The sequence below is a fragment of the Diadema antillarum genome, unplaced genomic scaffold (genome assembly GCF_040938485.1).
Source record: "Diadema antillarum isolate AM-2024a unplaced genomic scaffold, OU_Dant_1.0 scf00000169, whole genome shotgun sequence".
Lineage (NCBI taxonomy): Eukaryota > Metazoa > Echinodermata > Echinoidea > Diadematoida > Diadematidae > Diadema > Diadema antillarum.
The window spans coordinates 443,024-515,112 of record NW_027271058.1 but is presented as its reverse complement, the minus strand read 5'-3'; the positions used below and the strand labels follow the sequence as shown (position 1 = coordinate 515,112).

Sequence of the window (72,089 nt, the reverse complement as noted above, 5' to 3'; positions counted from 1 at the left end):
CTCCCCCCCCCCCCAAAAAAAAAACAACCCAATAATAATGTCTCTACGAATGTTGATGTTTTGGTTGGCAGTTTTCAGGGCTTTGAGGCCTGCGACAGTATAAGCATAGTCACGTGATGTAAGGTTTTGTCCGATGGTCCCTTTTTAGATGTAATCAGCGGGTAGCAATGAACTGGTGATGTTCGTTATTGCGAAGATTCTTTAATCCGATAATATTTCAGGGTTCGTTATTCCGAAGGTTCGTTTTTCCAAAACAGACAAATATTAAGCCCTACACCTATAATGTTCGTTAAATGGGGAAATTAAATATTGTTAGTTAACCAACGGAAGTCTTACACGAGCTTTATTTCGTTTTTGGATTAACGAACCCTCCGAGTGACGATATATATATATTTCCATTTTCGCATTAAGGAACCATCGGAATTATCCGAACCGTCAGAATAATGAACCTCATTTCATTTTCGAATTGACAAACCTTTGGAATAGTGAACTTCTGCAATAGCGAGCTGTAACCTAATGGACGTACTACTGTACGAATTACATTTATTCTCACAATGATTACCCTCGTCTTTGTCTTTTTTGGGGGTTACATTTTGCATTCCAGACTTTCTTGGAGAGTCTTGGGAAGCTGATCTGTTTTACAGGTACTTACCTTCCCGACAGAAGACATGACAAGATATCTGACGGGAGAAAGTTCCTGGAAAGAGCCGGCATAACGGTAGTTACAACAGTCTTTCAAGGAAATCATCATCACTAGTTTTCTTTTACGTCTGAAGAATGTATTGTTGCACACATATTATGCACAATTCTGTTGTCATAGTGAACGCGACATATCGCTTAAAGATAATATAAAGTTTTGGTACCTCAAAAGTTTCCCTGAGTTTCCTTGTCTTAGTTTGTATTTCAGGTTAAAGTACCTTTCATGTAACTAACACTGTGAGACTTACTCGCCCCAAAGTGCTCTCATGTCTTAGTATTCATGCAATAATGGTTTCGTACAATACGTGTATATTGATTGTCGTGGTACCGCGTCGAGTCAAACAACGGCTCGTTCGAATTTTTCATCAGGGAAACTTTTGAGGTACCAAAACTTTATATTATCTTTAACATCATTATCTCCTATTGCTGAACCTCCATCACTATGTTGAAATTTATACATGTATGGCAAATCTTGCTGACGGTAGGCCTATGCCATACTGCCACAATCAACTGAAAGTGTCTTTGAGAAACTCTTGCTACAATGGAAGATGTAAATGTTATTTTAATACACAGAAGGCAATTCGGAAGAAAGGAGTGATTAAAGAACTCGATATAGTTGGGATTTTAGTGATGTGCTAAATTGTTGATCTCATCTGAATCTATTTCATGACTAATTTAAAATTTGTAACCAAATACATGTAATTGGTTGTTCACGTCCGGCTATGTGTTATTCAAGGCCACCAGAGATGGAACGGTTTATCAAACAGGAAATCAATGTACGATTGATTTTATGCAGAAGGAGGTATTGAACACACTGTCCTGCATTCACGTAGCTGGGACCAAGGGCAAGGGGTCAACCTGTGCTTTGACAGAACGTATTCTCAGGACCTGTGGATACAAAACTGGACTTCTGACGTAAGGATACATTTTTCCTCTCTGTGGTCACCTTATGTATTCTGGTGTTTCGTTACTTTTGATGTCAACACTGAAAACCATGTATGATGTATCAATGTATTAATTTTTTTTTATCAATACTTTGTTTTTTATTTCTTTTTTTTTTCAAGAAACTGATACTAGTAGCTATTATCTTTACATTCTATTATTCCCTAAGCAGTAATTTTTCGTCTTCTCTCTCTCTCTCTCTCTCTCTCAGGGCCGGCGCAAGTAATGCATATAGGAATACATAGAGGGTCTATAACCCTCTGCCCTGAACCTTTTTTTTTTTACCCCGGAAGTGGCACCAGAAATAGAAATTCCCCGCCCCCTCTCCTTGAAAAACCAATCGAACTTTCATGTTATTTTTTCTTCAATCATCTCTCCCTTATATGCGTTCAAATGTCTATCCTCTTTTGTTTTCTTTTATGATAAACTTCATAATGCTTCATCCCTCTGGTTTTTTTTTATTATTATTAAAAGAAAAAGGTTGTCGGGGGCATAGAGTTATTCGCTGGTACACTAGTTATACTCACATTTTTAGTGTTAAGGGGGAAATCCAGTCCAAACATAAGTTAACCTGATTAGAAAGAGTAAAATCTGCTCTCAAATCTAATCTCAAATCTACTTAAAAGTTCAACTGTAACAATTTGACTGAAATCGGATGAAAAATAAGGAGGTTACGACACTTTGAAGTTTTGGTAATTTCTGCAAAACAGTTCTTTTGCAGTGGATATGAATATGGTTATGAGTGAGCTACCCATGCCATGACCTCATATAATTTTCCATTTTCAAAATCAATTTTCATAACTTCTTTATTTTTTATCCGATTTCGATCAACATGATTGTGACCATTGAACTCGTAATATCTTACTCCTTCTTATCAGACTAACTTATGATTTTACTGGATTTCCCCTTTAAAGACTTGTCGAAATGCACAGCTTTTGCATCGCTCGCGCCAGTCTTCGACCAGTCCAAACGGGGTCGACTTGATAGGTCTGGCTCAAAACATGTTCAGGCCCCTTTTTTTCCCGATGGAAACTACTCACATGAACAATCATGATTTCACTATGGATACTACGCAGCTTATCAGAGATAAAATTATTTGAATTCTGAGAATTACACATGTACACACACACTCAAATGTGATGGAATAATAAGTATGTTTATATATATATATATATATATATATATATATATATATTATTTATTTATTTATTTATTCATTTATGTTAAACATTCCATTCTTTCTTTTTTAGTTCACCACCACTGGTTGAAGTGAGGGAACGAATCCGCGTTGGCGGTGCAGCACTCCCCCGGGCAAAGTTTGCTCGTTACGGGATCGACTTCCTCAACATGATCCAGACGAATGCTCATATAAATGAGAAGGACCCAGTATTTGCCAATGAAATCGGACCCTACCAATTGTTAACGCTTTTGACATTTTACATTTTTCTGCAAGAGAAGGTTTGTTGGTTGTCCTTTTTTCCATTGCATTGCTTTTCTCAAATGAAAGTAAGAATTGCCAAATCACATACTTATGTAATCAGAACGTCACAACTAGTTAGTATACTTTTAGAATAGTACTAATAACTTACCAAGACTTGGGTTTGGAAAGCCTTGAATGAATTTATTAGTACACACTGAAATTAGTGACACAACAAACAACAGGACTGATGATGCATCGACATGCAGGAATCAGGATAATTCAGATCGTGCAATACATTGTATCATAGATACCAGAGTGAGGACGCACAGAAATTCCGAAACTACGTGTATCGCAAAGACTCACAGTTCATACTTATACTTTAGTACGTACAATACATTAACATTTACAAATATATATATATATATATATATATATATATATATATAAATTGAAACAAGAAAGGGAAAACTGACCAGAAACAAATAATAAATGGCGAAAACTTTGAGCAAAGAAAATGGGTTTTCATCGGGATTCGAACCCGAGACCTCCGGATTACTAGACCGGTGCTCTACCGACTGAGCTATTGAAAGCCCTAGATCGGTGTTCGTCCCAAACCCTTAACTCTCTTTGCTCGTGTGGTCAGAAGCTATAGTGTGTGTATGTGTGCCACACACACACACATTATATATATATATATATATATATATATATATATATATATATATATAATATAGATACTACATATATATTTATATATGCATATATTATATATATATATATCGCTTACATCTTATAATTTCTGGCTGCGAAGTGTCATCGTGATTGAATGATAACTAGAAAAGCACTCTGAGAGCGCAGACCTCCGCCAAGCATGCAAATCATTTTCACCACTGATCTTGTTCTTCCATAGAGATATCAGTGATTTCCACCCATACGTACTGTTATAGCATTGTGTGCTGATAGTTGCCAGATTTCTCAATATAGAAGCCTTTGTTACGTCATAAACACTCAGCTGCACGGCGCGCCTCACCCCAGCAGAAACTAGAGCACGCACTTTAGTGCGCGCAGGCAAACCTCAAATACGCGCAGCCTGAACTCCCCAGTTCATTGACCCTACCTGCCAAAATGTCAAAAATCCTTCATAAATTCCCCCAAAATTCTCGGATCACTACCAAAAGTTAATTGTTTGGTACTTGTGTCATTCTCAACCTTTTCTGCAAGTTTCATCCCAATACGTTAGCTACTTTTTGAGTTATTTTGCACACGGACAAACTAAGAACTAAGAACTGTAAGGAACTGGAATTCCCTGTCGTCAGAAATTGTTTCAGCGCCATCTGTGGGATCATTTCGAAACCGTCTAACGGTTGATGAGAGTGGCTGGTATTTTCGTCAAATTTTCTATGTGCTTGTAAATATCTGTAAATAAATTGTATTATAATGTAAATAGCACCAGTCTGCAAGAATCTTCAGTCTATTGAAGGAGGCAGACTTAATCAGAAGAAGAAGAAGAAGACTAACTAACGAATGAACGAACTAACTAACGAACAAACCAACGGTAACGAAAACATAACCTCCTCCCTTGGCGGAGGTAATAAGAAGATTGACACAGAAACCCATCTATCGTATACTTCCTTTAAAAAAACAATAAACGCCTTCGAACCACCGCATATTAATACGCTCTTTCAGATGTCAGATATTTGTGCGCCTCTAATGTATAATATAAAATGTTAGCACAAAATATTGATTACTTTTCTGTAAAGTATGAAATGTAACAGAGAAGCTTATTGCTTTTAGGATGGTGAAAACTGTATGTTTAGGAAATTATATGCATAAGTAGAGCCTTACTTGGATGGCCGCCGATAAACTACGTATAGTGATGGAAAGATACTGTGACTAAACTATGTTACAAAAGCAAATCTGGAAAAGAAAAGACGAGAGGTATAACAGATTTTGATCAGAATCTATAAGTGTATGTGTGGGTGTGTATGTGTGTGGGTGTGTGTGTGTGTGTGTGTGAAATGGCCCAAGAAACTAGAACAGTACATTCACATTCGTACGTTATATATAGGTATAACTTAGTGTCTATATATCTAAATACCAAGACGGTAACTTTTGCCCCTAAGAAATAAGTATGGGTAGGTTTTGAAATGAAACAAAGCTTGCAAAATCTTATTGATCTGTAATTAATTGCATCGTATTGTCTGTTACTTCGCCCTGATGAATTTGTCTTATAAAGGTGGACGTTGCTGTCATCGAATTGGGTGTGGGAGGCGAGTACGACACGACTAACGTTATTTGGTAAGAGATTTTTTTTTATATATATATAAACAACCATTTTCTAAACACGCAATCACACACACACACACACAAAGGAAGTCAACGTGTTTGTGGTCTTTGCATGGTTCGTTTCAAAGGTAGTTAACTCATTTCAATTCAGGATTTATTCATTTTCAACGAAATGCAAATTAACAAGGTACGCAAGTGAAATAATGATACAATGCATTCAAATGACATAACATTCTTAAAAATCCCAAGGATATGCTTGCCATAACAATGAAGGGTACGTTAAAGAAAATGAAATATATATTTTATATCACTGTCGAGACAGTTCCTGACTCGGGGACCATGTGTACATGAAAATATGTTTTCAGGAGGGGAAGATGATTTTTTTTTTTAGTCTGATAGGATTACAAATTGTGGAACTATCGATTTTTTTTTCAATATCATATCAAAAGCATTTGGAGGGAAGAGAGCGAGAGAGAGAAAGAGAGTTATCATTGTAATTGTACATAAGATTGGCCTTGCTGAAATGAATGTAAGTGTTCGATTTCCATGGTTTTGTTTTGAAGGAACATTTACTTTGTTTGTTTTAGAACGTGCAGCGCAGTATTGGAAAATAATGGTGCCTGGTAAACATGTCAGAAATAAAAACGTCAGAGGTAATAATGTCAGAGACAAACATTCCAGAGATAAAAATGTCAGAGGTAAAAAATATCAGAGGTAAATTAATATGCCAGAGGTAAAAAAAAAAAAAAAAAATGTTAGCGGTAATCACCTGGTAATAATGTTAGGTACAAAAATGTCAAAGGAACATGCGTGTAAACCCAACCCACTGCGCTGCGGACACAAACATTTCGGTTTAAAATTTATTGAAATTTGCGTATTGATTCCAACGGATCTGATATTCTAATCTTCATACCCTTTTCAACATAGGATCACATGCAGTTACGTAATAAGTCAGAGGAAATATACGTGAATAATGACAGCGATGTCAGATGTAAAGATTTTACTGTCACCAAATGTCACCAAAATATCAACAAATGAAATGAAAAAGCTTGAAATTATTTGATGAAGTAAAATTGTGATATTTTGGAGTGCATGTGCTTTTAGATTCATTTGGAAAATGACAAGTGTATTGCTTTTATATTACCCAGCGTTATCAATTTCTGCCATATTTAATTTTTGCCTTCTTGTTTAGTCTGTCTTTCGTTGTTTCAATTCTCCTATCATAAGCATTGAGATGTGTCTCTTTTTTCTCAATTATGAATAAAATCGATCGCAACAATAAAAAAACCCACCCCTTTTACGTAAATAAGTGTAATAAATTACAAGCGATGTGTGACTTCCAAGACAATTTAGGTTGTTATAACTGCATTGAGGTTTCTCCTGGCGGAATTCGTCGGTACAGCAGCTCCCGAAATTAATTCGTCAGAGATCAGTTTAACTCTACAAGATTCCCACATCTCATTTCTTTGGCTGTGCTCACCTGTTATTAGTCAATCCATAATTCTAACATTCTTATATTTACTTACGGGCATTTATAAGTAAACGAAGTGACAATTACTTTTGATTTTAACATTTTGGCAATTTGAATCCACGATTGGCAGAGTCGATTTCGCTTGCAGCGGACATGATAATCGAGAATTTCTAGACTGCCCAGTGATATGTAAACATTATCTCTTGAATACTGCAAATGGGGTACAAAGTAAAATGTAAAAATGGTCAAAAATCAAAACTACATTCCTTCACGACTTGCGAAATATATCTCTCGTTTTCCTCAATTATGAATAAAATCGATCGCCAACAATATAAAAACCACCCCTTTGCGGCCTGTCTGTTTCTGATCGCTGGTCCCCGGAGTTGTCATGTGCTTCAGTTTATTGGGTATTATTGTGTATACATTCTTAGAAATTTAGTAAACAATGTCATGTGATTTAAAATATGAGAGAAACCCCTTTCAGGGGGAAGTGCCGTTTAAACGTGCACCGTATCTGCATGAAAGGAAACTCGTGAAAGAGGGTATGTTTATCAGTAAGTGCGTGGCGCGGAACCCGCGTATTGCAAAAAGGGCGTCAAACTATGACAAATGGGAAAGTGAGATACAATGTATTGACTTCATGTAATATGTTGAAATGGTAGCAAGGCTGGGAAATCAGATCCCTTGCAATCAATGGGCAAGTTTCAATAAGTTTTAAACTTAAATGTTTACGTCCGCAGCGCAGCAGTGCTTAAATAGGATTGTCATAACACTATTGCCTCTGACATTTTTGTTTCTGATATTTTTACCATGTGATTAGCGCTGACAATTTTACCTCTGACAATTTTTTTTTTACCCCTGATATTCTTTAACTCTGACATTCATACGTCTGCCATTTTTGCCTCTGAAATTTTCACCTCTGACATTTTTACTTTTGACACTTTTACTTCTGCCATTTTTGCCACTAACATTCTTACGCCGATTTATACACAATAACTTTCATTTGAAGTGAAGGTAATCTATCTAGTAAGATTTTATGTGCATTGCGTCATGCAAGGATTCCATAGTTAAGATATATGGGAACGTCAAAGAAGAATACAGCAGAATGTAAAAAGAATGCAAAATTTCAGTCTATCAGCTACGACGATATTACGTAAATAAGTGTAATTAATTACAAGCGATGTGTGACTTCCAAACAATTTAGGTTGTTATACCTGCATTGAGGTTTCTCCTGGCGGAATTCGTCGGTACAGCAGCTCCCGAAATTAATTCGTCAGAGATCAATTTAACTCTACAAGATTCCCACATCTCATTTCCTTGGCTATGCTCACCTGTTATTAGTCAATCCATAATTCAAACATTCTTATATTCACTTACAGGCATTTATAAGTAAACGAAGTGACAATTACTTTTGATTTTAACATTTTGACAATTTGATTCCACGATTGGCAGAGTCGATTTCGCTTGCAGCGGACATGATAATCGAGAATTTCTAGACTGCCCAGTGATATGTAAACTTTATCTCTTGTATACTGCAAATGGGGTACAAAGTACAATGTAAAAATAGTCAAAAATCAAAACTACATTCCTTCACGACTTGCGAAATATATCTCTCGTTTTCCTAAATTATGAATAAAATCGATCGCCAACAATAAAAAACCACCCCTTTGCGGCCTGTCTGTTTCTGCTCGCTGGTCCCCGGAGTTGTCATGTGCTTCAGTTTATTGGGTATTATTGTGTATACATTCTTAGAAATTTAGTACATACTGTCATGTGATTTAAAATATGAGAGAAACCCCTTTCAGGGGGAACTGCCGTTTAAACGTGCACCGTATCTGCATGAAAGGAAACTCGTGAAAGAGGGTGTGTTTATCAGTAAGTGCGTGACGCGGAACCCCGCGTATTGCAAAAAGGGTGTCAAACTATGACAAATGGGAAAGTGAGATAAAATGTATTAACTTCATGTATGTTGAAATGGTAGCAAGGCTAGGAAATCAGATCCTTTGCAATCAATGGGTAAATTTCAATAAGTTTTAAACTTAAATGTTTACGTCCGCAGCGCACCAGTGCTTAAATAGGATTGTCATAACACTGTTGCCTCTGACATTTTTGTTTCTGATATTTTTACCATGTGATTAGCGCTGACAATTTTACCTCTGACAATTCTTTTTACCCCTGATATTCTTTAACTCTGACATTCGTACGTCTGACATTTTTGCCTTTGAAATTTTCACCTCTGACATTTTTACTTTTGACACTTTTACTTCTGCCATTTTTGCCACTAACATTCTTACACCGATTTATACACCGTGACTTTCATTTGAAGTGAAGCTAATATATCTCGTAGGATTTTATGTGCATTGCGTCATGCAAGGATTCCATAGTTAAGATATATGGGAACGTCAAAGAGGAGTACAGTAGAATGTAAAAAGAATGCAAAATTTCAGTCTATCACCTACGCCAATATTACGTAAATAAGTGTAATAAACTACAAGCGATGTATGACTTCCAAGACAATTTAGGTTGTTATACCTGCATTGAGGTTTCTCCTGGCGGAATTCGTCGGTACAGCAGCTCCCGAAATTAATTCGTCAGAGATCAATTTAACTCTACAAGATTCCGTGATTCAAGCATTCTTACATTCACTTACAGGCATTTATTAGTAAACGAAGTGACAATTACTTTTGATTTTAACATTTTGACAATTTGATTCCACGATTGGCAGAGTCGATTTCGCTTGCAGCGGACATGATAATCGAGAATTTCTAGACTGCCCAGTGATATGTAAACTTTATATCTTGAATACTGCAAATGGGGTACAAAGTAAAATGTAAAAATGGTCAAAAATCAAAACTACATTCCTTCACGACTTGCGAAATATATCTCTCGTTTTCCTCAATTATGAATAAAATCGATCGCCAACAATAAAAAACCACCCCTTTGCGGCCTGTCTGTTTCTGATCGCTGGTCCCCGGAGTTGTCATGTGCTTCAGTTTATTGGGTATTATTGTGTATACATTCTTAGAAATTTAGTAAACAATGTCATGTGATTTAAAATATGAGAGAAACCCCTTTCAGGGGGAAGTGCCGTTTAAACGTGCACCGTATCTGCATGAAAGGAAACTCGTGAAAGAGGGTATGTTTATCAGTAAGTGCGTGGCGCGGAACCCGCGTATTGCAAAAAGGGCGTCAAACTATGACAAATGGGAAAGTGAGATACAATGTATTGACTTCATGTAATATGTTGAAATGGTAGCAAGGCTGGGAAATCAGATCCCTTGCAATCAATGGGCAAGTTTCAATAAGTTTTAAACTTAAATGTTTACGTCCGCAGCGCAGCAGTGCTTAAATAGGATTGTCAGAACACTATTGCCTCTGACATTTTTGTTTCTGATATTTTTACCATGTGATTAGCGCTGACAATTTTACCTCTGACAATTTTTTTTTACCCCTGATATTCTTTAACTCTGACATTCATACGTCTGCCATTTTTGCCTCTGAAATTTTCACCTCTGACATTTTTACTTTTGACACTTTTACTTCTGCCATTTTTGCCACTAACATTCTTACGCCGATTTATACACAATAACTTTCATTTGAAGTGAAGGTAATCTATCTAGTAAGATTTTATGTGCATTGCGTCATGCAAGGATTCCATAGTTAAGATATTTGGGAACGTCAAAGAAGAATACAGCAGAATGTAAAAAGAATGCAAAATTTCAGTCTATCAGCTACGACGATATTACGTAAATAAGTGTAATTAATTACAAGCGATGTGTGACTTCCAAACAATTTAGGTTGTTATACCTGCATTGAGGTTTCTCCTGGCGGAATTCGTCGGTACAGCAGCTCCCGAAATTAATTCGTCAGAGATCAATTTAACTCTACAAGATTCCCACATCTCATTTCCTTGGCTATGCTCACCTGTTATTAGTCAATCCATAATTCAAACATTCTTATATTCACTTACAGGCATTTATAAGTAAACGAAGTGACAATTACTTTTGATTTTAACATTTTGACAATTTGATTCCACGATTGGCAGAGTCGATTTCGCTTGCAGCGGACATGATAATTGAGAATTTCTAGACTGCCCAGTGATATGTAAACTTTATCTCTTGTATACTGCAAATGGGGTACAAAGTACAATGTAAAAATAGTCAAAAATCAAAACTACATTCCTTCACGACTTGCGAAATATATCTCTCGTTTTCCTAAATTATGAATAAAATCGATCGCCAACAATAAAAAACCACCCCTTTGCGGCCTGTCTGTTTCTGCTCGCTGGTCCCCGGAGTTGTCATGTGCTTCAGTTTATTGGGTATTATTGTGTATACATTCTTAGAAATTTAGTACATATACTGTCATGTGATTTAAAATATGAGAGAAACCCCTTTCAGGGGGAACTGCCGTTTAAACGTGCACCGTATCTGCATGAAAGGAAACTCGTGAAAGAGGGTGTGTTTATCAGTAAGTGCGTGACGCGGAACCCCGCGTACTGCAAAAAGGGTGTCAAACTATGACAAATGGGAAAGTGAGATAAAATGTATTAACTTCATGTATGTTGAAATGGTAGCAAGGCTAGGAAATCAGATCCTTTGCAATCAATGGGCAAATTTCAATAAGTTTTAAACTTAAATGTTTACGTCCGCAGCGCAGCAGTGCTTAAATAGGATTGTCATAACACTATTGCCTCTGACATTTTTGTTTCTGATATTTTTACCATGTGATTAGCGCTGACAATTTTACCTCTGACAATTTTTTTTACCCCTGATATTCTTTAACTCTGACATTCGTACGTCTGACATTTTGAGTTTGAAATTTTCACCTCTGACAATTTTACTTTTGACACTTTTACTTCTGCCATTTTTGCCACTAACATTCTTACACTGATTTATACACCGTGACTTTCATTTGAAGTGAAGCTAATATATCTCGTAGGATTTTATGTGCATTGCGTCATGCAAGGATTCCATAGTTAAGATATATGGGAACGTCAAAGAAGAGTACAGTAGAATGTAAAAAGAATGCAAAATTTCAGTCTATCACCTACGCCGATATTACGTAAATAAGTGTAATAAATTACAAGCGATGTGTGTCTTCCGAGACAATTAAGGTTGTTATACCTGCATCGAGGTTTCTCCTGGCGGAATTCGTCGGTACAGCAGCTCCCGTAATTAATTCGTCAGAGATCATTTTAACTCTACAAGATTCCATGATTCAAGCATTCTTATATTCACTTACGGGCATTTATTAGTAAACGAAGTGACAATTACTTTTGATTTTAACATTTTGGCAATTTGAATCCACGATTGGCAGAGTCGATTTCGCTTGCAGCGGACATGATAATCGAGAATTTCTAGACTGCCCAGTGATATGTGAACTTTATCTCTTGAATACTGCAAATGGGGTATAAAGTTAAATGTAAAAATGGTCACAAATGAAAACTACATTCCTTCTCGACTTGCGAAATATATCTCTCGTTTTTCTCAATTATGAATAAAATCGATCGCCAACAATACGGCCTGTCTGTTTCTGATCGCTGGTCCCCGGAGTTGTCATGTGCTTCAGTTTATTGGGTATTATTGTGTATACATCCTGAGAAATGAAGTGAACAATATCATGTGATTTAAGATATGAGAGAAACCCCTTTCAGGGGGAACTGCCGTTTAAACGTGCACCGTGTCTGCATGAAAGGAAACTCGTGAAAGAGGGTATGTTTATCAGTAAGTGCGTGACGCGGAACCCGCGTATTGCAAAAAGGGTGTCAAACTATGACAAATGGGAAAGTGAGATAAAATGTATTAACTTCATGTATGTTGAAATGGTAGCAAGGCTGGGAAATCAGATCCCTTGCAATCATGGGGCAAATTTCAATAAGTTTTAAACTTAAATGTTTACGTCCGAAGCGCAGCAGTGCTTAGGATTGTCATAACAATATTGCCTCTGACGTTTTTGTCTCTGATATCATTACCAAGTGATTAGCGCTGACATTTTTAGCTCTGGCAGTATTTTTAACCCTGATATATTTTTTTACTCTGACATTCGTATGCCTGACATTTTTGCCTCTGAAATATTTTTCTTCTGACTTTTTTAGTTCTGACATTTTTGCCACAGACATTCTTGCACCGATTTGTACACAGTGACTTTCATTTTAAGTGTAGGTAATCAATCTATTAAGATTGTATGCGCATTGCGTCAAGGATTCAATAGTTACGATATATGGAAACGTCAAAGAAGAGTACAGTCTATCAACTACGCCGATATTACGTAAATAAGTGTAATAAATTACAAGCGATGTGTGACTTCCAAGACAATTTAGGTTGTTATATCTGCATTGAGGTTTCTCCTGGCGGAATTCGTCGGTACAGCAGCTCCCGAAATTAATTCGTCAGAGATCATTATTTAACTCTGCTAGATTCCCACATCTCATTTTTCCTTTTTTTTTTTTTTTTTTGGCTATGCTCACCTGGTATCAGTAAATCCATAATTCAAGCTTTCTTATATCTATTTACAGGCATTTATGAGTAAACGAAGTGACAATTACTTTTGATTTTAACATTTTGACAATTTGATTCCGCGATTGGCTGAGTCGTTCGCTTGCAGCGGACAATAATAGTCAAGAATTTCTAGGCTGCCCATTGATATGTGAACTTCATCTCTTGAATACTGCAAATGGGGTACAAAGTAAAATGTGAAAATGGTCAAAAATCAAAACTACATTCCTTCTCGAAATATTTCTTTCGTTTTTCTCAGTCATAAATAAAATCGACCGCCAACAAAAGACCGCCCCTTTGCGGCCTGTCTGTTTCTGATCGCTGGTCCCCGGAATTGTTATGTGCATTAGATTATTGGGTATTAATGTGCATACATCCTGAGAAATGAAGTGAACAATATCATGTGATTTAAGATATGAGAGAAACCCCTTTCAGGGGGATCTGCATGAAAAGAAACTCGTGAACATGGTGAAAGGGGTGTGTTTTTGTCGAGCCCACCGGAGGTGAGGGGAGAAGGGAGCGCCTGCGGCGTCTGTCCGTCTGTCATCCGCCCGTCCGTCCGTCCGTCGTCTGTCCGTAACGCTACAAAAACTTCAATATCTCTTTACTTTGGGCTTTAATTGCAATGAAACTTCGAGGGAAGAGGGGTCATACAAAGTTTCACATTTTACCATATATGAAGGTCACCTCAAGGTCAAAGCTCACAGGCAGGGGTCAATGAACTTAAGGACCCAATGTTAAGTTTTTATGGCGCGTTTGTATTATGGGTCATAACTCTTGATCTATAACTCCATTTGTAACTAAACTTGGATGGTAGATGTCCCTTGGGGAGTAGATGATCACCACAAGGTCAATGGTCACAAGCATCGGTCAACGAACTTTTATACCCCAATGTTAAGTTTTTATGGCGCATTTCTATTATGGGTCATAACTCTTGATCCATAACTCCATTTGTGACTAAACTTGGATGGTAGATGTCCCTTGGGGAGTGGATGGTCACCACAAGGTCAAAGGTCACAAGCAGGGGTCAACATACTTTTAGAGGCCAATGTTAAGTTTTTATGGCGCGTTTCTATTATGGGTCATAACTCTTGATCCATATAACTCCATTTGTGACTAAACTTGGATGGTAGATGTCCCTTGAGGAGTAGACGATCACCACAAGGTCAATGGTCACAAGCATAGGTCAACAAACTTTTCGAGGCCAATGTTAAGTTTCTATGGCGCGTTTCTATTATGGGTCATAACTTTTGATCCATAACACCATTTGTGACTAAACCTGGATGGTAGATGTCCCTTGGGGAGTGGATGGTCACCACAAGGTCAAAGGTCACAAGCAGGGGTCAACAAACTTTTAGAGGCCAATGTTAAGTTTTTATGGCGCGTTTCTATTATGGGTCATAACTCTTGATCCATATAACTCCATTTGTGACTAAACTTGGATGGTAGATGTCCCTTGAGGAGTAGACGATCACCACAAGGTCAAAGGTCACAAGCATGGGTCAACAAACTTTTCGAGGCCAATGTTAAGTTTCTATGGCGCGTTTCTATTATGGGTCATAACTTTTGATCCATAACACCATTTGTGACTAAACTTGGATGGTAGATGTCCCTTGGGGAGTGGATGGTCACCACAAGGTCAAAGGTCACAAGCAGGGGCCAACGAACTTTTAGAGCCCAATGTTAAGTTTTTATGGCGCGTTTCTATTATGGGTCATAACTTTTGATCCACAGATCCCTTTGTGACCAAACTTGGATGGTAGATGACCCTTGGGGAGTGGATGGTCACCACAAGGTCAAAGGTCACAGGCAGGGGTCAACGAACTCTAAGGGCCCAATGTTAAGTTTTTATGGCGCATTTCTTTTTACCTTAAATTTTTACCCCTTTATATCTCTTTTTATCTGTTATATCTTTTTTTATATGTTATGTCCCACTCGCGTACAATTTCTTGTACGTGAATGGGCGAGACGCATTATGGCACTTGCCTTATTCAGTATGTGCGTGGCGCGGAACCCGCGTATTGCCAAAAGGGCGTCAAACTATGACAAATCGGAAAGTGAGATACAATGTATTAACTTCATGTGATCCTATGTTGGAATGGTTTCGAGGCTAGGAAGAAGAGACGTCAAAGAAGAGTGCAACAGAACGTAAAAAGAATGCGAGATGTCAGTCTATAACTACCCTGATATTACGTAAATAAGTGTAATAAATTACTAGCGACGTGTGAATTTCAAAACATTTTAGATTGTTATGCCTGCATTGAGGTTTCTCCTGACCCGTAAAATTTGTGTCTGAGTTGTTGATGTTGTTGTTGTTGTTGTTGTTTTGGGGTTTTTTGTGGGTTTTTTTTTTTTTTTTTTTTTTTTACATTTGACAGGTGGCATGCGCAAAAGTGAAAATTTCTGATCCGTCACGTTTTCGCGCGTTTTCGAAATGTGCCATTGGTCAGTTAGCTATACTCACCGCCAGCACTGGTCCTGTCCCGGAATGTTAACGCTGATTCGCTCTTTCAGATGGCTAGAATAAGGCTCACTGCACGTCAAGTTTTAGTCCCGCCACAGAAAGCGAATGCAATGAATAGTTGAAGAATGGAACCCGAGTTTCAGTCCAGCCATAAATGGAGATAGGAATCTGTGTAGCTTGCTTGTTCGATCTGGGAATAGAACGAATGAAACAGTAAACAAAACAAATGTTAGTGATTTGTTGCTAATGATAATGTGCATGACATAACAATAACATGATGTCATACTTTTGCATGCCTAGACATAGACTTTCCACCATTAGCTTCAAGCCAGTCGTTAAGACCAAGGCAAGGGCATGTAGCCCTATAATGTTTGCCTCATGTGTCTTTAGAGATGGAGTATATAATCGAGCCAGGAAATCACCATCCCATTAATTTTATGAATATCATGTCATAATATCTGCAACATACTAGTATTGGTCATGTCATACTGTTCCTGAATAGGAGCATACATATAAAGTAACGATGTGTTGTTTTCCAAGCGGTTTGTTGCATCGACCATTTCTTTTTTCGCCTGGAATGCACAACACCAGTTTCGTGATGAGTATTTTCATTGTCAGGTCTCCAACGGTGGCTAGTGTGACGTCACTCGGCATCGACCACGTGAACCACCTTGGACATACAATTGAAGAAATTGCCTGGCACAAATCCGGTATCTTCAAGGTGAGAGCCAATGTCGATTATGTTCCACTTATGACCCGTCAGCTTTGTATCCACTTCTATCCTCAAAGTCTTGGAAATATACATCGTAGGCCTACTGTTTCTTTTAGAACTATTTTGTTAAAGAGCGATGTCCTTTATCTCTATTGTATTTTACGCTAATCGCATGACAAGTCATTGGGCGAGATAACGATCTTTCATGTGCACCGCCGGCGCCACGTTTTCAAAAGAGTGTGTATGTGTGTGTGTGTGTGTGTGTTTGGGGGGGGGGGGCACTTCCGGATTTCATGAGCAAACAAGCAAAACAAACAAACAAACAAATAAAAAACGGGAATTTGTCAAGCCTGACAAATTAGGTGATCCGAAGTTTTTTGAGCCCCGACCACGCTTTACATAACCCTATCTGTTCCATCTGCGATTAAAGGCAGCCGATCGCCATCCCTAATGGTACGTAAACTCCGAACGACCGAAGTTTGTGCATGCAATTGCGCAATGCCAGACTCGGTGCTATATCCATAAACGTGTGGGACAAATGCTGCCACTGAGACACGTGTGTGTGTGTGTGTGTGCGTGTGTGTGTACGCATCATACACAAACATTGTCACCGCGAGCTGTGGCGATTGGAGGAGAGAGGCCAGAAGATCGACGCGCGCGTGTGTGTGTGTGCGTGTGTGTGTACGCATCATACACATATATTGTCACCGCGAGCTGCGGTGATTGGAGGAGAGAGGCCAGAAGACGCGTGGCTCTTTTGGCCTCTCTTCACGCGCATGCGCACTGAGAGTGTGCGTCCATTCGGAAGCTCTTGTGACTCGCTCGGACAGCCATTTTGGGTTAGGAGATTAGCATAGAGAGCTTACTAAGTAGCCTAGCGTTTTGTTCGCTGACCCATTGAGCCAGCGCTATTCTCATTCGGGGTCACTACATTTGATACTAAATGGGGGAGGCAGCGTGTTGCGTTCGTCTCCGTGCCGCACAAACCACTCGCCACGATTGAGTTTAAGGATGAAAGGCCATGTGATTTTTATTTATTTATTTTTTTTTTAGTTTCTCGTCGAAGAAAAGGGAATCAAACCTGCCATGCCTTCAGATTTAAAATGGAAAGGGCATAATTATGCTAACAGAAAGAAAAAAACAAGCATTTTGTATCTCTGTACCTCACTTTTCTATACAAGATGGTGTCTGAGGAAAAAGACGTTGTCTCATTTCATTTCATTTCATTTCATTTATTTCCACATCCTGATAAAAAGCATTTACAAAAAATACAGGAATGATACATACACAGTAGGACATTGCAACAATACAAGAAAAAATAAGTCCACCTTACAAGGATTTTACAACAGACAAACACAACATAAAAACAGCTATTTCAGTTTGTGGGGGGGGGGGGGATCAACATAGACCGTTGGTCTTTCTATGGCTGATCCCAAGTGTTACAGCAAAGAATAGTTACATTGATGCAATACACACAAGAAAAACTATACTACAAAAGTGCACAATACATATAAGAAGGCAAGAGTAATCAAAGTGTGGTGCTTGTACACTGCATAAGACTTCAAATTTATAATATATCTTTATGAACAAGGAATGATTTGTATCTTCTTTTAAATATTGAAAGTCTATTAGACAGCTTTATCACATTTGGCAAGTCGTTCCATAGAACAGGTCCCGTATATTTGAAAGTGTATCTTGAAATGCAACATCTAAAATTTGGGATATACAATCTATTCATCTGTCTAGTATTATGTTTATTCGTATTTTGGATGAAAGAAGTATCAAGAAAACCTGGCAAAATGTTGTTTATATATGTGTACATGAAAACAGTGAGAAAAACAATTGTTCATATCAAAAATCGTCAATAAGTTATGTTCTTTGAATAGAAGACCTGTGTGGCTAAAAAATGGTATATTGCTAATCATATACGGATTGCACGCTTTTGTAAGATAAAAATACGCTGTATCTTAAGAAATGATCCTTTTAACAAGGTCTATAGCTGCACAAAATATTAGGGCAATATGCCATGTATTTACCAAATTTGTTTGATCCTTGACCCTACTTTAGACAGCCAAGATGGCATCTGATTAGAAAGTTATCAATTTGTGAATCAATCCAGATGACGTGGGCTTAATGCGTGCAAAATATGGGAGTGATCGGGCATGTAATTACCAAGATACAGGACAAATTAGTCTTGACCCTTGACCAGGCGCGCCGGAAGCAGTTTTGGATTGGGGGCAAATATTGGAGGGGGCTCACTATAGACCATACATATGTTACACAATATACACATACACACACATACACACACTCACACACACACACACACACACACACACACACACACACACACACACACCACACACACTACACACTATCCCCAGGCCCGGTCCTCCATTGTGACTCTCTCCTTCGATTATCAACACCCTGCAGTGGATACAAGGAAGCTCTTGCATTAATTCAAATCAAAATATCTCGTAAGCACATTTTGGATGGAATTTGGAAAATTCTCAATTACCAAAAGTAGGCCTACTCTGAAGGGGAACCAAGCGGGGAAAATAAGATGAGGATATGGATCCTTTCCCACACGAGGGAACTCTTGCATTTTTTTTTTTTACTGAAGTGGCAGATATAAATGATAATAGGCCTAATGATGAAATATTCGGAAATTCTGAAAAAGATTTGATAAAGTGCAATACTTAGTCCCTAAGTCTATGATATAAAGGACCGATCACGGGAGATAGGGTGTGACACTTTTGCATTTTTATAATTGAAATTCAACAATCTGCACACTTATGGTGAAATATTTGGACAGTTTTCTACAAAATAAAAAAAAATGAAGAATGTTCACATCCCTGGAATCATACGGGGATGGGGGGGGGGGGGGGGGGGGAGAGCGCGAGCCAAAATGGGGGCTAAAACCTGGCCCCGCCCCTTGTTATATCCCTCCACCCGATCGACGCCCCTATAGAAATACTTGTCAATAGCCTAGTAGGCCTATCTATCTCTCTTAAATTTCAAAATGAAGTCTATCAAAATATGATTGTGCGTTTTTAAAACTCTTTTTAAACATGGCTAGAATATATTATATAGCAGAATATGTTCACTAAATCACACAATATTAGGCCCTATAGTGTCACGTGTACAGTACAGGACCAGGGGCACATGATGCTTCATATATATGTTTCATGTTTCGATAACATACTCCATATTTCATAATGATAAAATCAATAAGAGGCTTCTCAGCTCCACTCCATATTCAAATGCCTCTCTTGACATGGAACAATCTTCCAGCTTTCATCATAAGTTCCTCTCCGTTTTAATTTCTTATGACTGAGCTTGGTAATATATGATTATATATTCGTCCTCTTTTCCAATCCATCGACACAGAAAGAATAAAATGAATAGCTGAATATAATGTTACCATTCTCGTTTTCAGTTATTTCATTTTTCTCATAAAATTTTCATTATCAGGGGGAACCACACGGAGGGGAGGTGGCAACGTCTCTAAAAGAATGTTTGTGATCTACAATTATATTCATATTTAGATTCATATTGAGTGCCTACGGAGCTCGAGGGCCAGGTTGCTCCTTAGCCTCGAACATAAATAACATCAACAACACTCACTCCCTGTCCGATCTATCAAGCAAGCTGTACGTAGTGTACACAACCTTTATTTACGAAAACTCAAAACTGCCAAAAAAGCAGGTTGCTAATCGCAAGTTGTCGTTCTGAGATCTTAGCAGATGTGGCACGTTGTAGAAAGCAGAAAGTGATATTTTGGAGCTGATCGTAAGTTTGCATTTTGTTGTGAAAAATTATCTCTATCTTTTGCGTAATGGCCATGGGGGAGGGGTTGGAGCCAGAAATATGTAGTCCCATACATTTGATTGCAAGTGTGTGCTGGGAAAGTTGTCAATCGCCTAGAAACAATTCAGTAAATTTACAGTTGTTTGCAGCTTTTAAGGGATCTAAGGAGCGACTTACTTGTGTGATCCAAATACTTTTCAAATTATCTTACAGTATAGGGAATATGCACGACAACAGGATATGAAAATTTGTTTGTAGACCTAGACTAGTGAGATATGAAGAATAATGTTTTTCGTAGCAATATATTGTGAATGAAACTGCCTTCGCTTATACGCTTCGTCCTCGGCTCAGCTAGCGCTAGCTAACAGTGCAGTACGGGGGCGTTTTTTTTTAGACGGCACAGATTGGGGCATGGCGCGTATTAAACCTATGGGAAACACGTTGGGTTAGGGTTTAGGGTTAGGGTTAGGGTTTGATGGTTAGGCAGGGGTGTATCCAGGATTTTTTCTGGGGGGGTCGTAATCAAAATTTTTGGACCTTTGCCTTTGCGAGGGAGCGGAGCGACCGAGCGGGGGGAGGGTGTGGGAGGGGGGTGTCCCCCCTCCCACGGTAGGGAGTTTTTGAATTTTGTATCTTAAAATGGGGCCATTTGGTGCATACAAAAGTGACTTTTTCGGTATGGCAGTGCGGCTTAGAAATAAGGTAAATTATGGCATATTAAAACTAAGTTACGAAATTTACGAGGTTTTTGACAATTTGCTGGAACACCGGTCACTTTTTTTCCCTGTTGTAGGCCTATATAGAGTAAAAAGCCCTCAAAAAACAAAAATGTCTTTTACAAAAAGTGGACCTTTTGAAAATTTGGGGGGGTCGTACGACCCTCCCGACCCCCCCTTGCATACACCCATGTTAGGGTTAGGGCTAGGGTTAGGGTCCCCAATCTGTGCCGTCTAAAAAAAAAAACACACGTACAGGGGGTGGAGCCAAGCGAGCGCTAGCCGGCCCGGGCTAGCGAAACATCGATCCCCGCCCGAAGACGTAGACGTGACACCCTTGTCTGCTTGACAGTGTACTAAAAGCATTGAGTTGCCGGATTTGCCTTGATCCCATCGGATGCCACTCGATTGATTACATGATTGCAGTTTAGTTTAGGATTCCAACTTCTCAAATAGTTGTCGACCTAGAGAGTATAGGAGATTGACAGAATATCCTTGCTATCCCAACTGACATTTGTCATTATATACTCCTATCTATAGCAATATGCCATGTATGATACGGGTACAATCATGGGCCTATGATGTACCGTACTATTAGTGCAGTATGTAGGGCAAGCTAGGATTTAGTAAGAAGAGGGTGGCATGGCAAAAAAAAAGAAAAACAACAACAACAACAACAACAACGATTTTATACAATGGCATAGTTGAAAATGATATGTTTGTGTTGCTTTTTAGGATTACAAAGTTGACAACAAGAGGTGTGTGCTTGATTCCGGAATCCTACTCTGTCTGAGGACAGACAGTAGCTAGGGTACATGGATACCAGAGTGCTAAAGATAGGGTCAGGGTTTGAGTACCGGATAGGGTAAAAGAATTAGAGTTAGAGTTTGGGTTAATATTTCCTGAATAATGTTTAAACAAATAATGGAAGAAAAAAAAAAACAGAACGAAGCAAAAGAAAAGCCCATGCCCCAAACCACTCTACCCTTGGAAAAATGTTGCCCTTATTTAGAATGTTGGATCACAATCTCCCCCCCCCCCCAAAAAAAAAGAAAGAATAAATAAATAAATATAAATAGATAAATAAATAAATGGAATCAAACAAAACATTACAAAACCTGCATTCATTATAAAAGGAACTCTTTCCAGAAGGGTACATAATACATGTACTACACTTGGCTTCACACTGAGCTGGCTTGTCTCTTCAAGTTAACTTGAAGTTTTACTGCTGTGAATAGTGACATTATTGATGATAGTGGACCCCATGGGAGTTAAGTTAGGAACTTTGTTCATGCTCACATAGCTAGTCTCCACTCATCGTGGACCAGAGGAGCTCCTAAATGCATTGATTTTGTGTGCATTGGTTGTGGAAATCTTCGTGATTAGTAACCTCCCTCTTCTCCCCCCCTCCATTTTTTTTTTCATTTTGAAAAAGATATATTTATTTATGTATTTGTTTATTTATTTGTTTATCCATCTATCTATCTATTTATCTATTTACTATTTATTTATTCATTCATTTATTATCTATCTATCTATTTGTTTATTTACTTTTTATTCATTCATTCATTTATCATTCCTGTATTTTATTTTGTTTTTATTTTTTTCTGGTACTCTAAGGGGTCCTTTGATGTGATCTATCAGTGTGGGCTTTCACAATCTCTCTGGTAAAAAAAGAAAAAGAAATCTGGTACGTAATAAAAAAAATTGACACTGATGATACAGAATAATGATGATAGAAATGAGAGAAAAAAAAAATCAAATCTATTGCGATGCAGTGCCTCCAAAGAGCTGCCAGCGGGAGTGCTAAAAGTCACTGAGTATTCTATGACTATTAGCTGTTGGAATTGATGACTGCATCTTCTGGTTCTTCTCAAATTTCTTCTGGTTTTCAGTGCATGCTTTTTCTATAGTAGTACTCTTGTACACAATGTGTTTTTTGTTGGGATAACTTCATCTTTGCAGGGGGGGGGGGGGAATCTTCTACCTTTTTCTGGTCTTGATGTTCCTCAATTGGAAACTTCTGAATATGATACATATTTTGCCCAATTTAAAATGAACCATTTCAGTCTTGACCTGGACAGTTTGTGCATTTCATTTTTAGTGATGGGGAAATGGTGATAACCAGTTGATACTGTAGAAAGTGATATATTTTATTCAATGTTTGTCATTGTGCAACTGAAATTCTTTACAAAAATGTATGTTTTAAATTTCACATTGCTATCACATACAATTTTTTTTAGATATCCATTAAGTAATTGCCAGATTTCAATATGCCACTGCAATGCTCTTACCCTTTTATCATCCACTCAAGATGAAATATTTGTAAGCCTTTGTGTTGTACTGAGTGGTAGGCTTCCTAATGTTATGATGTTTACTAAGCATGTCCATAGTTTTGAGAGGCAGAGGGTTTAATTAAGAATTGGCTATCAGTTTCTTATCATGAAATCTAGGCAGCGTAGATTTTTGTTTTCCTTATCTCTGTGGCACGAATTCCCAAACCTTGGGATGAACTTTGCCCCTGTGGCAGGCTGTACTTTTGACTCCTAGCCAAATATTGACGTACATATCAGTGTGTGTATGTGAGTGTTTGTGGTCCCTACTGTAATCAAGTATTACGTTGTTTCATCATTAATAGCAGCGTTTGACAGATATCACATATAGAAAATTTTTATTTATTGGTTACAAAGGTCACTGTTCAACAACATTTAATACTACAGGATCAGCTTGAAGAACCAGCCTAACAAAAATACACCCAAATTTACATATGTAAACACAGATAGCTAAATAGAGTATTCAGTGTAGGTTAGGCAAAATAATACATGGATGCATATTCTATGTTGCACTTGATTTTGATGGCGAAGACCCAACATGTCTATTAACTAACTGATACTCGTGCCAGCCTTAGATAATTTGTTCATCCTTGGAATTTACATAGGTAATAGCTCGATGTTCCGTATACTTAGAATCTAGGATTTATTTGTGTATTTCCAGAACTGAGTGGATTCACAGTGGAATGAATTCATCGCAAGTGCATTTGGAGAAACTTTGGCATCTGGACTATAGGCTACACCATCCTAACTGGTAGTGGGTGTCAATGGCAAAGTGCATTTGAAGGAACACAACAAATTTGGCAAGTGAGTACCGGTAATACAGATTTCTGTTCTGTGTCTTAAATTTATATTGATACAGTTTGGATTATGTCAGGCTTTTGAGCACCATCTATGGAAAAGAATAGCAGGTGTTTGCTGTGTCATTTGTTGATTATAGCAAATGCATGTATCACACACTACAATTATATGAAGAGTTTGTTCGCAAAAACCGATAAGTCCATATTTTCCAAATGGAGATATTTGCAATTAAAGGTCAAGAAAAATAAAGAGAATAATAAGAAAATTTTTGCTTCTTTTGACCATAACTTCAAAAATGAACCTTTATATGTAGTGACCAATATATCATTTAAAAGGTATTATTTTGTACTTTATGACAGAGACTGTACTTAAAAATCGGTTTTTGTAAACAAACTCTTCATATATTCACTTACACTTCTATTTCCAGCTACCGTGCAGCTTGGTATTTATTCCCCCTGTCAAAGCATCAACATTTTAGAATCAAGATTCAACATGTAGAGCATTGGATGAATGGTCAATAATGGTTAAGAATAAACCACTCACAGACTGATGTGCTGTTCCTGATTCTTGTACTCATTTACGAATATTTGAGACAACAGTGGAAGATTGCTAACCTCGGCATAGTGAATTCATCACTAATGCCTGATGTCACTGAGGTTATGAAAAATTACTTAGTGCAAGTCTAAATTTTCCTTGAAATTTGACTTTGTGTACCAGTATCTCATCAGCCAGAAAAACGATAAACAAAATGTATAGCAATTTAAGACGAATAAGATGTTATATTTTCAAGAATAGGGCTCATTGATGCGATAGACCTTGATATGTTTCACTCCCAAAGTTTCTCTCCTGAAATTGTTGCAACGTTACAAATTCAGAATGAAGATACGTGGTACCAGCAAGGCTGTCATAGGAGAAGGAGATGACAGCCACCCGACAGATGACTCAAACTCTTTCTTTGCCAAGGGCCGTGACCGGGAGAGCCGCTACGACAACCACCAGTACACACCGCAGGAGCGTGAGCTCCTCGCAGCGTACGAGAGTCTTGATTACTTACCTCCACACAGCCATGTCTACAGGAATTGGCTCAGGCAGCAACCCGCAAGGTGAATTTGTAAGACATTATTATCCATGGAAAACTTCAGTCTGGATTTTGATCTTGATTTTGATTTTGATCATAGCAAGCAATGAAATTTATATGGCTCTGCTGTTGATCGATCTCACAAGTCCAAAACATACTTCATTCACATGTGTTTCATCCTTTGAAGTCTTTCTAAATTCTCTCATCCTGGTTTTCGTATGTGATTACCCTCTTTGCATCAGATTGGACTGGGATCGCTGGGTCATGATGGGTCTGATCGGATTCACCACCGGCATCGTGGGGTTCCTCCTCCATCAGATGATCGACCTCATCTCAGACTTCAAGTGGGACAAGACCGAGGAGTTCCTCCAGGTACACCGCTGAAATCCCTCCCTCGGAAATAAAAAGGGGAAGTTTTCCAAAAATATAGCTGGTCTTGCATCTATCCTTGCGGAACCATGGCTTGTAAATGACATACTCACTCTGTTGTCTCCGCAGATGCTAGTTTAGGAAGCACCAGAGTGATGCAGCCTCCTGTGGGTACAAATGCTTTAATCGTGCAGGCCAGTGTTGTTTGTTTTGTTTCGGTTGATTTGATTTATAATTGCATTTTGCACACTGTCAAATCGTATAAAAGTTGGAAAATGTTCATTATTGCCTCAGCATGGCACCTCTTTCCAATGTCATAATTATGTCATCAAATGGGAGTACTATAGCTTCAACTGGCTGCTAACTGGGGTTATCATTTCAGGGTTAAAGGCTCATGTTTATGAACTCATGCAGCAATATTGCAACTTACATTACACCTGCAGTACTTAGTCAGACTGCCTTGATAGCAATGTCTGGAAAATGTTTCAAGGCTGCTATGTAAACAAATGAACTGACGAGAAATTACACTAACACACATTTTTTTTTCATTTTTTTTTTTTTTTAGAGTGTATATCACAATTCACATAGCATCCCTTTCAGCTAAAAAAGACAGAAAGAAATAAAGACTTGTCTGAAATGAATTTTAATTGCAATGACAACAATGGAAACCTGCCCATTATTGCACAATACACTAATGCCACTGTCTTAAAGACATTATTTACCATTTGCAGGTGACACCAAAACCCAGCTCTGGTGCTTCAAAATAGTTCTGAAATGTGAATTAGGGATAGAAACTACCAAAGTAAAAATTTTGATCTTATAATTAATGTTAAGTATTGTTAAATATACAAAATGTGAACAATAGTTATAATAAAATTGTTACCAGACTAAACCATCTACAGTTATGGTTTAGTGAGAAAAATAATGATTTCTCCTTATATTTTAGGCTTTATTGCAAAATTTTTATATGATGGGATGTTTTGTGGTACAACTGACCAACTCATATGCGTCAAATGTGAACTCAAACACTTTTAAATTAGTGCTCCCTACGGTGAAAAGTACCTGTAACCCGTTGAAGACAGGTCCCGAGAATAGTCGAGCAGGTGTCTATGGGAAATGCGTCTTATAGCAAAATCAGCTCATCCTCAAGGGGCTACGTAATGTAGTGATACACTTTCAATGAATAATGAAAAGTAACATTTTCCAATTTTCATTTTCCATTTTCACATGATATCCAATTTTGAAATGATAGATCTCTATAGGAATTTGATGAATGCAATATTTTGTGGTACTACATGCTTTTTCTTTCTATTGTCTGTGTTTTTTAGGACCGCAGTAAAGGGATAGCGTGGCTTTTCCTGACTGGCTTCAGTCTTGCCGTAGTCCTTGTGGGCACTGCCATTGTTGTGGTAAGTTGTTATCCTTCCTTTTGTTTCCTATGATCCCACAGAGCAGCTTCAATTATAGTTATTGTCTATCACTCAACAATGCGTAAGAGCATACCATTAAGTTATTTGAGCGATTGGATGAGCAAACCCACCATTGTCTTCAACAAATATTGTGAAAATCATTTCTAAATAGATGGCAAATGATAATGAAGAGTAATGACAAATAACTAGCTATATATGAAGTGTATACTGTATATGCCATATATTTAGCGAGTCTAATTTTTCTGCGAATTTGGACTTCCTGACAATTTCGCGAGTGGGTAAATTCACGATTGTGTAGTGCAGCGCTAAACAGAGAATGCATGCGTGCACTTCATATTCATGTCGGGATTCTAGTTAATATTTTTGTGTGTTTTTCAATTCGCAAAAAGCACCCTACTCATGAAATTCACGAAAATAAAAACCTGGCGAAATATTTGGCGCATACAGTAAGTCGTGAAGCTTGTGTGTCCTATTATAAAACATCTGTTTGCTGGCTTGCTTGAGAGGCTTCAGTAGCACTGAGACAGTGTTAACAGTGACTCTATTGTTGGAAGCATTTTTGTAGTATGTCTTTTCTTGAACAAGAATTTTTTGTGCAATGTTCACATTCAGCCATTGGTACCTTTTGGAGAAGAAGTCATGAAGCAGAGAAGCTTTTTATTTTGGGATTTAGGGAACAATGAATGAAGTAATTGCTTCCATATTCCTCAAGTACTGAATGACCTTTGCAAATTCTGATTCATGATATTAAAATATTTTCTGTTAAATTTCTTAACTCATATCTTTTTCTGGGGGGATGGGAGGAATGCAAGAATGTCTTACAAATGAAAACATGAACACCTGCCCATTTCTTATAAAAAGGGATATGTAATCCATGAGAATTTATGGGATGTAAATACGTGAAGAGCTATTTGTTTTTTGTTTTTCATGTTAAAGTAATGGCTCGGTCACAAATACCATTAAGATCTGCTACGAACGCCGTACGAACGATTTTTAGACAATTTCGTAAGATCTTCTTAAGAAGGCCGTATGAAACCAGCGTTCGTAGACCGTTCGTAGACCGTTCGTAGACCCTTCATTAAATTTGTAGCCTGGCAGATGGTCTTGTCCAAGATTTTTTTAAAAACTTCGTACGAAACCCTCTCTTCGTACGAACTCCAGAATTCGTACGAACAGTGACATTCGTACAAACGCATCGTTCGTACGAACCTTTGTGACCGTAGCTTAAGACAGAGGATCGGAATGTGTGTGGTCGGGTAGTGTGTTCCTGTAGCTATAGGGCAATTCCGCGGTTAGTAACGTTACATTTAAAGAAATTTAGATATTTATTTTTACTACTAAATCACCATTTATTCATTTCAAGTCAAAATCATTTTAAAACATGTTCATCCTTCCTAGGTCTATGATATAGAAAAGAATGAGTACAATCCAATAAATATTAGAATTGCTATCCATAATGGCAACTAAAAGGGCTGGTTAGTAACGTTACGAAAAAAGGACACGACAAAAAAATCAATGTCTTGAAACAAAAAGTGTGCAAAAATTCAAGTTACTTAAAACAAAGTGTTGCACTAATTTCAATTTTTGCGTCATGACAAATGTTCACACAAATATTTTTAGCAGTTCGACCGATGATTTATTAGCTAGACCCCAAATGCATGGTTAGTAACGTTACGGTTAGTAACGTTACATTTGTCCGGAGTAATTCCGCAGGTCATTTCACCCTTTTGTAATCAACAAAATGTCACATGACTTCTGGAGTATTTAAATGTATTCATCTTTTACCTTTTAGCTAAAATTTGAGGAAAAAATTTCAAAGCAACCCACTGTAATTTGCATTCAAGTGAATTTCAGCACCCCCAGTCCCACATGTACATTTTAAATGATGGTTTTAGATCTCGCAAAATCAATGAATATGAAAAATAAAATCTACTGAATTTGAAAGACCTTAGTGATTGGTGAACATCCATGGCATTAGTTGATACCTAAATTAAAGAGTAAGATAAAGAGGCACATTTCTTTTATCCATGTCGTGTCCACCTAACTGCGGAATTGCCCTATAGAGTATTAACAGAAAGTAAGAAATGTATCTAGGTATAATTATCAAAGTCAATCTTACTCTGGTTGGATCAATGGTGATGCATTTTACTGATTCAGTCATTAGAGAGAAGTAAATACTTGTATTTACTGTGCCTGTAATCTAGGCGGAGGATGCACCTTCTGTCTTTGCTATTACGCTGAACGTCTGATGCGGCGAAACCATTGTCTTTGCTATTAAAGCAATACAAGAGGGTGTATGTCTGATGCGGCGAGACTAGGAACAGTGGAAGCATCCACCGCTATATCCACTTGTCTTTCTGTAGTCGTTGTTCTCTTATTATGGACTATGAATCGATGGCACTTTTTTTCATATGAAAACTGCCTCCGATTCATACATTGTAGTTGATAATAAGGAAACAACAACTAAAGCAAGACAATTGGATATAGGTGGCGGATGCTTCCACGCGCATCCACTGTTCATAGTCTTGCCGCATCAGACGCATCGCTTAGCAAAGACAATAGTCTCACGGCATCAGACGTTTAGGGTGACAGTTGAGTCCGTAGCTGCATCCTCTGCCTAGAATATAGGCTAGTGTTATAATACTGGAACTTGACATGATTCCATTTTTAACTCTTTCCCATTTCAGTACTTGAGACCTTCTGCTGCCGGGTCTGGTATGCCAGAGTTGATAGGATTTCTGAATGGAACCAAAGTGAGGCACATTTTTAACGTCAAGACGCTGGTGGTGAAATTCTTCTCCTGTGTCTGTGCAGTGAGCAGTGGACTACCGGTGGGACCAGAAGGACCCATGATACACATGGGGTGAGATATATATATATTTTTTTGATATCTGTGAAGGAAACAAGGTTACATTTAAATCTGCCTTAGCAGCCACCTGCTATGGTGGCCACCTGCCACATACGGCCTTAAAAACAACAACAACAAACAAAAACAAACAACAAACAAACAAACCCTGAGAGGAAAACCACTTTAACCAGTGGAGAACAGGCTGATTTGGCTACAACACGCATTTTACATAGACACGTGCCCGAGTATACTTGGGACACTCATCCTCAATGGGTTAAAAAACCTTGTCTATAGTATCCACCTGTCTATAACAACCACTTTTTTCATCTCCTGTGAGTGGCCATTATAGACAGGTTTGACTGTATCAGCCAGCATGGAACAGTGACAAGATATGTAATTTCACAAATTCATACAAAACCCCTGCAAATGCAAATTTTTTACCTCAAACTTTCATCTTGTCAGTGTGACAGATTTTAAAAAAATGTACAAATTGCCGAAAGAGATAAAGACAGACAGGTTGTGTAAAAGTGAGGCAACATGAACTCGTCATAGCAAATGTATTGACAGTTCTAATGTTTGTTTGTTGTTGTTTTTTGCAGCTTTTATCAAGATGGACAGTTATTTAGTGTTTGATTTTGATTTTGATTTTGTTTTTGTATTTCAGGTCTCTCATAGGAGCTGGAGTGAGCCAGTTCAAGTCAGAAACCATGAAGTTTGCCCTGCCATTTTTTGAGAGGTTCAGGAATCCAGAAGATAGGTGAATTGCTCTTGGATTTGTCTCAGTTAAAATCTCACTGTGATGTAGAAAATACACTTTCCTACAGTAATGCATTAAAAAAAAAAAAAATTGTCATGCATTTTCAATTTTTTTGACTAAACTTTCGAAGAGGCTTTAAAGAATTTTGATTGGAAAAGGCCTGCTAGCATCAGACACCAGAAATGTGAACCTTTACCGCTTTTTTAGAAAAAAAAAGAAGAACGCAAAGCAAACAAAACACCTGCTGGGAAATGAATAGGAACACCACCCTTCCTAATTACAGGATTAAATGCTGGTAGATCATCATTACTTGGTCATTACATCTATGAATAGCGTATAGCCTCATTGAAGTAAAATTGGCAGTTCTTATCAATCATATAACGAAATATTTGAAGAGGCTGGTAAAAAAAGAAAAGAATTGAGAAGAATCTACCTTCAGAGTTTATTGAGAATATCTTTTTCTCTGATGTCCGTCCTCCAGGCGTAATTTCATCTCGGCGGGCGCGGCAGCGGGCGTGGCCTCGGCATTTGGTGCCCCGGTGGGAGGACTGCTGTTTGCCATGGAGGAGGTGTCTTCCTTTTGGAGCATGAAGCTTTCCTGGCAGGTGGGTTTGTCCTGCCAAATAATCACTTTAGAGTCGGAGACATAGGACTTCCTTGACTACTGTAACGTGAATTGACACAGAGGCCTACATAAGTCATAAGCGCACTACTACCTTAGCATATATGGTGACATTTTCGCGTGTTGTTAAATTCGCGGTCCAACTGAGATTCGCGAAATTCGCGAAAATTAAACCCACATGAAAATAATAGCTTATACAGTATTTGGTTCCAAACTTGCACGTGAGATGTAAGTTTGACTCAACAATCACAATGCAGTCCTACGTGCTGGTGGTCTGTGCAAAATTAGTGGAGAAATAGCGGAATTATGTAATAAAAAAAAAGAAAAAAAGATTTGATGGAACATAGATGGTAATCAGTCACAGGACTTACAGCTCAATTTTATTTGGCAGTAATCAGCTTTGGTTGCAATAAATGATAATATGTAATACTGAGTGCTGTTTTTCCCCATGAAAGGTAAATTTCAAGCATGAGGTAACGACTAGTCATCACTGCTGGTATTATTGACATTGCTTATTAGTTTAACAGGAACAAAAACTTCCATCAAGCTTCCAGAGCTTGAGTTTGCACTTTGTGACCCTTTTATTTTTTTTTATTTTATTTTTTTTTTACATAACGGACATTACATTTGGCTTTTTATGTTATAAGCGATTACATGTGCTCATTTCTTCATATATTCAAATTGAAAACCATGAATGATTGTTTTATCATCCTATATCTGATAAAAGAAAGTGTGCTCATGGACTATAAAAGGATAGTACAGTATATGCATATACTCACATATGATTGGAAAATGCTATTTTTGTGCCCAGTGTCTTGGATAGGAAAAATTAACCTGTGCCAATAATTCTTGAAATGTTTCTCCTGTAGGTGTTCTTCTGCTGTATGATATCAACAGTCACTACAGATCTCTTCAACTCAGCCTTCTCGGCATTCCGCTATCAGGGTGATTTTGGCCTCTTTAAGGCAGAAAAATACATCATGTTTCAGGTTGGTATGGCCTTGTAATCTTCTCAGACAACTATTCCAAGATTATTGAAAGTGTACAAGCCTATAATGTGTGCCCCCATTCATCGTAGAAGAGGAACTTCCATTAAGAGAAAACTGTGACTGGCTATATTTAGCAAACAGTATTGTGCCATAGACAGCAGAAGAAAAACAGAAGAATGACACAAATATACAATTCAGATTTTTTTTTTTTTTTAATTCACAGATATAATTCATTTCGAATTTCTGGTATGCATATAATTCGAAATTTTGAATTATTTTGCAAGTACATCACATCATGTAGATTCATGGTATGTTCACGCAACTTATGATGCTAGGGCAATGTAATTAGAATGAGTTTACATTTAATGAATTTCGAAAAGAATATGTTTCATCTGAAGCAAGCAACCGCTGTCATTTGGTTGAAATATGGCCCATGTTTACTTAGTGGTCTTGTCTTCATGTTCCCTTTATGCTGCTTTTTATATCTAGAGTACTCCTTCATTTGCTTTGACAAGGCATCAAATAGATCATCATCCTAATGTATGTATCTGTTTGCCTAGAAGAGCAATTTCTATGTACTCATCATGGAAGCAGTCAATTTGTTGATTTTGTCTTGTTGTTTTCTCTATTGCCATTTTCAGTTGAATGTTTTTATCAAGCTCAGGCACTTTAAATGAATGGAGCATCTCTGATGCTCTCTCTTCTATGTTTATTTGTTTTTTCTTTGTGGTTTATAGGTAAGAGAAGGCCTGGATGTGAACATCATTATGTTCATCCCAACGGTCATCATTGGCGTCATCGGCGGTGGCCTGGGGGCGCTCTTTGTCTTCACCAACCTGAAGCTGACGAGGCTGAGGCGGCGGCTGCTGGCCCAGACCAAAGTACCGTGGCAACAGAAGCTGATGAAACTCTCAGAACCCTGCATCATCATCGTAGGTCCCGGTTTTTATGTGTACCATCCCCTATTGATAGTCAAAATTTGCCGTAAATGCCAGTCATGACTTGTTACATAGCTGCAGTAATAGGCTTTCTAATCCCGAACTATGCTTGTTATTGAAGTTCTGCAAAGATGTCAAGATGCCAATAATGATGACACAACATTTGTTCCTGCAACAATTGCTCTGGTCTTACTTTCTCCAAGGACTTTGGGTTTGGGTTATGGTTGCGATAGGGTCTTAGGTTTAGTTTGATGTGAGGATTAGGAATAGGGTAAGGGTTATGTGTGTGCATAGAATATGTGTTTGGCTTAGCATGCAGATATTTAATAGAAGTAATTGTTGCAGGAGCAAATGTCATGGAAACGCCAATAATACTTTGTTTGTACTTAGTATGTTTCATTATTTGATTCTTGAATTTATAATATGTTGGATAAATTTAACACAAAGCTGCTCAGAGTCGTCTTGTGGTATATCTTACTTTGACTAATCAAGCTTGGTGCCAGCCTGGTTAAGAACAGTCGTCAGCAATGTAAGCGACTATGACACTGCCAGAAGCTTGTCATTTGCATTGAATACTTCTCTTTCCTGAAAATCAAAGTTTTAGCATTATTCTGGGAAAAACTCTCGCTGTCTACAGGTACTGGTGGTCACTGGTACGGTGTTTTTACCAGCAGCTTTCAAATGCTCACCCATCACCTGTTACTACGAGGGTGAAGATAGACCGTGAGTACTCTATCCTTCAAAATAATGTTGGTATTGATGTCTGCCATTATTATACAAATGATGCACAGGATAGAGTGCATTAGTGAATGCGCCTCGTGCATGTTGCACCATTGTCAATACTCGAGAGTGCGCCACACCTTCACTAATGCCACGAAATAATCCTGTGCATCATTTGTTTTATAAAATGGGTCGAAAACTAACAGCATTTTTCACGTACCTTTGTGGGTCAATACCAGCCAGCTACATGTAGCACTCGCTCAAAGTCAAGATGTCCGAAGATGTTCGTCCCAAACATTTACGCACGTCGCACTCGGAAATCCTGCACATATAAGTACTGTACGTATAAGAGTATACATACGCCACATGTTATGCACGCACAAGAAAGGCCGGCTGGCAGCCCGAACTAGAAGTTGTTTACAGGATTGACAGCGCGTATAGTAGCACGTGACACATTTGTAACAACTGATTGAGTGCGCACTGCTAGTGTAAACATTGTGACGTCAGGCTGTGCATGATCGTAAAAAATAATGCACGCACACGTGACTCATTTCAGCGCTTCCAATTGGCTACATTCTTGAACCCATTTTATAATACTGTATGACACTGCTGTAAGCCTATAATTGCATTTAATACTTTGCTTTACAGAAAATCATAGTTTGAGTATTTTTTTGTACTCTGTGCATTTTTTTTTTTGCTTTTTTTTGCTTTCTCATTTCAATGCATGTAGTAGGAGACTCATGAATTTGCTTTATTTACCTGGTGCACAAATCTATGAAGACTTTTCTTACATACCATCACAGTCACATAATCATAGAGAACTTGTGTTTTCAATTCGTGCTAAATGCTGTAAAACCTGAAATGTTTGCGGCATGAAATTTTTGCAAATTGCCACTGGCATTCAATGTAAATAGTGCAGACAAGAACTTTCATGTGCATTTTAATTTCACGAATCTTGGCTCCTTGCAAAATTGGTGAAAATTTCATTTGCACAAAAATTTATGGTTTTACAGTATGTTCCTCTTTTGTCTCTGTTAGTCATTGATTTCATGTTTCAGTAAAAACGTGCCTTCAGTCAGTAATTAATTTGACTTTACATATTACATTTGATTGGAGTTAAAAATTTCCCAAGATTGTTTTTTTCTTTGTTTGTTTGTTTTTGACTTGGGCTAGCCCACTAGGCTATGATTGTCAGTGTTGTCTGAAATGCTCAGGTGATTATAAATGTAGAATGTGATAAGACTTCTTGCGAATTTTGGTTACCAGGCCGACAGGCTACAGCCCAAAGTGTCTGGAGTCAACCAGTGATACGGAGGCATCAGTCAGCATATACACCTGTCCTCCTGGAATCACGGAAAGGTTTGACAACGGCTCCATCAAATTCAGCAACAAGTCTTTCAACCAAGGTTAGCATTGTCAGACCCAAGGGAAACGAGACTTCACATGCAAGCTTGCGAAATATGAACATGTACCAAAATTTCTCGAATGAAGGAGATAAACACAGAGCTCGGAAAATGTTTGAGGAGGACGCCCAGGAGAAGAAATATCTATATCAAATGAAAATTAATGAAATTATAAGCTGCAAAATCATTGAAATTATGGCTATTTTTATTTAACCCTGATAGAACCACAATTGATGTTTTTAATCTCTACTGCTTAATTGTTAGGTTTTTACCAGAAACTTGTTTATTAGTTTGTTTGTCAGTCAACAATGTTGCTTAAAATGTTATGAATGGCTTTTATAAAGTCAGATTTAGAATAAAACAAGACAAAACAACTGCATCTCACTGCCCATGTCACCTATATCTCTCTGTCACTGCAGTCGCCACTCTGCTGTTTGTGACTGGAGAGGAGGCTATCCTCCATCTCTTCTCCAGGGAGACCCACTGGGAGCTGACCTATGGCGCCCTCGTCACCGTTCTGGCCTTCTACTTCGTCATGGCCTGCTGGTCCTGTGGGCCGTCCATTTCGGCTGGCTTGGTCGTTCCAATGCTGTAAGTGCATTTTGACGATGATGATATTATGATAAGGTCTTCTTCATCCAGGGTAGCCTCTTCAAAGCTGCCACAATTCTTCTGGAGGGACCTGCCATCATTATTACCCTGGCATTGCCAGGTACCCATGTATACACCTGGGTCGAGAGGGATGTGGTGGGTACAAACATCTTGTCCAAGGACATAAGCACTAGGTGGGAATCAAATTTGAGTCCTCTTATTGAGAGTCGGGAGTCTCATCCACCATGCCATGTACTTGCTGCAAATATAACCATACTTTGATTAAAAAAATATAGAAAGAAGAGGAAGTGCACCAAACAATAGACAATAAAGTCATATTGTGTCATCAGAATATTTCATTTCTGTTGGGGAAAGTTCTTCTTCTTTTGTTTTCTTTTTTGAAGTGCCATGAGCACTGAAATGTTGACCTGTGCATTATTCAAAGAGCCACTAGTATTATCATGGGCGTCACCAGGGGGGGTGCGTTGGGTGCGAACGCACCCCCCTTCAGATCCTTAAAAAAAAAAAAAAAAAAAAAAAAAAAAATCAGTCTGCGAGCGACCTCAACGCCGGATGCTAGATGATTACTCTTTTCTATTTTTTTCTTTATATTTTGCACCAGGGACACACACACACACACACACACACACACACACACACACACACACACACAAATCAATTCGCACCCCTGGTTCTGGCAGCACTGATTTTATACATATCTATCAGTATTCTACAGTGTTTACTATTTATCGACCGTACTGTACATCCGTACGATACGGAGATACGTGTGCTACTTAGGGTCTATGTACGTTACTTCTGACCAATCCATTGCCAGCCCAAGAGCGAGCCCTAGCCTCACTAAAAAGAGATGAAAAAAATGGAGTGGCAAGCGTATCATTTTGCCCACCCCCCTCCATAATTCCAGAGACGAGAAGATTTTCTTATCTCTTTTTTTGACAGAAAAACAAAAAGTTACCCCCATAAAAATATTGGAGGGGCAAGCATATTTAAATTTTGCCCCCCCCCCCCCATAATTAATAATTCCCGAAATGAGAAGATTTTCTTGCTTTTGAAAGAAAACAAAAATGTTGCCCCCATAGAAATGTTGGAAGGCAAGCGTACCATTTGCCCCACCCCACATAATCATAATTCCCGCGATGAAAAGATTTTCTTGTTTTTTTGTTAGAATTCAAGAAATCTGTCCAATTATTTCACCCAAAAGCAGTGGCGTAACTACGGGGGGAGGGGGGGGGGGGGGGTAGGGGTGCGCCCCCTCCCAATCCGCTGGTAAAAAAAAAAAAAAGACTTACCGAAATAGTAATTCAAGTGTTAGTAAACTGCTTTTGAATGAAAGGGTGATCAAGAAATAAGATATTTTTCTATGATTTCTTTTAACCATAATTAGATAGGTATAGATACAGTGTGAAACATTGTTTAAAAACCCCGGACCCGATAAAAGATTGTGATTCAGCGTGATTCCTGGTTGGCATTCTGCATATAAGCAGGATGTGCGCAGTGTACTCGGTACATCCGAACGAAGAGTCGCTACAATGTTGCGCAATGTGATGTAGAATGTACACCTTTGTACCTTACGCTTCGTTATATCAAAGCTAGATCATTGATTTTGCAGTGTTGCTTTACATACTAGTCTATGTAAAAATGTCTTGCATTGCCAATGAAAAGACTTGACCTGGGCTAATTCCTAACTTTTCCATGTACATTATAATACACACACACAAACAAACACGCACAATTAGTTTAGGGGATGCTCTAAAGTGCAGATTTTGGACATCCTTTCCCCGCTTGGTCACTTCGACGCCACCTCGCTGGTCATACCTCCCCCAGTCATGAACATAAACCCACACCCTTGACTACCAGTGGCGGATCCAGGGAGAGGGGCGCACCGGGCGTCCCCCCCCCCCCTTTAATTTCCAAAGCGAAAAAAAATATAGCTTCAAACGGCAGTTTTTGGACAGTAAAATGTCAAAATTTTCAAGCTCGCTCGCTCCTCTCGCTCGCATTTAGTGGTAATGCCATTCTCCTGAAGTTGCTGCCAGTAATTTCCGGCAGTTGCGCCTAGTGCGCCCCCTTAATTTCCAAAGCAAAAAATATATAGCTACAAACGGCAATTTGGGGACTGTAAAATGTCAAAATTTTCAAGCTCGCTCGCTCCGTTCGCTAGCATTTAATCTTTATGCCATTCTTCTGATGTTGCTGCCAGTAATTGCCTGCAGTTGCGCCCGGTGCCCCTCCCCCCTTAATTTCCAAAGCGAAAAAATATTGCTAAGAAAAGAACGGCAGTTTTTGGACTGTAAAATGTAATATTTTCAAGCTCGCTCGTCCCGCTCGCTCGAATGTAATCATTACTAGTATGCTCTTCTGATATTGCTGCCAGTATTTGCCAGGAGTTGCGCCCGATGCGCCCCCTTAAATTCTAAATCGAAGAAATATAGCTACAAACGGCAGTTTTTATGCCTCCGCCACGAAGTGGTGCCGGAGGCATTATGTTTTCGGGTTGTCCGTCCGTCCGTCCGTCCGTCCGTCCGTCCGTAATGAATTTTGTGGACAGGGTAACTACCAAAACCTTTTGAGGTATCCTAATGAAACTTGGCATGTATGTGTATTAGGGGGTGAAGTTGTGCCTATCAACTTTTGGGTGCACATGCTCAAGGTCAAAAGGTCAAGGTCAAATGCTTAGAATTTCACTATTTCCCCCATATCTATGCAATGCCTCAAGATATTTTCTTGAAACTTAGTGTATACATGTATTACCCAATTAAGATTCTCTGGTGAAAGTTTGGGGTCATGAGGTCAAAAGGTCAAAGGTCAAAAGGTCAATTAAAATGCTAGAATTTCACTTTTTTCTCTGTATCTTGGAAATTGTTCACGGTATCTTCATGGAACGTAGTATATATGCATGTACTGACTGGCAGTAGTTATCTAGGGAATTTAGGGTTCATGGGTCAAAGGTCAGGGGTCAAAGGTCAAGGGCAATACTTCAAAATTTTACTTTTTTCCTTATATTTATGCAATGCCAGCAGGATTATTTTTTTAAAAACTTGATGTATGCATGTATAACCCAATAGAGATTCTCTGGGATTTTTTTTTTGCCAAGAAGGTCAAAGGTCAAAAGGTCAAAGATCAAGTGAAAGTTAGTGCTGAACTTACTTCTTTCTCCATATCTCGGAAGTGGCTCAAGTTATCTTGAAACTTAGTACATATTTATGTATGTTCTGCCTGACAGTGATTCTCTTATAAATTAAAGGCCAGATGAAAATGATAACAATTTACTGTTCAATACAGAAATTGCACTTTTTCTCCATACCTTGAAAATTACTCAGTGCATAAACTTATGAAAGGATCAAAGTCAAGTTAAAGTTCTTAAATCCCCAAATACATGCTCTCCTATTCATCCAATTAAACATAGGTAAAGGAAGGTAAGCATTCAATACATTTGTGACAAACATGTCATTTTAATATTTTGCCAATTTTGTGAAGATGTAATCACACATTGTCCACATGTACTATAGACCTATTAGGAGAATCATGCATTATGGCGGAGGCATACCAGTCGCCATAGCGACATTTCTAGTGTTTGTTTTTTACTGTAAAATGTCAAAATTTTCAAGCTCGCTCGCTCGCTCGCTCGCTCGCATTTAATTGTTATGCAATTCTCCTGGGGGGCGTTTCATCAACGAGTTCGTCGCAGGTTTTCACCGACAAATTTGCTATCAGCCAATCAGACGCAAGGATTTACACTGACAACTGTTAAAAGCTAATGAAATCCTTGGTCTGATTGGCTGATAGCAAATTTGTCAGTGAAACCTCCGACGAACTCGTTGATGAAACGCCCCCCAGATGTTGCTGCCAGAAATTGCCGGCAGTTGCGCCCGGTGCGCCCCCCCCCCCCCCCACCTCCTTTATTTCCAAAGCGAAAAAATATGGCTCCAAATGGCAGTTTTGGGACTGTAAAATATCAAAATTTTTAAGCTCGCTCTCTTCGCTTGCTCGCATTTATTGTTATGCCATTCACCTGATGTTGCTGCCAGATATTGCCAGCAGTAAGATGCGCGTGATGCGCCCCCTTAATTTCCAAAGCAAAAAAATACGGCTACAAACGGCAGTTTTTGGACTGTAAAAATGTCAAAAATTTCAAGCTCGCTCGCTCGCTCGCTCGCATTTAATTATTGTTATGCAATTCTTCTGATGTTATTGCCACTAATTACCGGCAGTTGCGCTCGTTGCGCCCCCACCCCTCCTTTATCTCCAAAGCGAAAAAATACGGCTCTAAATGGCAGTGTTTGGACTGTAAAATATCAAAATTTTTAAGCTCGCTCTTTTCGCTCGCTCGCATTTAATTGTTATGCAATTCTCCTGATGTTGCTGCCAGTAATTACCGGCAGTTGCGCCCGGTGCGCCCCTACCCCTCCTTTATTTCCAAAGCGAAAAAATATGGCTCCAAATGGCAGTTTTTGGACTGTAAAATGACAAAATTTCCAAGCTCGCTCTCTTTGCTCGCTCGCATTTAATTATTATGCCATTTACCTGATGTTGCTACCAGTAATTACCAGCAGTTGCGCCCGGTGCGCCCCCCTTAATTTACAAAGCAAAAGAATATGGCTACAAACGGCAGTTTTTGGACTGTAAAATGTCAAAATTTTCAAGCTCGCTCGCATGTGGTCGTTATGCCGTTCCCCTGATATCGCTGGAAGTAATTTGTCGTTTCACACCGTCATTCTATAATCCATTTATAAGGGGTACAACCCTCTCCGGCACTTCCACACCCTCACCCCCCCCCCCCCCACCCTTGCTCGCTCCCTCGCATATTACCCCCCCCCCCCCAAGATGAAATCCTAGCTACCGGTGCGCCGGTTTCCCTAAAAAAACTGTAAGGGATTGAGAGCTTCCTATATTCCAAATGTCTGTCCAAAAAATATCGTAAACATTTAGTGTCAAAACGCACCCCCCTTGAAAAAAAGCTGGTGACGCCCCTGATTATAATTATTATCATCATTATCATAAAAGTGAAAGTATTGGAGTTTGCCTTTACATCCTTATCCTCTTCAGATGTTATGCATTCCTTTCATATATTGACCTTCAATTCTTCATTGTCAATTATGAAACAAAAGCAGCCATTAAAGTATTCCAAGACTGGCCTGCTACAATAGATTTGATTGTCGTGGGAACGAAGTGGAAAGCTATCATGGCTGATTTATGACCAAGTTTCATTGTACAGGGAGAAGGTCCTTGAGTCCCACTGAAGTAATTGCTTCATGCTCAAATTATCATTTTTTTCCATGAATAGACTGTCACGTACTTTCACAGAGCAATGGGTATTTGCAGAAGATTTCATCTTGATCTTCTACCTATTGTTTTCATGTAATATTTTTTAAAAGGTGGTATCATTATGGTGAAAAAAACAAACAAACGTGATTATCAAAAGTGAAAGGAAAACATGCTGATATCCACTCCAGTTACATCGGGGGTCTGTACGGTCGCCTGATCGGCCTCACCATGGTCTCCATGTTTGGGGTCATGACCTCAGAAGACAATGCCTACTGGGCGTGGATGGACCCGGGAGCCTTCGCCCTGATTGGTGCGGCATCCTTCTTTGGGGGCGTGTCCAGGCTCACCATGTCACTCACAGTCATCATGGTGAGTGAGTAGATAATTATGGTGAATATGGTAAATGTAGCCTCACACACACACACACACACACACACACACACACACACACATCATGATGCAAAATCAATTCCATTTGCCATTGTTCACTCATGGCTAAACAATGACATGAAAGCATGACCCTGGGCACCCAATTGTGGCTATTAGCATTATGGGATTATGTTCTTTCATTTGTTCACACACACGACGCTAGGCAAATTATTACAAGGATTTCAGAAAAGAAAGAAAGAAAATGAAGCAAGATCAGCTGATTTTCACACTGTGAAAAATGGAGTGAGTGTACTGTGAGGGTTGGTTGATTCCAATGACAGGATGATGATGATAACTACATGGATGCTGTAAAGGTCTGAGGACCTCAGTATGGTAAAAAGGTACTAATTATATTCAGCAGAACAATCATGTTTAATAATTATCAATACTGAGAAAACTTGTTTTTCTATAGTACATCAAAGGTATATTTTACCATTGGGAGCAGTGATTTAAAAAATGTTTGAGTTATCACATTTTATGCATATGTGTTGGTCAGTTGTATCACAAAACATCCTACCGTATAAACATTTCACAATAAAGCCTAAAATATAAGGAGATATCACTATTTTTCTCAATAAACCTTAACATTAGACGGTTTATTCTACCAACAATTTTATTATAACAATTGTTCACATTTTGTATATGCAACAATAATCAATATTGATTACACTGATTAACATTTTTACATTGGTTGTTTTTATCTCTAACTCACATTTTAGAACTATTTTGAAGCACTTAAGCTGGGTTTTTGTTGCAACTGCAAATGGTAAATAATGCCTTTAAATAACTATTATCTTTATTCCCCACAACCTTTTCTCCCCCACCCCATCCTCCTCTTTGTTTTTGTCCACTACCAAGATGGAGATAACCAATGACATCCAGTTCCTGCTGCCGATCATGGTGGCCATCATGGTGGCCAAATGGGTGGGGGACTTCATCACCCACCCCCTCTACCACGCCCTCCTAGAGGTCAAGTGTATCCCCTTCCTGGACGAAGAACCGGTCATCATGCACGAAGGCAAAAAGTGAGTCCAAGCGGCACTCTGTCAAATTAAAGTTGATAACCTATTATCATTGTAGAACTCGACATTAGCGGTGGCCCGGGGACACTAAAAATTGATATTGGGCCCCCAGATTTTGCGAAAATCTTTTTGTGGCCCGATATGGCAGCTAAAATTCAAAATGTATTTGGTGCATCACGCGTTACCCCGGGGTAACACGTTGTGTAGCACCACCTCACGTCCACTCGAGGACAGTCACAGAGAAATGCATGCACTGTGCGTGCGTGTACATAGTCATTCCCATGCCACTGCATGTTATACTATGCATGCATGGCACGCTGTGCTAGCAATAGCGTGTGCTTCAGTGCAGTGCAGTGCAGTGCAGTGCAGTGCAGTGGCTAGCGCGCGCTAGCTCCAGCACCAAAATAATTTCCACTTTTTGGCAACCCAGGGTACAACCTTTTTAAAACAATAAATAATTCAACAAAATGGCTGATTTTCATTTGGTACTCCGGGATACCATTTATGTCATCATTTGTATAATTGGATCATCAAAATTTCAACTTTCAAAGATTCTAGGGGCCCCCAATGGGCCACAAGAGATAAGAGTTGGTGTCGAGCCCTCCCTGTTGTATGTGTAAAGAGTGCATCTCACCCTTTTTTTTTGAGCATCAGTGTTTATTTTTTTCTTCAGTGTCGTATTTTATGTCTGTTTTAATTTATGTACATAAAGTTGTGTATGTCATAGGGTTTTTTAAAAATTGCTGTGTGGTAGGTAGTGGTAAGCAAAAGTAACTACTTTATTCGTAGCACTTTGTGTGGATGATGACATAGATATATCTGGGGCATAGCAACACTCTCGTCCATTACGTTATAGTAATTTCCTGAAGGTGTAAGATTAGATCTTGCTACCACAAAATATGAGAAGAGTATTTGTTTCCCATTTATTGGAGGAGAAAATTGCATTAAAGGTATTTTGATATTAACCATCATATTCAAGTTCTGAGAAATATTTTGTATGAATGTTGATGCTGTAATTGTTGTGCATTTCAAAATTGTGTGTAAAGAAATTCTGTTTGGACACACTGATTTATAAAAAATCATGTTTTTTGCTATTATTATCATTTTTTTTTTTGTGTGTGTGAAATCCAAATGGACAATGCCAGTGTGAACTTGGAGCTCTACCAATCACGGCACGCCATGGCCTCACCGGTTAGGACTGTCCAGCCAAGGATGACAGTCAGCGACCTGGCTATGCTTCTCCTGGAGACGGACCACGGGGGATTCCCCGTCGTCAAAGGGGGAGAGGATGCCCTGGCAGCGAACCAGTTTATGGGTATCATCACCAGGTGAGGTGCAATGCTTTGTCATTATTTGTGTAGATATTTTGCAAGGTAAGGTTGAGTTCATAGAGCAGGGCTGCACACTAACCCATTTTTTCGACTGGTCTGACCTGTCTGTCGGATCAGCAGGTACCTAGTTTTTCCAATTTGTAATGGTCCATTCCTGAAAAAGTTCCTGGTCTGGCCGTGATTTTTACTGGTCCTGAACTGTCGGACCAGTGCCTGTGTGCAGCATTTCATAAAGCCAATTCATCAGATATGGACACAATAATATTAGAAGAGAATATGTATACTAATTACACACCTGTCATGTGTGTGAATGTAGGGAAGAAATCTCATGAATATCAGTGTGAAGGATTAGCGTCAACTTTTTGTGCGTTTGTAGTGGAGGTCTTTGTTGTGCAGTGATACTTGTTTATCAGGATGAGGCCATTGAATATCAGTTAAAAAAAAAAGGAAAAAAAAAAGATAGACCAGATAAGCCATATTTGAATTTTGAAATGATGCTACACGATATACGTACTATAGTACAATAAGAACCAGATATGAAACAGTATAGGGTTGGATTGCCCTATTGGAATGAAAGAAGTTGCAAGTGACTTTTCTTGTAGCTGTTGCTTCCAAAGATTTCACATTTTCCATTGGAAAGAACAAAAATGTGTACAGGTTTGGTGAAAACTTGTCCACAGTTGATTTTTTCTTTTTTTAATGTGTCATCAGAATTGAATGTGAGCATAAATTTGTGACAAAAACTGGCAGGGGTAAGAAGAAATTATGAACCTGTTGATGTTTTGGTCTTGACCTGGAGTATCTCCTTGCTCTTCTGTCATCATTCAGTTCTACACAATTTTCTTTGTTGACCTTTGTTCCCCGATGAATATACCATGTCTTATTCTGTTTGCCTATTTAGGGTGGAACTGATGGTGATTCTATACAGTGAACAACTCTTTGAGGCTCCCACGGATGCGAGTTCAGAGACTCCTGAAATCAATGTCCTAGATTACCAAAAGGTCTGTATCATCATGTCATTGCGTGTGTGTGTGTGTGTGTGTGTGTGTGTGTGTGTGTGTGTGTGTGTGTGTGTGTGTGTGTGTGTGTATGTATGTCTGTACATGTGTCTGTAGTCTTCTTATACCCCCATTCCACAGAAATTTTCTGTCAACGGTCACTCATTGGAAGCAAAGTTTATCACTTCTGGGCACCCACCAAAGTATATCGGATCGCAGTCTGATGAATGCGACTTGGTTGGTCGACTATCAGGTGAGATGTCAGATATGTCGTGCGTGATCCTCATCGGACAATCTTGCCTCATCGGATCAGTTCCCGACATGTCTTACACTTACCTGATAGTCCACCAACACAAGTCGGATTCATCGGACTGCAATTCGATACGCCTCGGTAGGTGGCCGGAAGCGACAAACTTAGCTTCCGATGAGTGATTGATGAGAGAAAATTTCTATGGAATGGGAGTATTACCCCTTTGACTGCTATTTCTTGATTAAAGGGGAATTCCAGTCTGACATTATGTTGCTTTACGAAAACAGAAAAATCAGAGATGTAGATCCGTGTAGATTTTTTGGGGAAAAAAATTGGACACATAAGAAAGTTATGAATGTTAAGTGTGTAGAGAAAGTAAGGCAAATTGTCAACTGTATGATCCTGGTGATGAGCAGTTCTTCATTTGATTTGTACACAAAAATTCACCAATTCCTACTTTTCTCCTGAGAAAATTTTTTTTCAGCCTGTTCTTGATATGTAGTTAGTTTACTGTAAAAGTGGAAATTTTCGCGGTGTTGAAATTTTCGTGCATTTCGCGCAACCAGAAACTACTGCGAAAATAAAAGCACACGAATATTTTTGCTAACCATATCTTCCTGTGCCTGATGTCTTGATTCCGCGGAATTAAAAACACGCGAAACTCTTCTTACCCGGCCAAGCGCGAAAAATTAGTCCCGCAAAAATATCCACTTTTACAGTACTGTATACGCTATAATTTTCGCGTACATAAATTTTCGCGAATTGCCGCTCTCACACATTTTCGCGAGTGGTTAAATTCGCGATTGGGGGACCAGAGAAAATATGAAGTGGCAAAGAAAGTGTGAATTTTCAACTTACTAGCAAATAAAAATGATACTAGTTATACACTGCATGAAAAAAACTTACCAAACTCTGCAAACTAGTAAGTTAGAATTCAACATTTTTGAAGTGGTTAAGTCCATGGCGCTAGATTTCTGATGAGTGGTCCCCTTGCGATAATGGATTGGCTCTCTACAGTATTCGTAAGTAGACGTGGATGTGCTACATGTATATGTACGTAAACAAGCTTAGCCAGTATGGTCTGTTCGGTAAGCCATGACATGGTATACTAGTACTGAAATGTTTGTATCATCAAGGCAAGGGATTCATTTTGGAAGGTAATATTTTCGCGTGTTGTTAATTTCGCGAATAGCTCCCGACTCGCGAAATTGGCGAAAATAAAACCCCCGCGAAATATATAGCGTATACAGTAATAGATTTCTTTGTGCTCTCCTCAGTGGATTATGAATATTCATGCCCAGATATTTTAAAGAGAGAGGAGACTTTATACTATTTAGTGCACACAAAAAATCAAGAGCTACTCAACATACAGAGTTGACAATTTGCCGTACTCTCCTACTAGTTTACTATTTACAAAACTTTAGTATCAAGTTTCTGATTGTTCTCAGTCATACACATTTTTTATTTTCGTATCAAGCAACACAATAGTAGGTACGGCCTGCCCTTTAATTGTTCTGCAGTCAAGCTAATAAGCATTGATGACTGTGAAAAAGTGTGGGCTCGCCCAGGTTCCACAGTCATTCAAGCCATATGGCTTCACTGTAACATCTACCTCTTTATACGTAAGCTGTTGCCTCCCGAATATGATCAATGTCCGTAGATGTGGCACATGACATGATGGTATGCAGTGGGTTGGTGCTTGGCTTGAGTAAAAAGGTCATCTTAAATCCTTAGTGAAACACCCCCTGTGGAGCCCATTTCATAAGGATAGCATCTCTTGCAATAATAATGACACTTCTGGTAGCAACATAACAGCCAATCAGGAAGCTGAATTCTTGGCATTTCAGCAGGAGTTGCTATCAAAAACACTTCATGACAGATAGGGCCCTGGTTTCATAAGATGTGAATGAGACTGCGACCACCAAATTTATTTCATAATGTCTTCTTTCACCGCAGCTCTATACTTAATGTATGATATCATGATATAAGTTACTATAAAAGCTGCTATATTTGCAAGGGTTTAATTTTCATTAATCATTGTTGGGCTGCAAATTTAGCAACATTTGAACGTATTGCTACCTGAACGTCTTTACATTAAATTTGCAGCAAAGAAAATTTGCAGCAGTAAAGTGGCGGCATGAATAGACAGGCATTAATCTCAATGCACTTACGATAGCCTGGTTGTCAAGTCGCCAAAACAACTCGCAAAAAATGTCTGTTGACTCCACATTTGCAAAAATATCTGTGCGCGAAAAATAACAGCTTTCACAGTATGTCATGACTGGAAGTATCCCGAACATTGGGTTTTTGATGTGAAATGCTTTGCTTTCGATTAATAGGTGAGGTTGGACCACTTGAAAGACGACAGAGCCGCAAAGGACATGCTTCACACTTACACTGAAGAGGAGAGATACAACGACCTGTATATCACATTGGTAAGATATTCTGATACTAATCTCTCAGTGGTGGATCCACCGCTTTATTTTTTGTTCAAACAAAAATGTGAAAGGAAACCATCTTTAGTGCCTCCCTCTTAACAGAATTCCTGGATCTGACCCTGTTGGTTGTGGTTCATAAGATTAATGAGAGGTGCTGTCCTACATTAATATGACATACACACACATACCCACATGAAGTGAAGTGATTTGTGGAAAACTCCACCATTGTTTTCTCCTATTGACTTTCATACCCCGCAAGCAAGACGAAATAAAGGTGATCACTGTACACATGTTTTCTGTAACCCCAAAAGGTTTGAAGAAAGGTTGCAGGTATTTAGACAATCTAAGAATCAGAACACAGCATGATTACTCCGCCTAGACGGTTATGATGTTGTTGGCATTGGCTCGTTTGTCTGTTTGCAAAATAACCCAAAAAGTTACGAATGGATTTGAATTTTCAGGAAAAGTTAACAATGACTCAGAGAACAGAAGATTAAATTTTGGTAGTGATTAGGATCACTGCCTGGATCTGGGAATTTCTTGAGAATTTTTATGAAGGATTATCTATGGGAAATAGGGCCAACGTAGGAGGGAATTCAAGCTGCGTGTATTTGAGGTGTGCATATGTAAACTTATATATATGAGCGTGTGCTTGAGGCGTAGTAAAAAGCTAAGGTAGAAACACTAGAGAGGATTCTTTATCATTGTGTATGAGAAACAGGGCCATTTTTAGCATACAAATGTGTATGAAGGTGGAAAGGAGCTGCTTGGCGGAGGTCTGCACTCTCCGAGTTCTTTTCCAGTTTGCTATGTCACAGCAGGGCAACAATGTAAAAGAAACTATAAAAAAGATTCTGCTTTTTTCTTTTCTTTTTTTGCTTTGTTAACATGATGGAAGAGCACTTGATTAACCTCATTCAAGAGGCCCAGGGGAAGCATACTACTCTTAACAAGGGTCAGTAACAAGTCAAAAGAATGTGTGCTTTTTCTTTTAAAAGCATAAAATTTTGTGAAATTCTCTCTGTATTTTCGTTATATTGTCTTGCCATAACATCACAAATTGTTGTGGTGAACTTATCCAGTGATGATAGATTTAATGGATTTAATCCAAGCTTTAAAAATTCACATTCTCTGAATGGATTGTTTGATGATTTTTCTCGAATTTCACCATTGCGTACCACTCATATTTCAGCATTCAATGAATCTGCACATTTATTTTGGGTAAGCATTCCCCTTCAGTTTTAATATCAATACGTGTTCCCCGTCTGCAGATGCCATATGTGAATCGGTCGGCGCCGTGCATCCCCGACTACTTCTCCCTCCACCGGACGTACATCATATTCCGCACCCTCGGCCTGCGCCATCTGACGGTTGTCGACAGCCGAAACAACGTGGTGGGCATCATCACGAGAAAAGACCTCATGGGCTTCCGCATGGAGGAGAAACTGGCCCCGGTCCTCCACCCCGCCCCGCCCGTCTTAAACAATGGACTTTCCTCGGGACAAGACACCATCCATGTAGAACTTGCATCAGTGAGTGATATCTGATGGAGAAGGAGCAAATGAGAAGTCTATTCCAGACTAACCCCCAATACATGTTTATTTGTGTGTGTGTGTGTGTGTGTGTGTGTGTGTGTGTGTGTGTGTGTGTGTGTGTGTGACATTGGAGTTGAGCAAGGGCGGCGTGTTGTTTGCATCAGAAGACTAATCAAGGTGTTGTTTGCAGCTGTTTTTGATATGTACGGAGGGACAGTGTACTTGAAATGCCGTCGTCCTTCCCCCTGTTGTTTTGATGGGACTAATCAGACGCTGCTTTTGAGACTAATGTCCAGACTTGAGAATGGTGCTGTTTCTGAACGGTCTAGGACAGATAACCCAGCACCAACTATAACCTTAACCCTCCCTCTCCCTTCCCCCACTATTCCCACCAGTATTTTTCTTCTCTTATTCTCTTCCCCACAAGATTCTGAAGTCCACAGAATTGCAAAAGATCTACTCTGTTAATGTAGGCAAAAGGTTAATCGACAAGTATCTTACATACAGTTACTTCAGAAGCCAGCTCAGGAGGATATTTTAGGGTAGACATCAGAAAAGTTTTCCTTAAAATGAGTGTTGTACAATTGCCATTTACTCTGTCCTTGTTGTATGTTGGGGGCACGATGGGGGGGGGGGGGGGGGGGGTACGAGATTAGCAGTGCAGGCATTATCCACATTGAGGCTGTCTTGATTGGGTAAAATTGTGACAAACGTGCCAGTGGATTATAGATTTAAAGAACTCCACATGTTTTCGCAAAATGCAGGTATGACATTCATTCCTTGTTTCATTTAGTTGTCATTCATTCAGTCCTTGGGGTTGCCCAGAGACAAACAAAAATATAGTGGTGTTTTGTAGACCAAAATAGATCATCTGTCCGCGGATTATGGAGTTTTGAGACATCATGGAGAGCATTTACTTACTGTAGTGTCATAAAACCTTAACTCTAAAGAAGTTGTAGGTTGTAAACTTTAATTTCATGTCTTTATATTCCAGTCTATTTGATTTATGCTACTGACATTGCAAAGTCTACATTTAATTTGAAGCACTATTTTTTTTCTTTTCTTTTTTTAACTTGTAAATTTGATTGTATGCATCGGAGAGGATTTAGTGTCATTCTCAGGTGAGTAGTCATATGAAAGATCAGTTGCTACAGGAGCTTCCTAATTATCATTGTTTGTATTATTACGTGGATTAGAACCAATACTGGCTGTTGTGTGTAAGCTCAGTAGTCTTGTAGATATAGTAATCAGGAGATTATTGGTTTGAATCCAGTCAGAGTATGAATGCCCATAATTTTTGTATCTCGGCTACTATCAAAACACTGAAAAATCATTGCTTATTTACATTAATGAAAGGCAATTTATCAGTCAGTTGCAATAAAGAGTAAAATTAGTTGAACAAAATAGTAGGAGTCTCACCAATCAGGGATGTTTGTAGCAACCACTCACTCTAAAAGCAAGAATGTTTCACGGCATGAAACTTTTGAAAACAATTGCCACTGGCAGTCAATGCATATAGCGTAGACAAGACTTTCTTGTCGATTTATTTTGCAAATCTTGCCTCTTGCAAATTTCACGGCATTGGAATGCACAGGAAAATTCCTGGTTTTCAATATCTATTTTGGCAAAGGTGATGATGTCATTACCTTGTAAGTTTTCCTTTAAAGTGCAGAGACCTAGCAATGATGACCTTCAGGGGCAATGCACTGCCAGGTCGTTGACCCCAAATATATGACTTTAGCCATATTCATTGAGCAAACCAGTAGGAGAGATATTGGGTGATGACATCATTGGCCTTTCCAATTTGTGTGTTTTGTTTTTTTTCAAATGAAAACATGTGAATCCTGAAAATTCTGTAAGCTTTCTCAGTTTAGGTCAGATTTTGATGAAATTGAGCAATCACCATGTCTCTTGGAATGAACCTGTTCCATTAGGGGACCTGCTAGCCTGTGTATCAGCTCTATGGGAATTTCAGAATTCAGTATGGAATGGGTTAAAAAGAGAGTGTGCAACACTACCTGGTATTCCGAATGCATGAATCTAATTCCTTGAAATTGTAATTCCTCTTGCCAGCGGTTGTTTGTACGATAACAAGTTGTGCCAGGTCCTGTAATTGTTCTTATTATCGGTTTCATAATATGCACTCTCTTGGAACTTTCATTTTCCACCTTAACTTGACAGGGACTCTCTGTCTTAACACTATCTTACCACGTGAAACCATGGCACATCATCTTTCATAGTCAGTAGATCCTGTCTAGATATTGGCTTCTTTGATTCCACTATGCACGTACTGTACAAGCTGAAATTTTCGCGGTTGTTTTAACGAATCGCCTTTGAACCGCGAAAATAACAACACGCGAAAATAACAACGCGCAAATACTTACGTTCAGTTAGACCGTCGCAGCCACGAAATTAACAACACGCGCAAATGTCCTCCAAGTAGCAATTCGCGAAAATATCTGTACGCAAAAATTTCAGTTCGTACAGTATGTAGTGTATGCACATACATCACTTTTTGATACGTAGGAGGTTGCGCTTTATAACTGTCAGAATTGTGATTAAGAAGAAGAGCAACAACATCAACAGACAAACATGGTGAGGTCTGGCAATTTTTTTTAATTTCTAAGTTATGGTTGTCATGGTTGTTTCAGAAATCTCTGCTATGGAAATATGTTGAAATTGGGATAAAGTTTTAATGCCACCTACCCTAACTATGCCGTCAGCTGATATTGAGATGATGGTCGTGCACTCCAAACTCCAGTATACCCCACCAAACAGAGCTTGCAGGGGTATATCAGAGATAGCACAAAGTGCATTGGTGGGACAGTGTGGTCGAGTGACTTTTTTCAAAGTTTATAGAGATTTGAGAAAAAAAAAGGAAATGTGACAATAATCACATGTATATTAACAACATACATCTTTTGAGTGTGTATTATGGATTGTCTCTTTGGCAACCATATAATTCCAAGAAACAACTTTATGGTGCAATCTACTTAATTTTTTTTTTTTATATACTTCTTTCAGATCTTAAGATATGAATTGCTCTTGCAATTTTACAAATTGTATGCGTGAAATAGTTGTTTGAGTGAGTGACATGCTTTTGCCATAGATTGCATTGATTAGGATGAAATTTCGTGGAGCGAATTACTTCCACAATTTTAATTATGTTTTTCAGCAAGTAAAGCCTGTGGTACCTGTGATTGCCTTGTGGTAATGGGCAAGACATGGTTTATAATTTTATCAAGCCAATTCATTGCCATGATAACAGTTCAGAGTAAAAAAAAAAGAATATATGGAGCAAAGTCATCTAAAACATTTGATGAAATTGTTAGAGAACTTTTACATGGAATGACCTTCAGATGTTTTGATGAAAAATGTTTTTCACAACTCGAAAGCGGCCATTTCCTTTTTCAGCTCAATTTTTTGAGAAAAAAAAAAATTGTCTCGGTGAAGACCTCAACAGCTATTAAAAGATTTGTTGCAGAACTGTGAATTTGTAAACTTACAATTGTATATTATTCGTATAAATGTATATACATATATTTTTAATATGTACTATTTCCCCCTGAATTTTCAGTGATCTTCTTCTGTGAGTTTCCTGTTTTCATACCAAGCAACAATATATCAGGATGACTTTTCCCTTTAACCATTTGCTGAAGGGAACCAAGTGGGTCTCTGTGCAAAGATATTGAGGAGTTTAAGAGTCTTCAAGGGAATAAGTTTAGCGCTCATATGGGTGCTTTTCAGCACATGCTGAATAGTGACCTGTAAAAGTTCCACCCAACCTGTGGAAGTGATCCGTACACCGGTATGGGAGCACACTGTGTCAACAGGACACCTATGTCAGTGTATTTTGTGAGGATGATTTCACGTTCAGAATAGAAAAATATTTACACCATCTCATCATTCACTTGGCACTCTACTGATTTCAGAAATAACATGTTTGCTATTGACATATGATCTGCTCTGTGCGTCCCACCACAGGCTGTTTTATTTTTGCTAATTGTCACTGGCTGATTGGTACTAAAATGGTCTCTCTCTCTCTCTCTCTCTCTCTCTCTCTCTCTCTTGTGTTCTTTGCACAAAAATGACCGCACTGGCTTTTTTTTTCCCATTTTTGTTTCACATGCAAGGTTAGCATGTTTTTTCTACCTTGCCCTTTCCAGAGAAAAGAGTGTTTAATGAAATATCAAAGGCTTAAAGGGACAGTGATAGCCAAACAATGTCAGAGTATTACTGCTACTCAGTACTGCCACATGAAATGCTGTTAAAGATACCAACTATGTGAGTACTAGAATATTTCTTGGAGGGGGGCAAATTTAGTGTAAACTAAATATCTTTTTGCTTTATACTGAAAGAATTGCACAAGTACACCTTTCCCTGTAAGTCTATGTCATATTCCCTCCCTATCAAAGTGTGATTTTTTTAATATCCTCATGGTTTCCTGGAGACATATGGCAATGACATATTTCTTTTTTGATATATCAGCATTTAATTTGTGCTTTAATGAAAATGAACTGATGATGTTATGTAGACCAAAGAAAAACAATATGATTCTTTTTGTCATTATAATATACAAGACATGATTTGTATGTTCATCAAACCAACTTATTGCCATGATACCACAGTTAAAGAGAAAAGAAAACCATACCTTAAAATGTATCAGAGCAAAACACTCCCGTACATTTTATGAAATTGTTATGAAACTTGTTGTGCAGAGTGACCTTTTCATGTTTTTGTGAAAAATGTTTTTCACAATTCCAAGGAGCCTTTGCCATTTCAACTGTACTATTTAGAGAAAGCAACTGTATGTAAGTTCATACATGTAGTAAGATTACATGGGTTGTGACATGGGGATTGACATGACAAGCAACACAAGTTATCCATGATATCATTGCCATGTATTTTTCTTTTGGCTTCAGCTAGTCAGTTTAAATACCTTTAAGAGTTAACAAAGATATTACCTAATCACAGGTAAGCGATGGATCTAGAATTCTTTTCCAGAATGAGTGAACGTTTTGACTGCACTACTCGCACTGTAGACGGGTGTCTTATCTAGTCTCATACTGAGTTTTAGGATCTCGTTATAACGTAACTGGTTTATGCACCTGCCAAGCCGTATTCTATCTGTACTAATCCATTAGTTGAAAGGAAGGAGCCCATATTACAATGTGTCTCAAGAGACGTTGATTAAAGGACAAGTCCACCTTCATATACATAAGGATTGAGAGAATGCAGCAATATTAGTAGAACACATTAGTGAAAGTTTGAGGAAAATTGGACAATCCATTCAAAAGTTACGAATATTTTAAGTATCTGCGCAGTCACTGCTGGAAGAGAAGACTACTACAGTGTATGATGTCACATGCGTACAACTATACAAGGAAAATAAAAAGAGAATTTCACAAAACTTTACTTTTTGAATAAAGTGCACATTTCTTCCACTTGCTACTGACGTATGTTAAGGGTAATATTATTCCCCCTGCCTTCTGAAAGAGAGAAGTCGAGTGTTCTTTTGTTAAGCGAGAAAAATAGAAAGATCTTGAATTTTCTTTATTCTTTCTTTATATCGTTGTACTCATGTGACATCACAAGCTATAGTAGTCTTTTCATCCAGCCGTGACTGAGCAGAAACTTCAAAAATTCATAACTTTTGAACGGATTGTCCGATTTTGCTCCAACTCTCACTGATGTGTTCTACTAATATTGCTGCATTCACTCAATCCACATGTATATAAAGGTAGACTTGTCCTTTAATCAACAGCCAGAGGTAAACTCATGATGTGTAGTGTGACATATCATAAAATTCTGCCATGATTGGGATGTATTTGGACCAATTATTATTTTTTTCATGCTAAGAGGATGCATCTACCATGCAAAGAAAAGTTACATCAAAATGGAGGAAGATGTTAGCTTGTATAGCTCAATCAAACTGATATTAATTCACAGCATGCTACCAAGTTTTATCTATGGATGAATTTGGGGGTGTATTGTGAAAACGTTAACAAAAGTGGGCTCCTACCTTACTAAAGCACTTCATATTATACAGAGCTGTCATTAATACATTATTTTCATCCATGCCTTGTTGTATATCACACCTTATTAACAGTAATTGTTTTAAAGCTGTACTAATAAATATGAATGCTTTAAGATACTAAATCATTCTGTCCTGTGTTTTCTAACTGTCTATCTTCTTGTCAGTCATAAAACAAAAGTCTGGCTAGCTGTCACCTTCTCTCAGTTCCAGTACCGACATCGTAGTCCTAGAATTTCGTGCATCCCACAGACATGTGCACCGTCACCTAATGATGAGAACGATAACGATGATACTTGTATCTAGGCAAACCCCGTTTCAGCGAGAGTCGGAACCGCGAGAATTTTCTTGTAACCAAATCATCAAGAACAGACAAAGTTGATAAGGGCAGTAATGACGACTGCACTCGTAAAATGCTCTCCTACGAACGAAATCTCGTATTTGTGTACGTTGAGACAGGGTTCGCATGTGCTGCATTCTCATTTTCTGTACGTTCTCAGCGGTTGTCAACACTCTTCATAATGACGTAGTAGGTCTACTAGTATTACCCCACGGGCCAGTGGCTGGAATGAATGAGGTACTCGCAGTGTGATCTATCCATTCGCCTGAATGCACTCCAGTCAGGTTGCACACTTTGAGGCACGCGTATGCTCACTTCAGTTTACAAGACCAATAAGATTCCATCAAAAATACGAAGCTCTTTCCCTACACGAGTCCTCAATAGGATCAACTCACACCACACCCACCTCACTCACTTTACGGTTCCATGACATTTGCTCCTGCGACGATTTCTCCCCTGAAATATCTGCACGCTAAGCCAAACATTAATTCTACCCACAAACATGACCCTAACCCTAATCCTAATCCTCACATCAAACTAAACTTAAAACCCTATCACAACCCTAACCTTAAAGTCCTTGGAGAAAAGAACACCGGAACAATATTGTCGCAGGAGCACAATGTGTCACCATTTTTCGTACCGGTAGGTTTGATTCCGCGTTCCACAGTAGTCCGCATCGCTAACCGATTCATTTTCTCTTGGCTCGTTTCGTGATTCATCGTTCGGAATTTTACATCTTCACTTCTCTCTCTTATCTCCATGATTTTCTTGCCTTCTTCTTACTAGGGGCGGATCCAGGAATTCCGTAAAGAGGGGGCGCCTTTACAAAATTAATGTTGGGCGCAGGCACCCCTCCCCTTTTTTTATTTCTTTTGTTTTAACAAAAAATAAAGAGGAGGGGGGGGGCGCCCGGTGCGCTCCCCTTGGATCCGCCACTGCTTACCTCTCCTCTCCCTCCTATTTGACTCATCTTTCTCCTCCCACAGTCATCCCAACCCTGTATCCGATTCTCACTCCATTCTTCCTTATTACTGTCCCTTTCTCCTATGCTCCCTTCTCCACCAGTGCAACTTCAACTTCCAGCTCATCGCTGCCCCGACTGTCACTATGATTTCCTTACACTCTCTCCCTGAGTCGTTTCCCTTCCCAACTCTTTTCTCTCTCGCTTCTTCTTTTTCCAGTCGACAGTCCTTTCACGGACTCCATACACGTGGTGTTACCGTCAACATCTCTTCTTCACTTACATCACCGCGCAAACTTTCACACAACACAGAATCCCAAGCACAACTCGCACGTTGAAAAACGTAATTATTTTATAGAGGCTATATAATGCGGACATGTGATGTAACCATAGAGATATCTTCTTGGTATCTATCTCTAGTATACTGATGTAACCTTCAGAATGTCTACTTCAAGAACCGGTGTTTAATCTGATTCAGTAATCATGAGCCCCAATCGTCAATACATAATACATGGATATTCGTGTCATTTGAAATCAGTGAGCGTGATATGGATGGTACGCAACTCAGAAAGCACAGACCATCACATAACCATAAATATGTACCGGAGCGTAACAAAAGCTCCCGGAAGAATCTTGGGGCGCCGTGAAGCCAGACTAGTAATGCAAGTAATGACGGATTCTGATCATCATGCGATATCGCACTTTTCTGGCATTTTCGCTCACAAACACCGAGAGTCTTCAAGCGAAGCCACTACGAGAAATCTAGAACGCTGTTATGACATTGTCATCATCAACAGCAAAGCAAGTGTAACAAGAACATTGGCAATGTTCGTAAATCTAGGGCAATCTAGGGCTTCCATAAACCTTCGAGATATAATCCATAAAAACAGGCCTACCCTGTTTTCTATCGACCACACCTACATAACAGTCGCCTTTAGCTGTCATTAGCAGTGATCGCCGCGTAATGTTGTTGAAGATAAGTTCGTGCAAAATCTTTGACTTAAATCTTCCTGATTTGTCAGTCAGTCAACCTTTGTGTCCTTCTTGCTCTTAAAATATCTCCGAAGGATGTCTCATGCTCCTTTTCGACTCCATTTTTTTTTTCTTGTTTGTTGCTGGTGTCTCCAAGTTGAGAGCCAAAAATAATGTTGCGCGGGATCCCCAAATGTAAAAAGCAGGAATATACGTTGTTAACACATTGCCTATACTTGAACTTGTGATGCAATGTATAGTGTCTACTAGGAATAGTAGGATCCTCGAAAGTAACGGATTTGTACTCGTGTGACGAACGTAGTTCGTGGAGTACGACAAAATGCTTACACATATTTGTGGTGTCAGTTGGGGGGGGGGGGGGGGGGGGGGGGGCAGGGGGGGGGGGCAGGGGGAGGGGAGGTAAAGAGCAACAGTGGTAAAATCTAGAGTTATGTCCACGATTGACACACTCACACACTATAGCAATAAAGCGACTAGAAAGCACAAGTAAGAAGATCCGATCACTTCCGTTACGATTAGCGTAATCAGGACATCAGTTCACCTCCTTCTAGACTTTAATGAGACCGTAAGATTAAAATCAATGCATCAGAGCATTGAAAACTCCTTTGCACCTGGACGTAGAAAAAGTACTGCATAGAATGTAGAAAAACCGCATGCTTTCGCAAAACAGGGATTTTGGTAATAACAATCACATTGATTAACGAGGCGATAATGACCGGTCTTATATCGAAATTTCGTTATAACCGAACAAATAAATAATTTAAAAAAAAAGCATAGAGTGGATAATGTTGCGGCCTGAATTTTTTACTTCGTTGTAACCGAAATTTCGCTATAACCGTGTTCGTTATAACGGGAGTGCACTGTAATCAAATGTCATGTAAGGTTTCTGTTATACATGTACATGTAATTTCATTCAGTATGCTGCGGTTTTCTTGTTCTTTTTTTAAAGGAACATTTGGAACATCAGAAAAATGAGCATTTCAAAACTATAACTAGGACCATTCCATTATATTGCTATAGAGGTTGTGGCAGTGATTTGCATATGATGGTAACTGTCATTTTGTTTGTGTGTGTATGTGTGCGCGTTTGTGTGTGTGTGTATGTGTGTGTGTGTGTGTGTGTGTGTGTGTGTGTGTGTGTGTGTCACTGGTGTGGTATGTAACTTCTGTCTATTTTATTTTTCCATGTCATTTCCAACCTTACTAAGCTCATTCGTGGTTCATTAATGTAGAGACGAACAACTGCTCTCATGAAGACTTTCACTGATATAGTGTATGAGGTGATGTTCGTTTTCCAAAGGTTCGTTTCTCCGAAAAATGTAAAGACGGCGCGTATTAACGAATCTTCGGAATTTACGAACCTTATTTCGTTTTCGGAATAACGAACCTTCGGACTAACGAACCTTGGCTTTTTTTAATTTGTTTTTATTTTCGGATTAATGAGCTTATTTAATTTTCGGATTAAATCACCTCCGGAATAAGAACCTTATTTCATTTTTGGATTAACGAACCTTCGGTATAACAAAATGTAACCTTCCTTTCAGGCCATAACATTTTCAAAATTCACGAGACCAAAAGTTCATTCCATAGTTGACTAAAGTGTTATTTCTACATGAGGCACTTTATTTTTCGTATATACATTTCGTACAGGATTTTGAGGATTGGGACTACATGGATGAGACTACCAATAGCCTTGACCAACAGTGAGGCAGCGTGCGTCAATTTCTACCATCCCATCACATCAGCCAAGATAGATTAGTCAACGTCATTATCATCGTCATCGTCAACGTTGTCATCATCGTCATCATCTTTTTCTTCTGCTTGTTCTTTTATTTCTTGCCCTTCTGCATTTTCTTCTTTTTCCTCTTCCTCCTCCTCTTCTCATTTTCTTCTTCTTCCTCTTCTTCTTCTTCTTCTTTTTTTCTTCTTCTTCTTCTCCTTCTTCTTCTTCTCATCCTCATCATCACCGTCAGTATGGTCAGTATTCCATAGTCAGAAATGATATTTTTTTTTTTTTTAAAGCTGCCATTTATGATTTGAAATGTGTGAAATGAAATACATTAATTACAGCTTCGTACGGTGATAAACTCGGCAAAGGTAATTCACTAGTCCGACTTTTATGAAGACGTGGCAAATGCCGGAGGCTTAAAACGTCTGATATTCATAGTGGCGTCCTCATAAAGGGGTGCATATCTCTGCATACGGTGCTTCCGATATACAAATCTGCTGATAGTGACTGTAGAAATGCATGACACGTGGATAGGTTTGACACTCACAAAAAGTTGTTGGGATACACGGTAGAGTCCCACTCATGAAGGGACCTGGATGATAAGTGCGCCCTCTTACGACGTAGGTTGTCTATGTTCTTTTTTGTTAAAATTTCGGTTGTCCGTGTCGTCTGCTGCGACCCACCAGGTAAACTGCCACACGACAATCATAAAAGGTTTTGGCATGTGCTCAGTAGCAATGTGTGATTATCGCAATTTGCCTTTCTATAAGTTTTTTTTTTTTTTTTTTTGCTACTATTTCAGTAGGTGAGATGTGGAAAATGCGAAGGCCTGTGACGTCATGGACATCGCCAATTTGATCAAACAGTCGCGTACTACATTCCTTTTCGCCAACGGCCTCCGTTACACCCATCAGCGTCACTCACACATACATTAAAAGATGTAGTTCGCAGTGCAATGTATATGTTTGATAAAAACACATTTAGACGTAAGAGTGCAATACGACTCTCTTGTTTTATTGAGTATGTTTTGTTTGTAATGCCCTTTTTGTCAAGTTTTAGATAACTTATGAAAAATGTGACCGAGTCATTTCAAAACTTTTAAAACATCTCGTGATGAACCTTGGGACATGTAATGTCATTGGCTTCCACGTGCTCTGCGCAGTTTGTTTCTATTTCATTTATTTTTATTTTTAATGCAAGGTTTAGAATCAGGAACCAGTACTTCAAGCGAATAGTATGTGCATGAGTGCGTGTGTGTGTGTGTGTGCGCGCGTGCGTGTGTGCGTATGTTATATCGTTCTTGAGTTGTACAATGTACTATTTTTGGCACATACCTTCAAGGTGAAATATGCGTTATATCTTTACAAATTCAAGTGAAATGTCATTTTACTTGTCAGCATTTCAGATGGAATATAATGCATATTTTTATGTGGAATGTAATGCATATTAAAAGTATTGACTTGTTAGTATTGTTTAGTCGGTTGAACTTTAAGTGATTTATCACATTGTTGATGTTGATTTGAGAATGAAGTCAGTAAAGATGAAGGAAACATTAAAAAAGAAAATATGTATTATACGTTTATCATCGTGTACACCGCTTTGATAAACATATAAAGGTAATGTAACGTGGCTGACACCCATGTTTATTTCCCCTTGTATACTGGTACAATATCCTAGGTCTGTTAATGGTTAAGGAAAACTATGCAGTTGTATTTTGTCAAATTGCGTATAACGAAAACGAGCGTAGCTTTCCGTTTGCGCGAGTGGCCCTTCCATTATATGAATGAAGTCGGAAAATTAGTATCAGGTCAGTTTCGAACCGCAAACAAGGATGTTAAATCTGTAAATGGATTTAGAGTCCTTTTGCCTATAATTTGATAAGAATTATAATTATGCGACATGTATGTAAATGTACATCGAGTATGTTTTTCGTTGTATAGTACATGTATGTCAAAATACGAACGATGAGAATTCGGTTGAATATTGAAATTAAAGAGAAAGCCAACGTTTCATGTCTTCTATACTTGTGAGAATATACAGTACACCGTCAATGAGATTTTATTTTCCAATAAACAGACATATAAAATATAGACAAATGTATATTTTTGCTTTTGTTTGCGTTCATTTCTTTCATTTTCTCCCGTGACTCATATTCCACAAACGATAAATTTTTCAACCATAATATATATATACACTTGTATATGTTATATATATATGTTTCGTCTTTAACTGATCTTTCCGGTATCATTTCTTCTCTCACCTTTCTGTGTAGTGCCGATTCACATTTTGGTCTTGTTCTTTTTTTTTCCATGTTTTTAGTAGTCCTGTGGGCACCGTTTCACGAAACTTGTCAGCGCCACAAGTTATCAATTTCTGACAATAACCATACTATTACTATTAGTAACAGTTAGTGATCGGAACTTCTCTGCCAATCAAAACCAACGATTTTACTGTCAGAGCTGACAACTTTCTTGAAACGATGCCATACAATGTCATCTTGAAGATGCAGCCATGACTATGTTTTTAACTTTTATCAGGGAGGTGTGAGAGCCCACACCTCCCTTCTTTTATAGAGTGGCTACTGTGTGGTATACGTACAGTACGGTGTTGAGTCACGAATTTCTACCAGTCATTATTACGCGCTGCAAACTGGTCTTTCGAATTGAAAAGGCAAAAACACCCCCCCCCCCCCCAAAAAAAAAAAAAAAGGGAAAGGAAGGAAGGAGATTGATAAGACGAGATGAAAAAAGAAGAAAAGATAAGAGGAAGAACGTCGGAGGGGACGGAAGAGGACAATGAGGACTACGCTGAAAGAAAACGGTTGGATGAGATTAAAGTTTTCTTTGTTTTCTATGTATCTCATTTACAGATACTTCAGTGATTTCTACAAATCGATGTTCATGCGTGTCCTTAATTGCCAGCAACATGTCTTCATAGAAAAATGGGTTCTCAACTGACTAAAAACAAAACAAATACAAAACCAACAAACGATCAGATATTTGACGAGGACATCTGGAAAGATGTATGCGTGTTACTGTGTGTACACACCTGCTCTTGATGGTTGCCTGTACAGGTGCGTTTCCAAACAAGTACTTTAAGCAACGGATTCCACTAAACGGCTATGATATGGCCCACTATACTGCGCTGATTATGCGATACTAGGACAAAAAACAACAACAATATTTAAGACGAGCAAGGTGTTGGCGAACTTGTGATCAAACCACAATCGCTCATTACTCGTGATTGAAACAGGTTATAGACGCCCTATTCATCTTCCTTGTTTGTTATCGTGGTTGCTGCTTCCCAAACAGTAAACACTGGAAGGAAAAAAAGCAGTCAAAGGATATCATGTGTGATTGTATCATGGGAATCAGCGCGAGATTGTTATTACAGCTCTCGCGATGTCACCAGCTCTCTGTCGATCACTGGGCCACACGTCTCTTTCGCTTTTCCTTTTGTTCCCAGATATTGGGTTTATAATTGTACATACGACCTGTTTGATACCAAAATTCAACGCGGCTTCGCGGAAGTTGAGGAGGAAGTCTACACTTCGCGGCTGCCGACCGCCCGGCCATTAACGGTCCCGCGGATCCGCTGCTTCATCTTCGGCGGACCGTGGCTTTCACACGTTCCAGAAGTCGTGCTATATGATTACTAATGATGTATATTTCTATAGGAAAACTGGAAATGTCGCTCTGGCAACTGGTATATGCCTCCGCTTTGTCGCATTACTCTCATCCCAATAGGTCCCCAGTACATGACTTGTGGGCACTGTGTGACGAGTTTTACATGATTGCACAGACTTACTTATGACCCATGACCTTTTAGCCCTTGGACCAAAGCTTTCCCTACACTCTAAACTATGAAATGGTAAATCGGTAAATCAACATTTTTAATGTTTTAATCAACATTTTTAATGTTGTCACTAGTACAACTTTGTGTTAAATGTTAGATTTGGACACTCAAAATTTTTAGATTTGAACACTCAGATGTCGGAATTGCCATCTCAGAAATGGTAAATCCGGCGACATTTTGTGGCGGAGGCAGAAAAATGAGATACAACAGGAATGGATATTTCTTTCAAGGACGTCTTCCGAGGAAAACTTTTCTGAAGAGTACTCTCTGTTCTGCCCTTTGTCAAGCAGTCTGTATAACGCGCTCTATCGTTGGTGTGCACGCGCGCACACACAATCATACTCACAACCAAAGAGATTACACCACTATAAAATCTCTTTGCTCACAACGCACGCACGCACACAGCCTTCTGCCATTCTTCCCACCCTTATAGACGTACCTATCTATCTGACCACTTTTGCTTTCCTTCTATAACTTCCTTTGTTATTCAAGCATGCGAGCACTGGTGAAGAGTGGCCGGTGGACAATGACTCCGATACAAACCTGGAGAATGACTTCGAAGCGTTAATGTATTCAGAGCTGGTTTCTATTTTCATGATGATGGCTGCTACTTGAACTAGGCTTTCACGCGGAAATAAACCTTGCGTGCTCTCAAGAGGACTGAAATAAAATACCATATATCTCACACTTGGTACTGCGGAAATGTACTTGCCCATCCCCACTATTTTAAGATCATTTTGGTATTTTCACTCATTGTGATGAGGAATGTAAACGTGTATTGTATACATTATAATTTGCCGACAGCTCAGCCCAGGAACTGTATACAATACAAAATGCACGTTGACTTGTATTGATTTTACGACATCCTGATGATCACTTATGTGGCAAAGAAAATATCTTAATAAAATTATGTGTCACGTAATTTATAGTGACATTTCTGCTATTTTTCTTCAGACTATACAGCTATACATGGATAGAAAGAAACTCTTCCAAACCAAGATTCTGACTGTGACATCATCTATCAATCATTGCTACACTATTATGATCAACAATGTAATATGAAAAACTGTACTTATACAATAAAAAAGGCATTGGAAAACACCTTTCCCTATACCGGGCATAATTGTATTTCGCTGATCATAGTATCATGGAAACATGGAAGTTATGTTCGGTCTAGGGAAAGGTACATTCCAGTGTCTCTTGTTAATCATTGACGTCACTGACAGAATATTGGTTTAGAGGTGGTTGTTGTTGGGTTGCTTTTTTTGTAGGTGCATCCAAGTAATCCAAACAAAGTAGAAGAAAAAATATGATAAAACATATGTCACTATCTAGATATTCATTCGGCAACATAAATATAAGTGATGTCAAAACGCAACATGGCTGTTTGCATTATGGTTCCTTTAATCTGCATATTCTTGGAAAGGCGGGCTGCGAAACATGGTGTGAGTGTACGCGGGTTCATTAATGAGGAGAGAATGCTGATTAAATCCATAGTACAGATAAGAAAAAGAGTCAAATGCTGTGTATATGCATGCGTCAAAAGCAACGTTGCTCTTTCCATTTCTGTTTCCATTTCCTGTTATTTTGGATTCTGAAGAAGGAAATGAGATATTGGACATTGAAGTTTGTCGAGTAACAAATTAATATCGGGTCTAGGAAGGGACATACAATGACGTGATGATATCTACTCCATTGCAAACAAGCGTGTTATGACGTAAGAGCGGGAACTTAATTGAGTCGAAGTTGCACGGGGACTAGTTCCTTGCTATTGTAGTAACTGTGGATGTGAATGTATGGTAATACGGTTTCATTTGTAATGGATACAGTGTATCAGCCCCCCTCCGCCCCCCCCCCCCCCCCCCCCCCTCGATGGATGAGCTCAGCTCATCCAGTTTCAACCAGCCCTGGTACAACACATTGACCAAAAGGATTTGTCGGAGGAAAGCAAGATCGTACAAGAAAGCAAAAAGGACCAACAGATTATAGGGACTGGAGGAGGCATCGAAGACTGAAGAGGGAAGCCCAAACTACTTACCGCCAGGCCTACAACCAATACATCAGTGATATTATCTGTAGTGAGCCGGGCGTTAGTGGCAGGAGACTTGGTGCCATCATCAAGGCAAAACGCTGCGACCAAGCTGCTGTGTCCCCCTTGAAGGATTGGAACTTGTTAAATACAGTGATCCCATTCGGAAGGCTGATATTCTGAATAATCAGTTTGCATCCGTTTTCACTGGTGATGACACTCCTAACCTTCCTGACCTTGGACCGTCCCCTTACCCACCAATGGACCATATCACCATCAACAACAAGGGGATTGTCAAGCTACTCAAGAATCTGAATCCACACAAGGCGACAGGACCAGATGGTATTCCTGCCAGATTTCTTAGAGAAATTGCAGAAGATACTCGTATTGCTCCAGCACTTACACTTCTGTTTTAGGCCTCTCTTGACCACGGAACTGTACCAGCAGCATGGAAGAAGGCGTCGATTGTTCCCGTTTGCAAAAAGGGAAGCAGGTCATCTCCAACCAACTACCGGCCTATCTCCCTAACTGCCATCCTATCTAAACTGTGTGAGCATGTCATCCATAGCGCCATCATGAACCATCTCACAGTCCATGAAATCCTATGCGATGCTCTGCACGGCTTCCGGAAAAGACGATCATGTGACACTCAGCTGGTCTTGACCATCAATGATCTAGCACGAGGAATAGAGGACAAAGGGCAGACTGATCTCATCCTACTGGACTTTGCAAAGGCGTTTGATACGGTGTCCCACAGACTGCTCCTCCACAAGCTTGAACACTATGGAGTGAGAGGGTGTACTCTGCAGTGGGTTGAAGTAAGGTGTCCCACAGACTGCTCCTCCACAAGCTTGAGAGGATGTACTCTGCAGTGGGTTGGAGACTTCCTCAGAGATCGCACACAGCAGGTCCAGGTTGAAGGTGAAGTCAGCAAAGAGGTGCTTGTGGCATCTGGTGTGCCACAAGGGAGTGTCCTCGGGCCCTTACTCTTCTTAGCCTTCATCAATGATCTTCCGTAATGTGCTAACAACTCTACAACTCGGCTCTTCGCAGATGACTGTGCTCTGTACAAGAGGATATCATCTCCCCATGATGCGAGACTACTCCAAGACGATCTTGATAACTTGCAGGCCTGGGAGCGCACATGGAACATGCGCTTAAACCCAGCAAAGTGTCAAGTATTGCGTGTGACCAAGAAACGCAATCCAGTCACTTCTATCTTTAACATTCATGGAGTACTTCTTGCAGAAGCTGCATCAACAGCAACCTTGACTTCAACAACCACGTCGACATAATTTCCAAGAGAGCTAACTCCACTCGAGCTTTTCTTCAGCGTAACTTCAGAAGGTGTCCTCGTAAGATCAAAGAAGCAGCCTACAAGACCTACATAAGACCCATAATAGAATATGCAGCAGTAGCATGGGATACACACACACAACAAAACATCAAGAAAGTTGAGCAGGTCCAGCGGAATAGTACAGGATATGTCATGAACAACTAGTACCGCCAATCAAGTGTCAGCGCCATGCTAAATGATCTTCATTGGCCTACACTATAGAGCAGACGTCGACAAGGTCGGCTAGCAATGCTCTACAAGATACGGTTTGACCTATTTGATATTGGTTGGAAGGACCACCTCACACCATTGACATCAAATACCAGAGGCCATGCTAGCTGATTCTGGATCCCACACTCCAGCTCACAAGTTATCTCTTCATCCTTCTTTCCCAGCACCTGCAGAGAATGGAACAACCCAAAGAAGGATCCTGCAATCTTCCCATCACTCGATGTCTTTAACAAGGCATTGAGGGAAGCCCTCATCTAGCATCCAGTCATGTCGATGATTTTTAGCAGCACTACACAGTCATGTACATATTACTGCACAATATATTGTTCACTCTATGTAAATAATGATTGGCCCTTAAAGGGGATGGCTAGTAACTGATCAGTGGGAATCAGTGGGAATGCTGAGGGATTATTGTTCCAATCCTTGTGGGATTCATTTAAGAGTACATTATATATCTATTCTTGTGTGAAAATTATTTGCTTCAGAATGGTCTCATATTCAAGTAATGTGCAGTTTAATGCTTCCAGGTAAGCGTCCCTGGTCAGTGACGGGGCATTAAACTGCACATCACTTGAATATGAGACCGTTCTGAAGCAAATAATTTTCACACATCAGTAGATATGTAATGTACTCTTAAATGAATCCCACAAGGATTGGAACAATCATCCCTCAGCATTCCCACTGATTCCCACTGATCGGTTACTAGCCATCCCCTTTTTAAGGGCCGTTCTCTCAAAGTGCCATGACGGCATGCACACGACTCTGCAGTGCGCTGATCTTCAACAATGAAGGATGCACTTCTACAGAAGAAGAAGAAGAACTCAGCAAAAGTATAATGAAGAAATTCGTAAAGCATAACGTAGTATACTGACAAGCATACAGTACTGTAGTAACATTATAGAAGAGATTACTGAAGAGATACAATGAGCAAGGAAGGCATTATACAGGAAAAGATAAGGGGGCAGAGGTCAAAGGTCACAGATTCTGGGGGCAATCATTAACATGTGAGGATGGTGTAATGTTAATCTTATAAAGTTATTGCCATTACGATTTATTGTTTATAATTATAGTATAATGTGCATTGCATTCCAAATCAGTGGTAGACATGACGTTCGTGGCATCAAAGGAAAGAATGCGTGGAAACAAGGACAAATCATAACTTGAAATTATTATGTTTTCTGAACATTTACAGTGTCAACGAGAAGAAGACGAATGTAACTAAACAAAACAAAGTCTGGGATATTTGATTTGAATTTTCCAACGCCATGTGTCAAGCATACGAAGTGTCATGGTGTTATTCACAAACAACTTCCCGTTCTTCCGACCTCGCTGCATGATTATGGTCCTATCCCATCATCCAACATGAACGCTATACTATACGCTACCGTCATTTTCTCATTCGGTATGATATAACCAATAATTGCTTGTCACGCTTTCTCTTCTCGCTTTGTTTTGTGTCTCTATTGTGTGGAGGCACTGTGGCGTTATATTGAAGAAGACCTTGACTTTAAATCGGCGGACCCGAGTGCGAATCCCGTCCAGTGCTTACGTCCTTGGACAAGATGTTTTTACCCACCATGTCCCTCTCGACCAAGGTGTATAAATGAGTATATCTGGCAACACTAGGGTGATAACAAAGGCAGGGCCCTCTGGTAGAGCAGTGGCAACACTGAAGAGGCTATAATTGTTAAAGAAGACCCAATAGTGATGATGATGATGACGATAGCATATTGTTGTTATTATTATTATTATTGTTATCATTATTATCATTATTATTATTGTTATCATCATCAATAGTATTATTATTATTATTATTATTATCATAATTATTATCATTATTATTATTACTATGATAATGATGATGATTATCATCATTATCATCTTCATCATCACACCACCATTATCATCATCATCATCATCATCATCATTATTGATTATTTTATTTTAGATGCATATACTGATCATTCCTAACCAATCTCATTCTGTATGAACTGGTAAACATGCTGGGTCGCCATGAATGCACTGTATATATCATGGTGAGACAGGCATATCGCATTTACAGTGAACTGATCGCTTATATTTTTGTTTTTGAATGAATATTTATAACGGCTCAGATTTCTAACGCATCCGTAACGAATACAGATGCGCATCCTGTATAGACAACCCGCTAGTCCTCCGCTTCCCAGAATTAAAAAAAAAGAAAAGAGAAAGACGTGCTGTATTTCTATATAATATGTACCGCTCTGCAGGTTTTCACGAAGTGTTCAACCTGTACGACTTCCGTGCTTCCTGTCCGTGGTGGTGAACGAGATAGTCTGCAGCCATATAACATTCAGTGGCATCTTTTTTCCCCTTCTTCCAATTTCCGGACATTTTCTTCAAAAATAAATGCCGTGTTAGGCATTCACGTTCTCATTTTCGTGTGATCTTCGATTTTATATCACCTGCAACTACGAAATGTGATAACTGTTTACCATTGCGATTTACTTAAAATCACACCTGGGAAGGTGAGCAAAGTGTGTGATCTGTTTGTGCATGCGCGTTATGTTAATAATCTACCATGATGTTGTGCTGATGTGTGTGTGTGCGTGTGTCTGTGTGTGTGTGTGTGTGTGTGTGTGTGTGTGTGTGTATGTGTGTGTGTATGTATGTATGTGTGTATGTACCTGTTGTTATCGAACCTCGGTGTTCCCATTTTGCTGTGGGTTTACCTGTTTGTTTGTTTGTTTTTTGCACCATCAAACGAGAATAATTTATTCACATGCACCTGTTGAATACTATTGGGCACGGAATGGACATAATGCACAAGTCCAAGCAATTTCACGCAACATACAAGAAAATCACGAGGAATATATAATGTACTATACTCTGATGAACCTATCTAAAGTGCATATTTCGAGATTTACGTTTAATGCTATATTACTGGCGTTAAAACGCAAGAAATTCTAGCATTCTGTGTAAAAGTAATATCACCGGTATCCATTTGGTTTTTAGGTACATAAGAAAGTTATTTTGTTTGCTTCAGCAGAAGACCTCAGAAGAACTTATGAAAGCGATGCCTTTACAGCACCAAAAGTGATCATAGGCTATTGACCGATTCTGTGACGCGCTATGTGTATTTTTAGCATAGGCGCAGCCATAGTGGGTGTATCAGCAGACCCCCCCCCCCCCCCCCCTCCGCACTCCCCCACCCCTCTCCCTACATTGGCACGCGCGCAGAATGAAAAACTGCTTTAGCCAATGGGCGTCTCGTACTGAGTGCGCGAATGCTTGCTTAGTGCGCGAACCTTTGTTACAAGTGCGTGATAAACATGTTGCCCCGGGGTGGGGGAGAGCAGGGGGGGGGGTCGCTGATACACCCACTATGGCTGCGCCCAGAGCGGGTTGATAGATAGAGTTGCGACACCGGAAGTTCGCGCTGATTGGTTAATCCCTCAAAATAGTTCCCCCTGGTCGTATGATGTCGATAAGACCTTAGAAAACCGCGTACCCTATTATGACGCAAACAATGCATTCATTGTTATTTTGTTCCGTGGCTCGCGCAAAGTAGAGTTGCGCGCTCCGCGCATGGGTTTTACGCGAGAGTGCAAAACAGCTTCCCCTCGTCGTCATAACAACAATAAAGACCCACAACCCGGGATTTTGAATTACAACAACAATTGTAAAGGAGTGGGACTACATGATATTTCCGTCCTCACATTTTGACGTTCGCCCATGAACATCATCCAGGAGCGTTAAAATCACTTTGAAAATATTTCATCCTTACTGGTTGTTTGCAACCGTTTCCTTGACTTCGACAGGCAAGTACTCCTTTCTCTACTTCATTAAGTTTACATGATTGCCGTAAAAACACGAAATTTTTCTAAACAAGACACACTCCCGTCGCAAGCAACAATGGTATCTCACACTGCCGCTGGGCCCGGGTACTGCGCGCCTATGTGAAAACCCTGTAGAAATAATTCGTCGACATCGACGACCAGGGGGAACTATTTGACGTGACCTTTGTACCCCAGTGTCGCAACTCTATCTATCAACCCGCTCTGGCTGCGCCCTGTGCCGTAAAATGTCTGCTGCCCTCAACGAACCCGAATCGGTCAATACTTGAAGACTGAATTTAAAAGAACTTGCATTTGTCTTATCAATAAACTGATAGTCAAGTGACTAAGGTCACCATTATCATGATTTATGCATAAATCATGATTATTGTGAAGAGAAAAATGAAAATGATATTGATGGAATAGATATAGAGACCGAATGAAGTGTGTATATGCAAAGGCCAGTCCTATATAGAAAGACTGATGTTACTTCATCAAGACAAGAGTGGTCCAAACCACTACGAGACCCGGAGAACTCATTTTCTCACGCGATGAGAGAGAGAGAGCTGGAGAGAGCGCGGGAGAGTGAAAGTGAAGGTGGAAGGGCCTGTTCACGGCCAAACAATAGGCTAAGTGTCGGCAATTAATGACACTCTATCATTGCACTAAATGAGCTCTTTCGGATAATTCTCTTTCACTCTTATACGAAGCCTTGGGATATTATTTCTTCGCATCGACCCGAGCTCCCCCCCCCCCCCCAAAAAAAAGGGACAACAAACGAATAGAGAAAACACAAAAGAATGAAACTTTATCAAAGGAAAGAAATCAAACTAAAACATCAGGAAGAGATTCTCGGATTCGCTTGAAATCTAAGCGGTGGCAGGATGTTTTTCAGAGCGGAAGAAACCTGTTGGCCCCAAACTTCCAACGCAGGTGTCACGACATCATGCCTGCGCTGTATATGTAATGTGTCTTTTCCCATGCTACATTCTCATTAACCAGAGCGTGGATTATCGAAACGATGTTATGAAACTAAACACGGCACTTGCCCAACGGGAGAGATATTGAAAGTTAATGAAGTGGATATTGGCAGCTTTGGAAAAACTGTGCTGGAGCTTGGATTATCTTTATGCTGATAAAGACACAGCAAACGAATTGGGATGGAACTGTTTTACTTGCGCCATAAAGCGTCTTCAACTAGTTTGGTGTAGTGTACGGCTTAATGTTGTCTCATGTTTTTAACCCAAACACTATGATTTCCTTGAATTGTTAGAATGTTTTGAGTTGCTGTGAAATGTTAATCGGTAAATGAAAGCATCTATTTGCAATGTAAGACAACATTCACAGTGTGAGTGTACGAAAAGATGTGAGTTCCAACCTCACAGAAACAGAGACAATATGCACACAAACCTATGGAAAACAAAAACTTTACGAAACGAAGCAAACAGTGATATGCAGCTTTCACAAATTGATATAATATGACAAAGTATCAAAAATACTAGAGAAAAGATGGGATGAGAGGATCACAACCAAACACTATAACATTACGTTCTATCATACTACTACAGTATACTCACTAAAGGAT

At 39.2% G+C, this 72,089-nt stretch overlaps 1 protein-coding gene across 1 annotated transcript; it reads left to right on the top strand.

Moving 5' to 3' along the window:
* Positions 1 to 20,137: 20,137 nt before the first annotated feature.
* LOC139722663 (chloride channel protein C-like) lies at positions 20,138 to 59,288 on the top strand. Its single transcript, XM_071633956.1, has 20 exons — positions 20,138 to 20,283; positions 24,012 to 24,154; positions 25,024 to 25,251; positions 25,469 to 25,598; positions 26,924 to 27,004; positions 29,713 to 29,888; positions 30,538 to 30,630; positions 31,112 to 31,235; positions 32,122 to 32,241; positions 32,979 to 33,173; positions 33,817 to 33,902; positions 35,166 to 35,305; positions 35,722 to 35,893; positions 41,368 to 41,548; positions 42,467 to 42,633; positions 43,776 to 43,958; positions 44,863 to 44,962; positions 47,549 to 47,644; positions 48,919 to 49,179; positions 59,160 to 59,288. The coding sequence occupies exons 3-20, from the start codon at positions 25,025 to 25,027 to the stop codon at positions 59,214 to 59,216; spliced, it is 2,589 nt and encodes an 862-aa protein (XP_071490057.1). The 5' UTR covers positions 20,138 to 20,283; positions 24,012 to 24,154; position 25,024; the 3' UTR covers positions 59,217 to 59,288.
* The last annotated feature ends 12,801 nt before the right edge of the window (positions 59,289 to 72,089 follow it).

Excerpts from the sequence above, each read along its gene's own strand:
- LOC139722663 (XM_071633956.1), top strand. The coding sequence starts at position 25,025 with ATGAAGATACGTGGTACCAGCAAGGCTGTCATAGGAGAAGGAGATGAC. Across the intron at positions 27,005-29,712 it reads TGGGCACTGCCATTGTTGTG|TACTTGAGACCTTCTGCTGC; the intron begins GTAAGTTGTTAT and ends TTCCCATTTCAG. Across the intron at positions 42,634-43,775 it reads ATCATGCACGAAGGCAAAAA|TGTGAACTTGGAGCTCTACC; the intron begins GTGAGTCCAAGC and ends GGACAATGCCAG.